The 58,537-nt window shown below is 40.5% G+C and overlaps 3 protein-coding genes across 6 annotated transcripts; 1 reads left to right on the top strand and 2 right to left on the bottom strand.

The window, feature by feature from the left end:
* Nucleotides 1-3,150: 3,150 nt before the first annotated feature.
* On the bottom strand, nt 3,151-22,957 carry LOC102229267 (sodium-dependent multivitamin transporter-like). 4 transcript variants are annotated; one of them, XM_023348298.1, is made up of 17 exons: nt 22,770-22,957; nt 13,410-13,617; nt 13,114-13,335; nt 12,367-12,432; nt 11,666-11,717; nt 11,463-11,530; nt 11,164-11,318; nt 10,597-10,737; nt 10,384-10,513; nt 10,225-10,313; nt 9,966-10,078; nt 9,763-9,869; nt 8,046-8,132; nt 7,765-7,949; nt 5,371-5,474; nt 4,403-4,524; nt 3,151-4,325 (listed from the first exon to the last, which is right to left on the bottom strand). In XM_023348298.1, exons 2-17 carry the CDS (start codon nt 13,533-13,535, stop codon nt 4,149-4,151), a joined length of 1,944 nt encoding a protein of 647 aa, XP_023204066.1. In that variant the 5' UTR covers nt 13,536-13,617; nt 22,770-22,957; the 3' UTR covers nt 3,151-4,148. The 4 variants fall into 4 exon arrangements, with proteins under 4 accessions (XP_023204066.1, XP_014328283.1, XP_023204067.1 ...); XM_014472797.2 differs by having other exon boundaries at nt 9,763-9,830; XM_023348299.1 differs by lacking the exon at nt 22,770-22,957 and adding an exon at nt 22,072-22,159.
* A 1,997-nt stretch (nt 22,958-24,954) lies between these two features.
* rpl7l1 (ribosomal protein L7 like 1) lies at nt 24,955-35,857 on the bottom strand. The gene is made up of 6 exons (XM_005809780.3): nt 35,804-35,857; nt 33,908-34,016; nt 32,466-32,629; nt 26,803-26,940; nt 26,604-26,713; nt 24,955-25,633 (listed from the first exon to the last, which is right to left on the bottom strand). The coding sequence occupies exons 1-6, from the start codon at nt 35,815-35,817 to the stop codon at nt 25,425-25,427; spliced, it is 744 nt and encodes a 247-aa protein (XP_005809837.1). The 5' UTR covers nt 35,818-35,857; the 3' UTR covers nt 24,955-25,424.
* A 15,486-nt stretch (nt 35,858-51,343) lies between these two features.
* On the top strand, nt 51,344-56,623 carry LOC111611417 (leucine-rich repeat-containing protein 15-like). Its single transcript, XM_023348149.1, has 7 exons — nt 51,344-51,393; nt 51,661-51,849; nt 51,983-52,167; nt 52,267-52,523; nt 54,175-54,295; nt 55,339-55,474; nt 55,548-56,623. The coding sequence occupies exons 2-7, from the start codon at nt 51,666-51,668 to the stop codon at nt 55,736-55,738; spliced, it is 1,074 nt and encodes a 357-aa protein (XP_023203917.1). The 5' UTR covers nt 51,344-51,393; nt 51,661-51,665; the 3' UTR covers nt 55,739-56,623.
* The last annotated feature ends 1,914 nt before the right edge of the window (nt 56,624-58,537 follow it).

Raw genomic sequence — 58,537 nt, 5'->3', positions numbered from 1 at the left:
TTGCTTTAAACCAGACACACTGAAAGCTTTTTCTGTCCATTTGAGGTAATTCAACAGGTCTTCAACTGGATTTAGGTGTAAACTTTAACTAGGCCACCTCAAAAGCTTCCGCAAGTGGCTTGGCTTCCCGCAGTGCAGTGAGCTTGAGGTTAAGGTTGTGAACCAATGACCAGAGATTATTTTACCATAATAAATGCAATCATTTGAAACAATGCATTTACTCACTTTAACTCTGTTTGACATTAATATTTTTAATAATCGGATCAAGTGTAACAAAAAGGAACTAATACTTTCCCATATCATCCATCCCTTTATATTTCTGCAGTAGATGCACATTTTGTTAAAGATTTAAGCTGATTTTATGTCCATGTAAAAATATTTAAAAAAAAACCTAACACCTTGCCCCTATAACCTGCAGTAACAACTGAGATGTTAATAATTATCCATTTATTCTGCCAGGTCATTCTGTCTTCAATAAACATTGATTACAGATTCACTCTGGACTCAGTTTCAAAGAAAGTTTATGTTCCAACAATAACAACATTTATTATTGTTGCTATACGACACCCAGAGTCTGAATATGGAGCTACTGTAACATTTATTTACAGTCTGTAGGTCAAGTTTTAAACCTGGGAAAGATTTAAAGAAGCCTCACAAAGCCTCGTTTCAACAGAACCTTTAATTACAATAAAAGTTTATGACCAGGATTCCCCACTAGATGGCACCAAAACACACACAGATGACAGTCACATTTGTTTTTATTTTCCACATTAAACAGCAAGTCATCATTTCAATGTCGTCTCACTTTAGTTAGAAATCTGCTGAACCGCACATCTAGACACAGTGAAACGGAACAGGAACGTTTTCATTCAGCCAGGAAGTTACATCACAACGCATCACTTCCAAAGTGTCTGATTGGTCCAGATGGAGTTCAAAGAAACGTTCTGATGATGGAGGAAGGACCTCGCCTTTGTTTTTGGAATGCATAACAAGAAGAATTCTTGTGGATGAGATGATAAAAACATAAATATTGTTCCAAACAATATTTATTGTGTAGAGAAATTACTAAGTGTTTCACTGTGAAAAGGCCACAAAGCTACAGAATCTGTATTTACTACAGTTCTAATAACAATAGTAAATAATAACCTGGAGAAGGTTCTGCTTCTACAAGTGTGTTAGTGTTCACAATTCATCTAACGTCAACATTAACAGGATAATGGCACGCTAGCTGTAAAAGAGGCTACAATAACCTGGAAAGAGATCAACAGACACACACACACACACACACACACACACACACACACTTCAAGTAATTTCAGGCATGAAGGATTCAAAAAGGTAAACGATCACAAAAATATACATGTCATTAAAAACTGGGAACCATGAAAAGCCTGAAACGCGTCAGCAGAATTTCAAAACGTAGCGCAGAAAGATGAGCTGGTGGACGGCTCCGTTCCAATTCTGCTCGACTTTCACAAAAACTTTCACGGGCTTTTTTTTTTTTTTGCATATAGAACGGCACATTTCAGCTCAGGAAATGCACACAGGCTTTAGGTGAAAATTACAAACGTAGAAAAATAAGAGCTAAAATATGTTCTATTGTTTAAAAAAAAGAATCAGAAAATAAGTCTGGTTCTATATGCATGGGTCAGGTCCTCTGGTGTTGGGACGGCGCCAACATGCTGCTTTGCATGAACCATAAGCTCACTGCAAACAGCTCTCTGATTGGCTGCTACCGCTTACATCACCAAGAAACTGGCAAAAAACAAAATCAAAAACATGCTATGACATCAGAGTTAAAGCTGCAGTAACTTTTATAAACTGTTTTTTACATATTTATACTATACTGTCAGCATGGTGACAGTTTTAATAAGTGTGTAAGAACTAATTTTATAAAAGTTAGCATGTGCAGCTTTAAGCTGTGCTTACAGACTGCAGAGGTAAACGGGCTTTGTGTAGGCCCTTTGGAAAACATTCAGATGATGCTGAGCAATGACAGAAACAAACATGGAGGCCGAGTCCCAAAGCAACAATGGACAGAACAGCAGCACATGCGGTCAAGAATTCTGATTCCAAAAAGTGACAAATATATTTACGGTGCTTTCTCATTGACATTTAGAAGAAATAGGTAGAAAAAGGGCACTTAACAGAATATTAAGATATTAGAGATGTTTCTTCACTTCCTTCTTGGTCAGCTTCAGTGTGAAGCTGCAATCAGGTTGAGAGCAGAGAAAACCACCTTCATGTGAGAGAGGTGTTGATCAGCTGTACATCTCATGCCAATACTGAGTGTTGGCACGATGAGGCCCAGTGTGGCCGACACGTCCAGGGAGCAGGACTCTTCACTAGCCACCTTCTCCAGGTCTGGCCTCTATTGACTCGAGTCGCTTGAGCAAAAACTCTGTGGTCCAACATGCATCACTGTAGGTTAGGATCCAGATCTCAGGTTATATTTAAGAGAAAACTGACTCACCAACACTCTGTTATCTATAGATGTTTCCAATTGAAGATGCAACTATCCTTTTATAAGCTGCTTAATATGGATAAAGTGCAATATTTAACACATTAGAAATATAAATATGCAGTTGTTTTTAAAATCTTAAAAATAAGATTAACACACTAATGGTGAATTTCTGCTGTAGAAGTAAAGTGATGTCCATGCTGCCTTACCAGAGAGGCTGCGTTTCATTGGCTGATGCCCATTCTACGTGGTCACGTTGGACTAATTACCTCGTTCGTTTGTGAGTTTACATCATTCACAACAAACATCAATTAGAACAAATATATTTCATAAAATTTTAACAAATGGCTTCTACCTCAATAATTATGTGAAATTAAATTAATTATATCCCAACTTCAGAAGATTTGCCTTTACCTTTACAGAGCTCTTTGGTTCCTCCTGTCAGTCTGTAGCTTCTCATATTGAGGTCAAAGTTCAGATCTACCATAACTGACTGACACCTGCTGGCCTCAGGTTTGCAACCAGCTTGTGACTGAGAAACCAGTAACCTCCTCCCAGATGATGACATGAACTTGTTAGTTCCTCTGTCCATTTAGTAGCTGATATATTGTGAAAATCCGGTAGAAATGATGAACTAATGGAGTCATGTTTACATCGGCGAGGCTTTGCTTGTGAGACTTGCGGTTACGTGGGTCGGTTGTGGGCGGAGCTTGGTAAGGTCCATACTGATGAAACATTTCCAGTCAATGTTTCACACAGGAAGATCATTAGTGGTACACCGCCTCCAACCTCAACTTCCTCCAGGACCATATGACAGGTTGACATGTAGATTTGAATGATAAGTTTCCATATGAAGGAAACTTTCATGAAACATTTTGAACTAATCTTTTATTAGCTCATTTAGTTATTCTTACTATGACTATTTTTGATGTCTGCTGTACCATTTGGTCATCTGGTATATTTTCATTAAACAAAACAAAGGCTACTGAAACAATGACAGGATGTGGAACCCAGGAAGTGTTTTAAGCAGAATTAGAGCTCAGTGTTATGATGTCGCTGAGCCGTCAGTGGTTATTTTAGACAAGCTTGTATTGCATTTCAGTTGCTCTAAAACTTATTACTAGCATCTTTATTGGACCTTTTTCTGTTTCGTTTCTCCTTGAGTCGACCGTTTTGCTCGAACATCGTCATTGTGCTTCATCTTTAGTATTCTTTGGTTCCATCAGGACCAGCTGTGATCCATCAGACGTCCCTCTGCTCTCATCGGCACAGCTTCCTTTACATGGACCCATATTCAGAGGCAGCTAAACGGGTCAGAGGAGTTGGAAACCAAGCTGCCATGTTGTTACACTTCAGTCTCTGATTTTCTTTAATTATAATCTTCATATACTCTAGAATTTGTGGCTCTATTATTGCTATAAAAATAAAGGATTTTAACTGTGCAACGATTCCCTGCCTGATTCTTTTATTTCTGCCAAAGCGTGGAGTGGATCGGGTCACACTGGAACACCAGTCGGTGTGTTAGAGCATTCATGCTGCATGTTAGCAGCCTGAGTGACGCGGCAGTAGCCCCGCCCTCTCAGACAGGCCACGCCCTCCGTAATCTCCGTTTCTCTAACATCAGTATTTTACCAGGGTGACAGGATCCACCAGCAGCTCAGGACAAAGTGTGTGTGTGCTTCTTGGATCATAAGGCCGTCTCCTGGACTGTGTGTGCAGTCGGTGCGTCCATGTCCTCGTCCTCCGTCTGAGCTCTGTCGCTCTCCAGCTCCTTGTCCTCCGTGGCCGTGTCCTCCTTGCAGCAGGCCGCCCCGTTGCCGTCCTTCTTGGCCATTTGGTAAGGCTGACTGCTGATTTCTGTGGGCTGCAGAACAGTGATGATAAAAGCGATGGAACCATGGTGTGATGGAGTGAGGAGAGAAAACGGAGAGTGTGAGCTACCTTCAGGGCCAGAGGAGTGATGCAGCACAGCTTCTCCTTGTAGCGTTCTGGCAGGAAGAACAGCAGCGTTCCGAGGACAGGGAACACCGTTCCCGGGGTCAGCTCCCTCTCCTTCATGGGTCCTGACGGGAACAAGACGGTTACACCAGACAGAGAAAACACAGGGGGACAGCAGGGGCTGGAGCTGCTGCCGGCTTCAATAACTAGCAACACTGAAAAGTGTTCTGTGAGGAAAAACTATTTACACCCCTTGAAACATTTTCCATATCATTTCATAAGAAACCTACACAAATTAGTGCATTATTGTAAAGTAGAAGAAAAATAAAAAGCAGTTTTCAACATTTTTCACTCCCTAAATCATTACTTTTGTAACCATGATTAGAACTGGAAGTTCTTTTGGATTTAGTGAGGCAAGAAAAGCTTCTTCATTTGAAAATGTTGCTTATGGAACAATCTTGGAGCCAAAACACAGATTTCCTTTAAAATCAAGGCTAAAAACAGCCTACTGTTGAAAGCTGCCTTTTATTAAACTGGAATCAATACATCTGATGATGATGATGATTACTCTTAATTCATTTGAAAAAAATGTTATGTTCTACTGCTCGTTTCATAATTGCTTACTGTATGTTTTTATGGAGTAAATCACTTTGAACTGCCCTGCTCCTGAAATGTGCTACTGATAAACTGGACTTGATTATTTTGTTATGCGTTTCAATTAAAATGCAATCAGTTACAGACCCTGCAATTAACTTGATTAAATATTTTAATTGGGACCCAACACTAATTAACATCTTGCTAAATGCAACTTATGAGGCATTTAGTTGTCTTGGTGTTTTCATTTGAGGGATAAGAAGGTTAAAAATCCTAAAGCAAGATGCTTCTGTATTCATCTGTAAAATGTGACAACATAAGGTGATATGAGTTGTTCTGCATGGTGCTGGAGCATCGAACACGTTTCATGTTTGTACCTGTTATGAGGCTGACGAGCAGACCCACCACCACCACCGTGGCTGAGTTGTGAGCACTGTACCACATGTAGGACAGTGTGTAGAGAGCTTCCACTCCTGTTGGTCTAAAAACAGTAAATGACTGGTTACATTTACTTCCAACAACTAAAATCATTTTCAATCTCTGTAAGAAATGCAAGCACAAGTCAGAGGTTTAAAGGGCCACTTTCCAGACACATAGTGCCATTTTATAGCGTAATCGTAGCTATGTTAACGTCAATTATTAGAAAAATGCTGCATATCATCACCTCCTTAACATAATGGCCAAAGTCACTTTTTTCTGAGGGGGTGGGAGGGATCACTTCTGGCAAAAAACAACTTTATAAATTTTTTTGGGAAGGTGATTTATCAAATATGACTTTAAAGAAGTGTAACTTTGTAATGCAATGCCTTAAAATTGGGCTTCTGTCTCTTTAAAAACACCAGATCTTTCTGAAACTCCACATTCAGGAAGTCATCACGAGATGGCTCCTCTATTAACCCTTTAACTTATTTACCAGTGCTGATTTGAGAAGTAGCTCGCTTTCACCAGATGTTTGCCAATTGCTCCTGACTAGTCTGAAGGAGCGGACTCCTGGAGGAGTTACAGGGGATGGCTGCTCTAATGTGAAAGCATAGAAACTCCTCCTTGACACTGGGGGTACCAGGGTTTTCGACCTCTCCACTGACGTACCGAAACAGGGTCAAAAGACCCTGAGTCCAAACTGACGACTCTGATGGCTCAAATTAGCATCCCTTCTTCAATTGTAAATGTGGCCATTGACCGTCAGGCCAGAAGGTAGGAATGTGAATAGTCCATGTTGGGGGTGGGTATCTATGATACCTACAACTAGTCAGTTTAGTTTTGAAGCATACATGAAGTGTTTTTGGAGAGATGTGACCTTTTGCAGCTGATCCATGATGTTGTGCTGCATTATCCAGGTCATTTTGCCAAATGTACATAGAGTTTGCAAAACATACAATCTGTTTCAAGAAATATGCAAAGGTTTTTCTAAAAGAAATTAGTAATGTTTTTCTTTTAAATAAAGCTAAGAGGGTATAAAATGACAGTTTAGAAATAAACTAACCAAATTAATTGTGTTGATCCACCTCAAAAAAATCATGCAAAAAGTGTAAGCAAAAGAAATCTGGGAGACTTAGCACATGCAAATTTGCATGCAGCCTTTTGTGCTGTGGAGGATAAATAGGTGACTGCTTCACCTATTTAGTTCACAAGAACTAATGGCATTTATTTCAGTCATAATCTTGCGGGGGGTGACCAAGGTTCCATCACTATGTGACAGCTGGTCAGCAAACCTGGCAAAATGATTGACATGGCAGCACTGAATGCACATGAGCTTTATCAGGCATGCATTGGGGTGCAGGAGAGACGGGTGGACTTCCTGGTTGAGCTTGCAAAAGAGTTCGGTAACTCTCATGTGAGTGAGAAGAAGGCACACAAGGAGAAACTGCTTCGGCAACAACCTTCCACACCCAGCTCAGGCAAAAGGGCGAAGTGTCAGGTCAACCATCGATGCAGGATGCGTGTCCTGAGGCCGAAACATCATCAGTGACCCCTCACACCCCCACCATGGACTGTTCTCCCTGCTGCCCTCTGGAAAGAGGTTCTGCAGCATCCGGTGCAGGTCCACCTGGTTCTGAAACAGCTTTTTCCCACTTGCCATCAGACTGCTGAACTCTTAACTGGACTGCACTCAAAATCTGGTCTCCACTTTATACCTTGCACATGTACAGAGTTAAATAACTTCTATTTTACTGTCAGTCCTGCACTTTATATTTAGATTTATATTCATATTTTATACTGTATTTTATTTTACAACGTTGGAACCTCAAACATTGTCCTGAGCCGTATGCAACGAAATTTTGTTCTGTATACACCCTGTGCATGCAAAATGACAAAGTCAGTCTAAGTCTAAGGAACAATTGTGCAACTGTGAGATGCGTTGAGGCCATTACCAGGGTACTTGTAAGGTAATGGCCTTATTTACAGAACAAAAGCACCTGCTAGATAAAATCCTTCAGGTCAATCGACCCATCTCTGGGGTCCAAAGGTAGAAATGTTAAATGACCTTTCTCTGGTACTTCGTGTGTTGAAGGAGGAGTTAGGTTCAACCAGATGTTTTGCACAGCTGAATGGTTGCCATGGAGATTAAAGGATTTCTCAAACATGCATGAAACAATAAAGGCAACACTCCAGCTATGATTTTGATGATGCAATATAATGTAAAGCTCAAAAATGTTGATTTTACATAATACTGTCCCTTAAACATTCATACCTTTAATTTTTTTAATCTAACTTCAGAGCAGTAAATAACAGAACCAGTGTGCCGTGCTGCAGCATGCAAGGTGTGTTACCGTGGTTTGGCTGTGGGGCTGGTAACCAGGGAGCTCAGGACAGTAGTGGTCATGTTGTGGAACAGTGGCAGAGCGGTGGCGTTGAGCTGGGGTCCTGGTGGGGGCCGAGACATTCGCATCACAAAGCTTCCGATCCCGACCCAGAAGGCCATGGCGAGGCCTGCTGCTAGCCCGACTACTGCTCCCTGGCAACAGGAGACATCACAGTGGTTCAGAGAGGACGTGTGCAACACTGTCTCTCTAGGACAGGTTTCTAGAGGACGTCCTGAATTAAGACTTACAACAGAGTTGGCCCAAGGGAAGAAGATCCCCAGGCAGAAGAGTCCCAGCAGGGGGCCACCCACCATCCCAAAGATACTGAAGGCTGCCTGGAATAACAGCAGTCAACAACAGTCTCACATGATGAGGTTTACACATTAAACCTCTACTACTCTTTTGAAATTCTACTCATCTTACACTACTTGCTATGCAAGAACTGTGCAATTGATGAATTTTGCAGAAAAGTGAAAATGCTTTTTTGTCATAGGTGGTAAATATATTATAAAAGTAAAAATCTGCTTTATACTTTGTGGCAGTTTGTTACCAGAAAAAAAACACTCAGCTCTCGACACCAAATTAACAACAAGTAATATTATTGTTTATACAACATAAGCTCTTTTGAAATACTGCTTAGACCAGGGGTGCCCAAAGTGGGTCCTGGAGGGCCGGCATCCTGCATGTTTTAGTTCTCTCCCTAGTCTAACAAACCTGCATCAAATTATGTTGCACCTAATGAGCATCTAAAAACATGCAACATGCAATAGGTTGCATCTAAAACATGTATCCTGCATGTTTGAGTTCTCTCCCTGGTTTAACAAACCTGCATCAAATGATGGCTCATTAGAAGGCCCAAGAAGAACATTGACATGCTGAAGAGGTTGTTACTACCACCAGCCAGAGAAGTAAAACATGCTGGATGCCGGCCCTTCAGGACCCACTTTGGGCACCACTGGCTTAGACACAAGAAATTTACAGTTGGTAAATTTTGCAAAATGAAAGTCATGGCACTTCATTAGCAGAAAACACAGTCATCTCTTAACAGATTAACAAACATTGTTATTATTCAAAAAACATTTTCAGATGTAAAGATTTTATTACTTTATATTTTTTACAGAATGTGAACCAGGTGAAGCTAAAAAATATGCCACTAAAGGAGCTTTGGGTTGAACATACAGTTTTTGTTTTAATTTTTCTTAAATGGAAAATCTTTTAATTTTTTGTACAGTTTTGGTTTAGCTACTGCTATAATTATTCTTTCAGCAATTGGCCTTTTTTGAGTTTGTATACTCAATTACTAAATTAGCTGACAATAAATGATTACGCTACCAAAACGTGGCAGTGATGCCTCCATAACATTACATAATCTCATGCTCTCCTATGCAGACACTTTGTCTTCACTAATGAATGTTCACTCACCTAAGAATGCCAAGTGGTTGATGTGATTTTAACATACTGATTAATTCAGCTAATAATGGTTTAAACCAACTGAGTAGACTCTGTGTAGAGCACTGGACTAACAGTCACAGTGATGTCAATTGTTGGGGACAGTAACTGTATTTCTACTACAAATGTGTGCAAAACTCTGTAGATATTTAGCAAATGTTAAAATACAATTTTGCAATTGTTTAGTTTCCATTAAATAACAAATTCAGTTAGAATCAGATGTAAATAAGTTTGTTCATGTCATAAGTCATTAAAAAACATGCTGCAACATCATCCTGTCATCAAGTTAGTCAGTGCTGATGCAGTACCAAAATGTTAATTCTACTCCCTTCATCCCAAGGTGATTGGAATATATAAAAGGACAGTACAGTTTTCATGACAGGACTTCAGGTTTTACAGAATCCTCCATCCAGTATGACAACAGCTTAAGACCAGCTAAAAGAACACCAACAGTCTGCAGCTACAGCTTCTACTTTACTCTGTCCTGCTGGTGATGCTAAAGGTTGGAATAGTTACCTGCAGCACTGATCCCATTATGGAGGCAACGTAGGCCATAGCCAGACACACCAGTCCATAGGCTAAAGCTGAGGGGAACAGGACAAGCACAGGCAGGAGGTTTGCTTCTGTTTTACAACCAGAAATCACAAATCAAACAAATAGCCTGCATAACTCGTCAGCCAATTAATTAACATTAATAACTCAAAAGCAACTCGTCTTACCCAGTCCTTTGGACAGAAGAGTGGCCCTTGCTTCAGTCATATTTGGAAAATGAGGCTTTATCAGGTCCTCCATAGTTACTGTTGCCAAGGAGTTGAAAGCTGAGGAGATGGTGCTGGAGGGAGTTAAAAAAAACAAACAAAAAACAACAGACTGAATGATGAAATGATTGAACACAGAAAAGTACAGTTATCAGGACTGAGAGGACAAACCATGAGCAGATGCATCTATTCATGTCCAGCCGGGTTTAGTGTGATTTACCTGAGCGCTCCGCTGAAGAGACAGGCCACAAACAGGCCGGGGAGGCCGGGTAGATCCCTGAACACATCCATAACAAAGTACAGCACCATCTGCATAGAGGAGCTCAGCATCAGCAGGAGCTTAGCACACATGATCCATCATGAAGACCCTGGGCCTCACCTGGTCGTTGCTCTTCACGTAGCCCTTGTCCAGAGGGCTGTCCTCTCCATAGCGAGCAAACATGACCAGACCCATCAGGCAGCCCAAACAGAGGACAATCTGCTGGCACGGGAAAACCACATAGCAGGACCTGACAGGGCACAGAGGTTTTCATTCTTCACTACTATTCACTTTGAACTAATGTAATCCCAATGAGAAGAAATTTATGCTCACATGACAGCCTCCTTCTCCGTACGGGAGCTGAGGTACCTCTGGACCTGGGCCTGGTTCACGCCATACAGCGCCAGCATGAGGAACACTCCCCCGACTCCCAACGTCCAGAAGGTGTGGCGCTCCAGAGGGTCGGGGTTCAGGCTGCAGAGACACAACTGGGCCTGTCACAAAACAGATTTTGCTGGACAATAAATTGCCCCAGAAATTATTTCAATAAATGAGCATATTGTTGTTTTGAAACTATTTAATGAAAATGGCATAATAATGCAAGTTTGCCCTCTGCAAGACTAAAACTTTAATTTTTTTTTACAGAACACTCCACACTGGAACACCTTTTTAATATTCAAAATAAAACAACCAAAACCATAACTAAAATGAATTATGAAGCCTTTAAACAAGATTGCCTTTAGAAACAAAAATACTAATGAATAGAATGGAAATCATTGAGCTCATTTTAATTTAATCATGCGATTAACTGATCAATTCCATTCTCCCATTAAATCTGGAGTTGTGGCGCTGACCCAGACTGCTGTATTGTTCCTCCAGGTCGATCCAGTCAATACTCACTCGAGTCCAGCAATGCGACTGCCGTTCACCGCTTTCCTCCACACCTCGACTATCCCTCCAGCCTGATTGGCTCCCACTACGATGACAGCCAGCTGCCCCGCAAACATCACCACGGTCTGGAACACGTCAGTCCAGATCACTGCCTTCAGCCCCCCCTACAGGGCAGGAGGACACCACCAGGTTAGAAAAAATGCTTTTTTTAGTTTTTGAAATCTTCAACCATTGTTTTCAGTTTTAACAAATTAATAAAGCTGGATTCAGTCGTTACAAATGACACAAGTGAGAAAAACTAAACTTACCAGAGCAGTATACAGAGTACACACTAACCCCATGGCCAACACTGCTCCCCACAGGTCAAAACCTGTCACTGCAAGTCAGAAGAAGAGTTAAAACCCACACATACACTCAGAGCATAACTCAGAAATATGAACTTACAGACTTACAGTCAGCTGGTAGTGCAATGTGCTAAAACCTGACTGAAGGTAATGTCTAATGTATTCACCTGCATTAAGTGCCAGAGCTGGAGCATAAAGTACAACCCCCATATAAATGACCTGCAGAGAGAAAGGACTGATCGATTCAAATTCACATACACAGAAGGAGTTCAAAGTTCATGGAGTAGTTCCTAAAGACCCAGCACCTGTTAATACCCCTGTGGGTTGTAAGGTGGATTGAATTCTGATAGTGTGTCAACATGTCTCAGGCTGCGTTACTGCACTGTGAAAGTATTCAATGCATTTCTACAGATCGTGTCACGTAAACATGTAAAACTTTAATATAAAGTGTTTTTAGATCATCTTAACAAGGAGATTTATTGTGAAGTGGAAAAAATGTGGTTTTTATTTATTTAAAAAAAAAAAAAAAAATCTAAAAAGTGCGGTGTATGTTTGTATTTAGAACCCCATAAGAAAGTCCTTAAAGTGTTTTAAAGTCTGAATCTGAAATCCTTTGCAGGATTTGCTCTTATTTTTTTAAAGTTCAAAGTGTGAATAAATCACTGTTCACACATTAACATTAGCAACAATGGAGTGGGTCTGTTTATTTGCTTCGGGATAAACAACAAACTCATGTGGGGAGATGGTAATGATGGTATAAAATCATGAAGAGAGTAACATTTGCTGGAACAAGGTTTCAATCAGACAAACAGGTGAATTTAATAATTTTGCTACAAAAAACATTGAAATATGAAGCAGATCAAGGTACCATCTGAAAGATGAAGGTCGCAGTCCCACATATGCGAACCATCTTGTTAAAACGCAGTTCCAGATACTGTTGGGGAGAACGTAAAAGAACAAACAACTAAATGAAAAAAATCCCTAACATCATCTCAGAGACAATCTGTGTCAGTCAATGGAGCGGATCAGAACTGCCGCAAGAAGTTCTGATCGAAGATACAAATGGTTTCTGTAGAAAGGACATTAATGCAGTCATTCCCCAGTAAATGACTGATCACAGAGGAGGATAAATGTCCTTCATAAACACTGAAGATGGGAACATGTGTTCGTTCCGCTAGGTTAGGAGAGATAAGATGTTCAACTCTGAGATCATACTTGAGAAAGATAAAAGGTGGAGCAGGTGTGAGCAAAGTGATCTGACAGAATGTGAAGATGTTTAAAATTCATAAAAACCAAGCCATGAAACTATTAATGATGCAGCAAATTAAAATTGCATGCTTGATAAGGGCTCAACACAAAGACAGATGAGATTCTAACATGGGGTTTTTTAATGACAAACAGGAGCAAAAACAGGGAGGAAGATATGCAGCCATTACAGCGCCCTTCAGAGTACCAACACCCTTAGAGAGGCTTTAAATAAGTTCATGTTTTATTGTTGGAGCATAATCTCAGGTTATGTTCCCGCAATAAATACAGTTAATTTATCCAAAAGTATTTCTGCACATTTTCTGAACAGGTTGTTAATAACTGTAGGGGGCGTTGTACACGCAGGTACCTCGTAGGCGCTGGACAGCCGAAGCCTGTAGAAGATTGGGATGAAGACATGGGCTGGGATGAGCAGGCCCAAGAAGTAGGAGCAGCCCAGGAACCAGTACTGTGTCCCAAACGCGTACACCTCAGACGGAGCACCCAGGATGGCCACGGCCGATTGGAAGGTGGCCAGCAGGGACAGGGACACGGGCAGGCAGCTCATGGAACGGTCAGCCAACAGAAACTCCTGAGACAAGCAGGAAGTTTGCGTCAGATTTTAAAACACAGGGAAGCCTGACAGAAACGGAGGTCGGAGTTCACCTGGGTGGTGCGCTGGCGGCCCCCAGAGAAGGCGTAGAAGAGGCCGATGCCGGCAGAGGCCACCAGCAGCAGGACAAAGATGACGTAGTCCACCGTGGTGAAGTGCATCTGGACCACCTCCCCCATGGTGGTGCTGCATTCAGGGGGCTAGGAGCCTCAGGTGCTGGTTATGATGCTGAGGAAAGCCGTCTACCCATGGTGACCTTCACTGTGGAACAAAGGAACACCAGACATTTCGCCAATGAATATGAGGACATCACATAAACCTTATTGAATGTCTTCAATAAGGTTTACCACAGATGAAAACAATCCAGCATGATGTATGAGCTGGTTTTCCATTCAGATTCCTGGTTTGGTTCTCTTTAATTGAATTCTGGTTCGTTTCTCTAGAAAGTCTCCGCTTCATTTTGGGAGTTGTGAATGAATAATCAAACTCTGAGGCACACACACACAAAACAAAAACTCTGATCTAACTACAAACCTAGGTGTTTGTTTGGTTGAAATGAACCAAACATGCATATGTGAAGACCAAGCAGACCAGATACCGCTCCAAAAGCATTAAGTGGGCTACTGAAAATGAAAACGTGACAATCGTTGCCTTTTTTGTCCCCAATTGAACCAAAACTACCAGATTAACAGGTGTGAAACACCATTATGGTCCTAAAAGGAGTTTAATGACGGACATATTTTGCAACAGTTGTTTCTGGGACACTGGGTCAATCTTTAGCAGCCAGGAGGAGCAGTTAAACTTTGAACTATGACTTGACATTTCTAGAACTTCTAAAATAGCAGGAGGAAGAAAAAAAAAAAAAAAAAAAACACCTTAAGAACACCTGATAGAAATCACTGAACGGTAGTTTCTATGTGTTGGCACTCCTGCTTTCTTTACACCTTTCTGTGACATCATCTGTCTAGAGCTAATTTTCACAGAACATAGCAATGCTGATGAGGTCAAATTCTGGACAGAAAGGGCTTCTGTCTCTCAGTGGAGCCCAATACTTATTAGGAAACCTATTGAATGAAAGCATCTACCCATAGACTGGAACATGTGGGTACCATGGACATGATGTCTGATAAGGGTTGTGTTCCCTTCTACTTTATAAAAAATGCGAGTCAATGTTTTACAGGCCATTCAATATGGATGATAGCCTTTAGACATCACTTTTTTGTTTCTTTTGGGGAGCAGTGGTTGCAACAAAACCAAACAAAATCCAGCTATATGTTTAATTAAGAGACATAACTCCGTGCTTTCACAGAACTCACTTCAGGTGATTTTCTTTGGTCAACAACCGAGACGGATCCTTTTTCACTCCATGCTGAGCTCTGGATCAAAGAGCTCTTCCTTTCACAGCTTGCTCTCAACAGGTCTTACTGGATACTCCAGATCAGGAACCGTAGCGGGAGAGGAGTCACAGCTGATAGTGGTGAGAAAACTCACCCATTACTTACTTCATCCTTTCAGGTAAAGTGAAGCAGGTCTTCACCTTAACATTTGTTGTTTCGTTTGTTTATTTAAAGTGTCTTCCAGTTCCAGTGTTACTTGTTCATTAGAATTTAAAGTTTATTAATCATTAAGAAAGTTTCTGCACTCTCATGCCATTACCATTATATTACTGGAAAATGGTTTCAAAACAATATCATTTATCACAATAACTTCTGGGACAATTTATTGTGCAGGAAAAAGTTTTTATTGTGCCAGGTAACACACAATATAAAGGTATTGTGTGTTACACTGGCCTTTTGGCCTGTATCAGGGTCTTGTGTGAGCATCTCTTGCTGACAGACTTTGTCCAACTTGCTAAATATTACAGTAACATGTAAAATGCAAGTTCATAGCAATTTGAATATATTAGATATACTGATATTGTTTGCAACAGACTGGTGATCCGTCCCCGCCTCTCGCCCGAAACGTTCGCTGGAGATAGGCACCAGCACCCCTTCCAGCCCCTCTAGGGATAAAGGTGTACAGAAAATAGATAGATGGATGGATACTGATATTGCAGTGATCATACATTTGTGATTGTGCAGCCTTATAAGGAATATTAATCCGGTCCAGATCAAAGTGTGATTATGAAAAAATGGTGAGACTTCATTCTGAGTTAAACGACTCTGAAGTCCGTTGACTGAAACAATAATGCGTGGAAATCCGTGCAAGAATGTGCTCTGCTCCCACATAAGGTCTCCGTTCCCACGGACAGACCAACAGCCTTTAAAGTGGTCCTTGAAGGTTTTTCACATGCTGGTCACCTCATTGAGAAGAGTCTATAACAGTTAATTCTTGCAGATTTGAGATTCTGACATCATTTCTGTTTTTTCACTTCTGTTAGAAAACAAAAAAAATCTCAAGATTTCCAATTATGAAGGCAAGTCTGAGATTAAATCCTCGTGTAAACCCATCAAACACCGTTACTGCAGTCTGCCGACAGGCCTGACTCGATGATATTCTGTCCTAGCTTGATCAAGCACCGGACATGACTGCAGTAAATCCCACACTTATTTTGGCTAATTATCTCTGATTTACTTGACTGTAAGTATATTCCTCATCCCTACCGGTTATAACATGGGATTTTTCTTCTACCCTGAAGTTATCTTCAAAGGATCAATCTGAACCAGTAGTAGAGGCAATAACAAATCTGAAATGTAAGTCTTTGATTCACTACTGATTTGTCAGGTTTCTCACAAAGATGTCAAATTTAGTCATTGGCCAAAAAGACAAGGGGAAAAAAAACAAAACATTCTTTCATGCCAAATAAATCACTTGTCAAATAATGAATTAGGCCATTATTTGAAGATGAAGATATTGTTTTTATTGCATGAAATTAGGGCTGAAATAAGTGATATAAGTGTGATGAATGAATTGTTGAAATGTTTGTCAAGTAATTTAGTAAACCAATTGTTAGAATATGCAGACGGAAAAAAAAGTCATTTGCCAAAATAACATACTTCGCAGTAATTAAGCCAAATCTGTACTTGTGTGTATATATATATATATATATACACACACACAGTATATATCACATTTTACGTTTGAGACAAAAACCTATGTCTGCAATTATTCTTAATATTTGCTTAAAAAGCCATTTCAGTTCACACAAACATTCTGATGTATTCAACTTTTAGCTGGCGTGAATTGAACCAAATAAAATCCAGCATAAAAAAAAATGTCTTGAGAAAATAATTCACAGCAGACTCAACTGTGGCTAGATTTTCCACCAAACACATCCTGGTCTGACTAAGTTTTCTGTTCCTGCAAACGTTTCCCTTACGTTTCTTTGAATGCATCAAACTGAGGTGTCATAGTAATGACCTGGACAGCTGGACCTCAGAGCGCCGCTGTGCTGACCTTTCCAAGGGTTCAGATTTATTACACTGCCTCTACTGTCTGATAGAGCAGGTTCTGACTGAATGAAATACAGTACAAGGCAGTGCATCTCTGTGTGTGTCACTAAAGTAACCCCGCTACTTCTTCGTATGAATAGAGCGTTGTTAATGCATTGTACAGCACACAGAAATGTTGCTCACAGCAAACCATTAGCTTCTGCACTAGTTAGCTGAAACCCACTTAGCCAGAGAGCTGCTTCATTACTACACATGTACTAAAGGAACAGTGTTCAACAAGGAAGAGCTCCATCAGCTCACTATGAAGGTAGTTGATGCACAGTAGAAACCCAGATTCAATACTGTATACATAAATGTTCATTTATTTCAATTTAATTAAAAACATGAGGAAATTCTGAGTTCTCTCACAGCGATTTAATTTTCATTTTTTGAACCGATTATAAATTCTTGTGATATTAGATTTTTTTTTTACTGAGAAAAAAGAAAATAAAATCAAAATAAATCTGGAGTGTAAATGCCACTATAGTAAAACAACAACGTTCTTAAAGCTGTGGCCATCAGTATCGTTTCCCGGCAACAGGGAAATGATAAGTGTGTGTGAACCGACTTGCTCTGTGCTGGTGGAAGCTTCCCTCTAATGTGGGACTTGGTGTCAGCCTGGAGGAGTGGAAAGGTGTGCAGCTGGACGCAGGGTGCTGAATGAGGTTGGGGCTTTGTTCAAGGCTTTTAAATGAGTTCAAGGCAAACCACACGTATCCACTCCATCCCATCAGACTCACCACAGATCAAACAATTCATGTAATGCATCGTGTGTGGGGGCACTGAAAAACTGTAGTGGGTAAAAGGTGAGTGAGTATCGACCCATATAGCTTTTTTAGTGTGCAAAAATAGTAACTCTGTGGATTGTCAGATTTTTTTTTTGTTTAATAAAACTACAGGTGAATCCAGGAAACACCAGAAACAAAACTAAAACCTAGCAGAATTAGAAAAAACTAAACAAGGATGACAATCAACTGTTTACAGCACAGTATATTATTTATAGTGGATTTATCTGGAGTGTTCATTTGTCTTCATGCTGTAATAGAATCCAGGAATGCTGGTTAACCAGTGAATGGACCTCTGCTGAATTAGGTCAGTCACTTCGAAAGATGGTGAATATTTATGCAGTCACTTATTGTTTGTAGTCTTATGTACAGTAGAAATTAGTTTTCACTTTGAGATTAAAGTTAAAAAACGTTGATCATGACTGATTAGTGGAAGTAATAAGGGTAAAACATCTCAGGGTGGATATTTTTTAAAGCCACTACATGTGCTTTTCTAAATATAAGCTTCCACTGATTAATCAGCATGCTATAAGGTAGAGCTGCCACCAGGCTGTACATGTAGCTTTCTATGCTGACAATCTGAAAGTTATACATTTCAATTAATTTCTTGATAACTCCAGCATCAGGTGATTTTCTTCCCAGTTCTTATATATTCCACCAGAACTCAGTCTTACAGAGTTTCTAGAATCAGGAAACTTGACCTTTTAAGAACCAATCTTTCAGATACTGTATCTACTGTAAATAGTTTATGCCATGTACTTCTTATTTAATCGTCCACTTCTTTAAGGTCACACAGATATAGTCTAAAGATGGTCGTTTGAGGATCACGTGTAGGAGGAAACTTTATTTTTATTGTTTTAATTCTTCTCCCCATTGGTGAAAACAAAGACACAATCAACACTTCTCAGCCACAATACAATAAGCCCTAAATCAATCCAGAAGAGAAAATTGGTAGAGCAACAGATCAACAAATGTTTCATCTCCATCTTATGATCTTCTCCTTTCCAACCTTTACATCATTTACTAGCAAAAAATCAAAGTCAACATTAACATGTAGCAATGTTTAATCTAAAAAGTTAAAGGGGATTGCAAATAAAGAGTATTGCAATAAATAACTAAAATAAGGTAGCATTTTCACACTTTAGGTAGTTCCTCATTCACTTCAGATAAAATTGGATCCCATTTTTAGAGTATGTCTCGGTAAGAGGCAATTTTATTCAAGTCAGTTATCTTTAATACACATTTTTAAAAAGACTAGCTGAAGAAATAAAAACCTAACCTAAATGTTTGATAAAAAAAAAAATAGAAATCTGTTCTCTCATTTTGTCATGTTGAGGATGAACAGGTCCTTATATTCAGGCTGATTCACTCATAATTCAGTGTCTGCTTACTGTCAAACACAAAACTGATCGGGTAAAGTCAAGACTGGAGGGAAAATCTGTGCAAACCAAACCAGTGTTCAACTGTTCTCAGTCACAAGAGTTGCAATTAAAACCTAATTTAACTGATTTTACAGTGAAATATTACATGAAGCTGATAGACTTAACAGAACTCTGGATCAAACTTCAAGTTGTACCATTGCAATAGAAAATGGTGCAATCAAGTAACTGTTACATTCAGTTGTTATAAAAATGCTGTATATATATAATATATGACAAGAAGAAATAATTTGACTTGAAATGTAATGCTTTGAAATTGGGCCTCTGCCTCTTGAAAAACTCCTGCTCCTTCTGAAACTCCACCTTCAGGACATCACAACATGGCTACTCTATTAACCCTTTCACAATATTTTTACCAGCGTTGCACTGAGGAGTAGCTGGTATAATGAGCTCAACTGATTCACAGTTCTACCAGGTGTTTGCTAATTGCTGTTGGCTAGTCTGGAGGAGCTGAGTGGGGGAGGAGCTTCGACTCAAAGGCAGTGCTAGATCCACATGCATTATGTACAATTATTTCATACATGCATGAAATAATCAAGGCAACACTCCATGTGTGTTTTTAATGAGGGAATGAGGTAGGCATTTAATAGGTCATAGTTATTATGTTAGTAAGAGGTAGGTCATAATTTTATAATTATGACCCAATTATTAAATTAGGACAGGTCAAAGGCGTTTCCACAGAATACCACCGGCCCTTTAAGAGTGGACAATGATTGTTTACACACGTGCAGCTGGTTGGCAGCCAGCCACCTCTGGAATCTGTGCCACCAACTGGTTCGGCTGGTTGTATTTGATCAACCCTAAAGGTCCAGTAACGTGATTAATCAATAAACAGCCAACTGTTGCCAGGCTTGTGTGGTAAAGTTCTAACAGCAGACTGTGAGCCATGATGCTGCATATTTAGAACCAATCAGAAAGTCTATCAAGAACAACAAAGATAAAGAGCCCTGTGGCAAATGAAACATTGAGCTGGTGCTTCTGATTTATATGCCATTATTGCTTTAAGAGTTTTGTGAGCTATAAAGCCAATGCTCTCCGTCACGATCTGATAAAGCGAAGCAAAACATGACCCTGAACATTGCCATAGTCTTTGGTGATAATTGGTAACATAACAGCAGATAGGATAGTGGAATGAAACTTTGTGTCTAATGATTAGTAGAACATGGCTCATCCGAGGTCAGCCTGGCCTTGCTAGAAGATTACCTGAGGAGCAATCCCTTCCACACGTTTCTGGAAACCCAAACACAACCATAAGCTATTTCTTAATACACAGGACACATTTCAGATGACTCATCACCAGTTTTCCCTCACATTAGAAATTTCTCTGCAGTTAAACTGAAAAGGTTTAAAGGATCCGTTTTTAGCATGAATTGGTTGAAGTTATGTCTCATTTAAGGACTGTAGTGTCTTATTAATTTAGAAATTTAACATCATACGAGCATCACGGCGAATGTTGCAATGCTCCGCTTGTGAAAGTAAATCTGGTGGTTGGGCCTCACCTTGACATGGACAATAATTTCAAGTGTCACACTGCTGGACAGGACATGTAAAAAAAAAAAAAAAAAAAAAGAAAGAAAAAATAGCCTTCATACATACAGCAGGCGAATGAGAATCCAACCTCCCCCCCTGTATTTTCTTGCTTCAGCCCAGCTGATTTCAATGGACAGGTGCTTACAATCAGCTGAATCAGGTGTAGTAAAGAAGGGAAACATCTAAAACCTGTCGGGCAGTGTGCCTCGACAACCAGCGTTGGGAAACAATGCTCTAAAGTGCTTTGGTTTAGAGAAAAGCTCAAGGTGTCCAGGCAAGACAAGCCCCGATCATCAAGTCCCACCACTGTACTCAACAGCTGGTCTGAGCTAAGCTGCTGTGTTTGTCCATTACAACCAAATATCTTTACTTTGGTATCATTTGTCCAATGGATATTATTCCAAAATGTATACAATTCATTTATATGCAACTGTGCAAACAAGCTGTACTTGTTCAGTGTTGCTTTGAATGTCTGTTACTGTAACATTTATGTGAGGCCTTTAAGTGAGAATGAGATGGATCTCTGGGATTTTTTGCAGGTTTTACAGCTGAGGCATAGTCTGGTCTGGTCTGGGGGTGAACTAGCAGGAACATAAAGTCCTGGAAAAACTAGCAACTGTGTTAAATATTTACCATGTGTGATGAGTTTCTCTTTACCAGCAACACCTGGCTGTTGCTTTTCTACTTAAATACTATGGAAGCAAGAAAACAATGAGTTAAAGTTATTAATATTGTCCATGCTCGTCTAAAGCCAAAACAATGCTCAATGCTGCAACAGTTGGTTGCAGCACTTAATCTGACTTGTCAGTCTGGCCAAGGACAATCCCCAGTTAAATGCGGAATATAAGGCAAGATTTAATTTGCAAGACAATATACAACGCTGAAAAAGAAAAGTAGAAAGTGTGCACTAAACAACTCAGCCAATCAGAAGCCGATCAAGCAATCAACCCAAAAAGCAAACATTTGTGTGGAGCACTACCGGTCAAAATCCAATGAAAAACAACAACAACAAAAAAAACGACACAACAATATAGACCCCACCTCTAGAAATACAAGAGTACAAAACTTAAACTTAAACCAGGTTTCTGAATACAGCTATACTCTGCCAGCCAATAACAACATGATTCTGTTTCGTATAGTACCGTCTTCTTTAAGTATTAAACTCTGACATAGCAGATCCAGACTGCATAATTAGACCCCACGCGCTCGGTAATTCATTTCAGCCACGCCGGCTTCCGTTCGTAATAAAAGCGACCCTTGCGGCCGGTGTTCGGCTTTTCGCTCAGCAGTAACTGTTAAACAGAATCAGGCCCAAGGCAAATGACACCTAGAAAAGCAAAAGTCCGCTTATCTGTTCGATATGAGCCACATTGTGTTGCTCAATAACTATGCTGCCTCGTGCGCCAGTGTGATTTTAATCAACCAAACCGGCTACATTCAAGTCAGCGGTTAAGACACAATACATACAATTTTAGTTCGTTTTAATATTAAAGTACGTTCAGTAAGCAATGCTTATTGGTAAAGTCTTACCTCTGCCTCTCTTCAACGCCTACAGAAATAAGCACCACTGCGGTGTATTTGCTACATGTGTACCTCCATGGACCGCCCTTTATCCTTGACACTTGCTGCTTTCAGGTACGCCTCGTAAACTACAGCTTACAACTCTAGTCAGAGAAATAACTTTATGTTGCGCTTGGTTATGCGAGTTATGCTCAGTTTTGATTATTGAAATCGTGTTGGTTTAGAAACACCTTAGAAAAATTAAGCAACACGCTTGGTAAGAAAGCCCTACATCCATTATGCAATTATAAATGCAAAAAGGTTATTTTACATCGGATATGTATGTCTTACATGTTTGGTGGCAGTGGTTTTCGGAAAGCAGTTAACATGGTTTCAAACGCCTTTACGATTCTAGCCATCATTGTTCGGCTTTGCTAATCCGAATCTTTAATTCCAATCTTTACGACGCACGTGAAGGCAACACAACACGTGCTCTCGCGGCCTCAAATTCTCTCAAATTAATACATTGATTTTTGTCAACTTGGAGTAGCGCAAGCCGCGTGACAGTCGGGATTACGCCAGCAAGGTTAGGTAAAACAGAGCAGGTTGTAGTATCTCAATGACGTAGGTTTGCAGAGGTTAGGAGGGATGTCGTCACCATGGTGACTAATTACCCCAGTTGTGGCGGTACATTTAGCGCCAGCTGCGCCATAATATAAGCATCCTACCTGCTCATTTGTTACGTCCCAAGCAGGAGGGAATGCATTTTGTCGGGGATATCCGCCGCCTAGTCCAGCTGGCGGAGAAAGCGAGAAACCACACCAGGGACCTCTGTCCTCCCCGACGACTCCCAGTGCGCGTTATGGAAGCGCAGCCACATCCCTCTTCCTCTGCCTCCTCCGGCTGGTGACTCACGTCTCAACAAATGTATCCTGACACCAGCGTAGCGCCAGGCTGATGACGAGGGTGTCAAAACGTACAATATATGCACAGGTTGTGACTCATATAAAACAGTTTTAAGATCCTATTATTATTCGATTCAAATTCAAAACGACTTTTTTTTTTATCCCGAAGGAAAATTAAGTGTGTTGTAGCTCATATTAATTCAAAATTCTTCAAAGAGTTATTGTAGATGGTGATGGATGTAGGAAGGAAAGATCTCCTGTTGCGGTCTGTATTACACCAAAATTAAAAAAAGCATCTTTGTAAATGTCCAAATTCCATACATATCCTGGTATTATGGCATTTAGAGTTCTTATTTAATTTACTGTCAATTTTAAGCCATTAACGCAGAAGTTCACAATTATGAATGAAATTCAAAGTTAGTATTTGTACAGAAGGCAGGCTTTAGACCATAGAAGTGGAAACAGCTACATATTATTGGAGTATGAATAAAGAAATGGATTGATAATCAATGGAAGTATGATGGACAACCAAATAGATGGATAGATGATGGACAAAAGTAATCCATGTTATAGCTGAAATATGTCACTTTTTATATATATATATTTTTTTTACATATTTGATGAAACAGACACAAAGTTATTACAGTACAATATGAGACAGATAATTTGTTTTAAAAAAATCTAGCTCTTCTCTGTGGTCCTTCTGTCAGAAATACTCCAGTCCAGACCAGAAATGACCACTCAGCCAGGAGGGTCTTGTTGCTGTTAATAATCCTCAGGTATACAGGTATAGTTTTTGTTTATCCTCACTCTTAATCAGTGGCTTTACTAACTAGTCTGAACATGTGATTGACAGCACTAAGACCCGCCTCCTGGTTCTGATTGGTTGTGTGTGACGGGGAGCAGAGCATTTCTGCGGATGGAAGTCGGTTCACAGGGAGCAGGCAGAAGAATGAAGAGTTTTTTCAGATGATCTGTCTCCGTTTACATTATCAGGACAGCAAAAAACAAAAAGTTGATTTGGTGGTTAGTTGCACTGTAAAGATTTAATAGTTGTGATGACTTCCTGAAGGCGGAGTGTTGTAAAGAGCAGGAGCTTCTTAGAGAGACAGAATCCCAATTTTAAGGTGTTTCATGGACAATGTGGACTTGTTTCTGATGTCAATCTTACAACCATTTTGGGTAAATACTTTATTCATACAAATGTAGCTCATTCATATGGAGCCCCTTAGGGAACATGAGGAAATTCTTTCTTTTGCAATAAGCTTTGCGTTCCCTCACAATATGCTTACTGCAATATCTAATTTGTATACAGTCACAAATGTCAATTTAAAATTTCCTCCATTTCTGCTATAGAGCCCCATACATTCATGCATGCTTGAGAAATTCTTTAATCTGCCATGGCAGCCATTCAATTGTGCAAAACGTCTGGGTGGACAAAGTGTCGCCTTCAAGGACAAAGTTCCTCCTCGGAGGTGGAGTTTCCGAGCCTCCGCCTCACAGAGTAGCCTTCCACCGCGGCTCTCCCACTCAGCTCCTTCAGACTAGCCAGAAACAATTAGCAAACACCTGGTGGAACTGCACATCTGCTGAGCTCTTTATAACAGCTGCTTCTTAGTGCAACACTGATAAAAACATTGTTAAAGGGTTAATAGAGGAGCCATGTTGTGATGACTTCCTGAAGGGGGAGCTTCAGAAAGAGCAGGAGTTTTTAAAGAGACAGGCCCAATTTCAAGGCATTAAGTTAGGGAGTAATACTTCTTTTAAGTCACGTTTAATATTTTAATATATCATCTTCATATCAACTGGAGGCTTAGTTACTTGATTATGTTATAAAATGTCACCATGTGCCTAGAAAACCCAGAATACTGCCCCTTTAATATTCAGGTTTGTGTCATTTCACATAAAATTACTTGGAAAATCTTTACAGTGATCAAAAAAGAAAAAAAAAAATCACCTTCCAACATTTTCCACAATGGAACTAGCCCACACAATTAATGACGCTGTATTGTGTGTATAGTCATTTTTTTTAATGAAAATTTATCTATTAGCACTAAATTACATTGACTGTGTAACCAAAATACAAACAGCTCAACACAGTAAACATGTTTGTAAAGTGTCATGAACCTGACTGATTTATTGGATCTATTACAGACAAAACTCCTCTGACAAACTGAGGAATGTTTCTGTGTTCATAATAAAGTCTCCATTTTCCACTGAACTCTTCTGCTTCAGTTCTTGTTCTCTGGACACATCATAACCTGTGCAAACCAACGCGAATAAAGCTAAAGTCCTTATTTTACATGACTGGGTTATCTCCCAGCCTGCTGCAGAGCGACACCAAAACACCGGGAAACAGACACAGGATCAGAATCCGACCCGAGAAATACTCTCTCTCCATCTCTTGACACTTGCTCTGCGACAAACACGGCCTTCCTTTAAGGTGGAGCTCAGTGTCCGATGTCTTGTGCGCGTTTGTTAGTTGAGGAGTCTGATGATGGAGTTGATGTCTGTGGCTCTGAAGCCGGGGTTCCCCAGGTCCTTCAGCAGTCCGGCTTTATCCCTGGCGGCGTGGCGCGGCACCGACAGCTTGAAAGGCAACAGGAAGTTGTTGGCAGCTCGGAAGCTCTTGCCGACTGAGTAGATTTCGTGGATCAGGTCCTCCAGGCAGATGATGCCAGTTTTACCTGAAGGAGGAAGAAGGAAGTGGGTGAGGACTGAAACGTTGGAATGGTGGATCTATGCTGGGGAATTTGCAGAAAGAGCATCAATACTTGAAAGTGAGAACTTTAAGGGAAGCCAGAGCTTGTTTTATTTTACAGAACACAACAGAAAAATATATGAAGAGCAGGATTAGGGATGGACAGATCGCAAAATTTGGACCGATACAGAGAGCCCATATTATTACTGCTGTTACGGCCAACATTATGCTTCCCCCTACGCTTCTGACACCATGAGAAAAACAACCACAGTGCTGATGATGCTTCTATATTTCAGTTAAACTCCTTGCAATCCTGCACAGAACCACCATCACTTGCTGCGTTTCCATTACAAATGTATGCAGAACTTTGTCAATATTAGGCTAATGTAGAGAAACCACAATTTTGCAATTGAGGTGTTTCCATTAAATAAGAAACGCAATTAAAATCGCAAGTTTGTTCATGCAATAAATCGCTAAAAAGAAACATGCCATGGCATCACCCTTCAACTACTTCCTGTTGCCGTCGTCTTCTTCTTTGGTGGTTGCACCAATGTCAACAGCCGGTTGTTGACCACGTGACTTGTGTGATGAAAAAAGTGTTTCCAATGCAGTTTTGTGAAAACTAATTTTGATGCAGACGAAAAGTCACCTCATTGTAGCGACCAAACTTTACATCAAAAAACGTGAGATTTTTTTTGTAAGCAAATGCCATGTTTCCATTGAGCAAATTTATTTTCAAAATGTCAAATTGGGTGATTGTATGGTCAATGAAAATGCAGCTACTGTCACATGACCAAACAAATATAACATGACAAAAACTCTCCTCCTCCACAAACCGCAATCGGTTGTTAATAGTGGTCCAGTGGACCGACATAGACTGACAACGATGTTAATGCTGATGTATCGCGCTTCCCTAGACAGGACCGGTCAATAGGGAAGTCACAGTTGAGCCGTACCCATGTGTTCCTCGATGAGGGCGTTGTCAGTGAGGGGAACCCTCCTCCTGCCGATCCTGGTCTGGCCTCTCTTCAGAATCAGCTCGCGGACCGACTTCAAGTTGGGGAACCTGTTGGAAGAGTTCACCAGTGTTCACTCTGACCCAGATGGAAACCCCGATGAAACCCAGGTCACAGCGCAGCGGCCAGGATGACTCACCCCCACGCCACGTACGGCTCCACCATCTTCATCATCTCCATGGAGGTCTTGTTTATCTTAATGAAGGTCCCGCTGAAGATCTTCCTCAGCCTCATCATCTGGATCACCTTCATCACTTTGGGGCTGATACCTTTGATCCTAACAGGACACAACAGCAGGGATTTAATAGAAGGCATAAAAGAATGAAGTATAGGTTTGTCAAGAAAATCCGAGCTCATCCCACTTCCCCATGCTGGAGATTTAAGTTTAACAGTAATAATAAATAAAGTTATCTTTAAAATGAATCACTCAAGTGACATCAAGGCCCAGCAGTAGACTTAAGTGTCAATAAAATAAATCTAGTTGTGTGTGTTGTTTTTGTCTCATGCAAACTTTGCTTTAATTCTACTTTTTTCTATCTAATCATAAGAAATCATAGTCAGTCAGAGAGTCATGAAACAGGAAAAGCAGGTTTCCTGGAAAAAGAGTAAGTAAGTTTCCAGCCTACAGATTTATAAAAATAGCTGAGACTATTCTTTGTTTTAAAGCATGAAAGTTTTAAAGAATGAAATCTAAACATTTTGCCTATAAAATACTTATATTAATATTGGTTTACTTGTAATAATATTTACACTTACATTTGTGGGAACACTTACAAGAAAAACAAGTAACTGTAACTTTAGTATTAAATAATTAGAATCATGGATTATTCTTGGTTTCATTTTAGAAAATATCTGTAATAACTCACATTAGGATTATAATAAGAGTAATTAATAAGTTATAAAATTATAAATGAATGCTAAATCAGAGAAGCTAAAGAAAATAAATGTAATATAAATGTGATTTTGACATTGAACTTGAAATGGTGTAAAAGGTGTAACTGCAATTAAACATCACTGATATGTTGGAGGTAGATGGTAGGTGGAAGGTTAGGGGAAGAAGGGGAACTAACAGGAGAGCAGAAATGACCAACGCCTTATTTAGAGAAAAGGTCGTGCAGACAAGGGACATAGGAGGTTGAGCAACCCTGAGACATTAGCACAGACATTAGGACATAATGTCTGTAAGACAGTGATGGATATGAGATCATCTGTCTAAGCAGACAGCCAATGAAACAAGCCCAGCAACAGTGCTGGCCGGTGCAGGCGCACCAGGGGGGTGGATAAACCCTATATAAGGTGGGTGCAAAAGAGGAACCGTTCGTTGGATCCTCCGGGCAGCTTCGAGCCAAGATCGAGATGGACAAAGAACTCTGCAGCTGAAGAAGAGCCGGGGCCACAGAGCCGAAGACTGTCCTGCGTATGGGGACCAACCGGTCAGGCCCACAACCTGTGGCTTCAAATCGCACTTCTCTCATCGGCTGGGTTCAGACCCCAAAGACAAAGAAGAAGAACTGGTGCCTTTTTTCCTGCCAGCACCAAGTCCTGTGTGACCTCACCATCCATGCGGAGAAGAAGCTCATCAGACCTACAGAGATCCCTGCCTTCGCCGATCAACTTCCTCCTCCTGCTGCTGCAGCACCTTCTTCATCATCAAGCCAGGTCTGGGGTTCGAAACGCCAAACTCCGTCCGTCTCTCTCAAAGGTTCCCCTTTTTTAGTTCTCAGTGTCAGCATTAGGGAAAGATAGACTAGATGATTGATTTTACTTATTTGATTATTTCTGCTGCTGAATGAAGCTGTACTGACCCTTGCAAAAATGCTTTACTAATAAAATATTTAGCATAAAGAAAATCTAAAAGATGTTGTGGACATTCAGTTAATGAGTCACCTTAAGGTTCTTTGATGGTTGTAAAATAGTTCTAATGTTTGATTCTGGAGAGGAAGAAGTGGAAAATGTTTTTAGGTTGCTGGTAGCCCAAATGTAAAACATCATCCTTGGGACTCGCTGAGTCACTAAAACCTACCTGGTTCAATAACAAATGCAAGTTGTAAAATAGAGAAGGAGCGACCGTTAACAGGTGAGCTCTGTGAAACTAGTTGGCTGTAGGCTGCTCAGTCTGGCTAATTCACAGGGGGAAGCAGGGTGGGACACCTGGATGTTGGCCGTCAGAAACCAGGCGAATTGTTTCTCGAAACCAGCTTAAACAGAGTTTACTTCAGTTCTGGACAGGGTAAATCCCAGCAGATTTAGGAAACTCAATTAACCCGTTAGAAGGAGAGCTGGTAGCACATCTCCCCTCTCAGAAGAGGAAGTACGAGAGTGAGAGAGTAGAGAAAGGAGGGGGTGGGGGGTGGTTGCGCAACAACAAGTGGGGGCTCGTCCGGGATGTGAAGATGCAGATTCTTCATCCTCAGTTGTCACAGAGGGCTCAGTGTAGTCATCAAAACTCCACTTCTCTTGAAGTGGAGTTTTGACTGGAGTTTTCACGACACTTATTATTTTAATAATAATAAAATAATAATAAAGACGTCTCTGTCCACAGCCACTGTTCAGATCAATAGAGGTTCTTTACTTTTGATGGAGTTAAATGCAAGACTTCTTACATCTCTTAGTTTGGATCTGAGTATAATTCATATGGAATATAACTTAAGCCATGTCTGACCTGCAGATTTTCGTTTTAGTAACCCAAAGGAGAAAAACGTACAGCCAGATCATCGGGCAAGCAGTATAGCATTCCAGAGAAAATGAGAATTACAGATTATCCCTATTTATATATGAATTTACAGGATTAGAAAATGAAGCTGATTTTAATAACAAAGAGAGTAAACTTTAATAAAGTGTAGATTTGAGTTCATGTTTTATTGAGAAAAAATGACAGCATTACTGATGCATTTAGCTAAAAAAAAGAAAGAAAAAAAAAGCCAATATATATAAAATTGACAGTTTTCATTTTGCAAGCTGACATGCCCTACATCCACCAGAGGGCAGCAGAGGACTAAAGATGCGTTCTTCTGCTGATAAAGGTGAAAGTTCATCAGGAATTATTAAAGGCCTGAACTTTAACTAGTGATGGATGACAGTAAGACAGTATAAAAAGGAAGAAGATGTCTTTATATACTAAAAATGAGTCAAAGCTTTGCCATGGTGACATCTAGTGGCAGACTGGAATTACAGCAGCCTTGTCATAATTTAACAAAAACACCAGAACCAAAACCATGGTTTTAATCCCTACTGTGTCTCATTTAATTTGCATATTCAAAAACATCTTTGAATTTACACTTAGAATTTATAAACATGTCTATTTCTGTAGAGCCACAAAAACTAATGTTGAATATAAAACCTCCTGTTCATGGCTGGGATTCATCCATCACCCAAAGCAGATTTAGCACAGGGATTCCCAAACCTTTCTGCTCCATGACGCCCGTGGACGCCCTTAGCAAACCCCCAGACAATGATACAAAATATGTAAAGTTATTAGAATGTTTTCCGTCACTTCTAAACACTATTCAATAATTATTATTACTGGCAGCCAATCAAAAAGATGAGCATGGCAAATAGTTCAATAAATTACTTTAAATAAATATTTTTTTGATGACTGAAAATCATTGAATTTTAATGGGGAAAAAAAAGGATTAAATAGTCATGACTAAAAAAGCGGGTTGAGTTTGTTACTTTTGTATCTTCTGCCCATCTTTCTGAGGCTCCACTATCGCCCCCTGGTGGCCCCACTTTAAACAGCCGGTTTTAGCAGACTGACAAAGTTTAGTCTCCTTTCACTTCATGGACGACATTCTGAATATCTTTTCATATCACAAACCAGATCAAGTCTGCAGTGCAGAGTAGATTTTAGTGGGCGATCAAACAAACAGTAGAAAGACTGTAGAAAGACTACTAGACAGTAGTAGTCTACTAAAGTAGAAAGACTACTAGACAGACATAGTGATAGGTCCTCATGTTTGTTTTTGTTGTTGTTGAGAAAGCAGCGCAAACATGTATAAGGGCATAAGGGGTGGGGCTACGAACACAAGAGAGAGAGGAAAAAAAAGAAAGAGAGAGACTTTAGTGTATAGCAAGCCGTGTTTCCCCTGTGTTAGTGGAGCAGAGCCACCTGTAGCTGTGGGAGCGGCTGTGTGGCTGTGACCGGACTCCAGACTGAGACATGAACAAAGCTGCAGCTGATGTTTTAGGTTTTGGTTTCTGTCCTTCCTGCTGGTTGGCACTTGTCTCGTTCGGTTGACTGGCATTTGATTCCGGAACGTTCCAGTAAAGCTCGGACAACCAGGTCAGACAGTTGAATTTAAATACAAAGCGAATCAGGAATAGATATCCAGTTCAGTAGATGGCTCTGATTGAAACATTGTACAGTTCTTATCCGGAGCCATGATATGATCCACGACGTAACCATTCACACTGTGATAATTATTTCGATAGGAAAACCAACAGAAGTCATGTTCTGCTTAAAGATACAACTTTATGAATATTTCAGCATATTAACTCTGTGTTCTGTTCTATGTTCAGACTGACTGATAACAGAAAGAAGAACTGAAACTTTCACTTTGAAATAACTACAATCCTTATTTCTAACAGCTGAGAATGTTGGGATTAAACCAAATATGTTTCAGTATTTATGGTATTATAAGCTTAAGTCATGAGCACTTTGTTTTACATTGCTCTGTAGTGAGTAGAAGGATATGCAAATATGTGCTTATTTCCTTAGATGTGATAGTGGAGGATTTGTATTGGTAGCCAGAATGATTTTCCTTCCACAGCAGCCCAGCTCCAAGCCAGGACTTAAAACTATCCCACAGAGCGACGGTTCCTGTCAATATCATCAAAAAGCAGAAGCAGCAGCAGTTTGTTTGACATTGATCTGATTGTGTTTGCCGACGCGTCTGAACAAAGCCAACGCCTTCGGTTAGTCAGAGGTGTGATGACCATTACCTGATGGCGGGGTGAACGGAAGCTAGTGTTGTCAGACAAAACAAGACATGTTGTGGTCCTCCAGCATATGTTCAACCTCATGAGTACGATCAAGATAACATGCAGATGGTGGCGCAGCCTGCATGAAGACTGCAACGGCTCCCATTGGCTGCCATCTGAATCACATGACTGTTCAGCGACAAAAGGTAAAGCAGGAAGTACGATCCGGCTATTAAACAGGTACTAACCCCATACCTATCCTGATAGGTATGGGGTTTTTCCTCCATTTTTAGACCTAAACTAGAAGTCAAACTAAATATAGTCTCAACTTATAAGTCCACACCAGGATGGAACAGTTTAGGGTTTTTCATAGTAGTTGAGTTTCATTTTATTGTGAATTTTTGTCTGTCTAATTCAGTTAACTTTAACTAGTTTTGAGAATGTGCTCTATAGTTTTCATCAGTTAAATATTTCGTTTTTATTAGTTGTAGTAGAAGTTTTAGTTTTTTTATACTTGTAGGTACAAAATTCAAAACAGCCAAAGTATTGTGATTATGTATAAATTGACTGAGTAATGAATACTAAGGAGAAAATGATTTCAGTTATTGTTGAACAACCAACTGAAGCTTTCTCCAAACTTTTGCCGTCGCCATTTTGAGGACTAGTGCAAACATAAACAAAGGATGTTGTAGCTATAATTTCAGTATGTTTTAGTTTTATAAAATGTTATGTTATAGTTTTTCCCCCATTAATTACCGTTTTTATTTATTTCAGTTCACAAAAATGTCTTTTCAATTTCAGTTTTTGTTATTTTGTTTGTTGTAGTTAACTATAATAACCCGAGTTTGTTTAGTTATCCCATGTCTAAGAGGAAGTACTTACTCTCTGATGCGCACAGCAAAAGCCAGCTTGTTTTTTTCGGGCGGCAGAGGGGCCGGGGGCCTGCGCTCGTTCCTTCGGATGCGTGTCTCATCTCGGTGCTTTTTGTGGCTTTCTTTCAAGAAATCCTCCAAACGCTTGAACTTGAGTGGTTTGCCTTTCGTTACCTGGGAAACAGAACCATGCAGGTGAGTGGTACAGCGGTGGAAAGGAGAAGAAAGTAGTCCAATATTTACACCAACGTTAACTCATTTTTCAATTAGCCTCTAATTAAATAGCAATAGAAGATCCGTTTATATAATTTGCTATTTATTAGCCAATGGGCTCGTCTCTGTTGAGATATTTTTCTGTATAACTTCATATACACAGTAGAACAAAGAGCTACACAGTGACGACTTCACAACTAGGAAGCATCATAACGCTGTGCAACTACAACTTCACTATTGCAGATACAGCAGCTATACTGACTTTTAAAACTGACCTCAGGCGTCCATGTTTTAGTTGTTAGTGTTAGAAAAACTAAAATCTGACATCCTTCAACAAAACACCTCTTCATAATTCCTTACCTTTGGTGTTGCCAGCTAAAGAAAGTCCCATTCTGAACATATTCAGCATGCTAGAGTGTCAAACATCTAGCAGCGCCTCGCTCTTTTATTCTCAGCCCTCAATATTTAGGCTCCAACAAATGAGTATCATTGAATAGTTATTTTGTAAACATCAAACATGTCTGAATTAGCTTGGTTAATGCCAGCCCCTTGTATTACGCCTTGCTTCAGCTACTGAGAAACGATTCCCTGCCTGGAGTCAAAGTTCTAAATAATTGGATCTGATTTTACCCAATCGCTAACGTTTGGCTGTGAGGTATATAAGGGGTGAGTCATGATATGAAGCTTACTGGAAATGGAATGCTTCTCTAGCATTTAACCTAGCTACTTCATGACTATTAACGGACGTAACTAGAGAATTTTGCCAAACATCGTGGCGATTAAGGTCAAGACATCTTTGCCAGCAAAGATGGTGTGGAGGCGCCATCGAGGCAGCGATGGAGCAGAAAACAGTGAAGAAGAGCAGCCAACTTTCCGCTTGCTCTCACTTTAATTGTTCCATATTTGGAAGCGTGGCCAACACGGACTGAACGGCTTCGTTCACTTCCTCCACACAGGCAGATTAGAACTCTAAAAATCAAAGTCATTGTTCACAACTTCTCCTCCTGTTCTCTGATTGGCCCGGTAGAAACATCTACTCAAGAAATTGAGCTCAATGGGAGAAATCCCAGACGGTCCACTGAAGGGAGATGAGAATCCAGAAGAATTGTGTACGAAGACAATGGTCAGGTCAGTAATATCAATTGTTTGACAAGCATAATTTACACGACTTTGCTGAATTCAAACACTGATATACTGTAGCTCCTTTAAACCAGGAATCGGAGTCATCTTTCCACTCACCTTTCTTTTCTCTAGGAGCGCAAGTTTGGCTTGAGTGGCCTTGATGGCCTGGTATGTTTTCCTCTTCTTAAGAAGATACTCTGGAACTAGCTTGATCACCTTCTTTGACCTAGAATGATCAAAATACAAAAAGGTTAAATACAAAACAAGACGTTATTCCCTGTCACTGTTATCAGTTTATGTTTGCCATGCTTCTATTGGCTGACGTTTCTGCTCCAGTCATTTGATTGGTGAATGCGCTGTTACAGGAGAGCCTCTTCCTCCTGCCTCCACGCAAACATGGCGCAGAAAACAGAGAACAGCAGCAGCCAAGCACACACAGACTTTCGTGAAAGTCTTCAAACCAGAGGAATGTCTGATGGAGGAACGTCTGATGAAGGTAAAGTTAGACCTGTCTAAGTTCTATTTGGAATTTCTAGATTAGTGATTATATCCAGATTTAGCCTTGTACAAAAATAGTCGATTTAAACTGACATTTGTACTGGGCGTGGATGGACAGTGTACCAAGTTACTCTGTTTTTCACAATGTGAATGTATTTATAATTCTCATGAAGGTATATGCGCATCGTGTGCTCTGGAAAGTTTTATAACTTTGCTCGTTCATAGTATAATGTAGAGCTAATCCAACGTAAACTTGTCGTAACGTATTTCTTTAGCTAGAGGACTGCTTTTCCGATTCGAGCCCTCTCGTTCTCCTTTCTTTCCGAGAACCTTTACGTATAGTTAGGCACGTAGCGTTACTGGAACTATGTGACAATTTGTGCCATCTCAAAGTTATTACGCTGAGGAGTCGCGCTTCATAGTCAACGTGTTACTCTGGAAATTTCACTCGGGTTGTTGGAGGAAGTTTTTAGCCTCCTCTCCTCTCTGCACACAGAGGAGGTGCAGAGACCAGTGGACAAGAGCTGGAGAAGTAAAACTCCTCAAAAAAAGTGTGAAGAACATAAAGTAAAACATTGCTCTACTTTCTTGAGTTTTCAAGCCGAAGAAGCAGCTAACGGGATTGACAACATCTAGTTTTTGATATGGATAGATTACTGTAGATGTCATCTGAGATTTTTATTGTGTAGCAGCTTCTTTAGCACAGTGTACCGATTCAGCAAGTTTGTGCAAGTCTATTTGTACTTTGCATGTGTAAATGTGTACCTTCCACTTTAAAAATTCTCTGTGCTGACAGATAATGTTTGTAGTTTTAGTATAATGTTTAGCTGCACTGTCCCTGACAGAAAGTGGTTAAGATTTCACGATAATAACTCAGAAATAGTCCAAATTAGGATGTATTTTTATTTCTTTCCTACTTACGGAAGGTTTCTGTTCATATCATAGGTTTGTAGTGATATAAGATATAAAACTTCAGATATTTCACAACGAGATGTTAACATTCATGGAAAAAACTCACATAACCTTATATTAAAGCACAAAGTACGGCGGCCACCGTAAGAAAGGCTTACAGTATTCAATTATGCCGCATGAACTGATCAGTACAGTATTGCGAGGGAACACAAAAGAAAAAATGTCTCATGTCCCATAGAGGGCTCCGTAGAAATGTCCCCAAATTTAGTCTTAGAAATCTGGTCACCTTGTTTCACAAAATAAGATTTTTTGGTAACTACCCGAGCGACACAAGTTATGCAACATTAGTCGCGATCACATGATAGCCAGTATATAGCGACATCAATTTATTTTCCTCACTACATTTACAAAATGTAGAACCCGAGCGGCATATGGTGCGGTTCAAAATTAGACGCCAAATTTACTGATTTTAAGCATCATCTAACCATAAATAATTATTTTTTAACCACTTAGTCAAGGGAAATCTGTTCGTAAGGGCACAGAACAACGAAAACTTAAAACAGAACCCAGGATGGATTTAGATATAAAACAACTAATACTTACTCGTTGTCGGCCATGCTTACATACCATTTGCTCCGGAAGCAAAATCCGGGGAACTTCTTCTTCTTCTTGTTTTATGGCAGTTGGCAAACAACTTGTAGGTGCATTACCGCCACCTTCCAGACTGGAGTATGAACCAGATGCAAACCCACTATAATCTTCCCATAATTCCTGTCCTCCTAAGAAAACTAAAAATGTTGCTGAACACTACATCCTCAGACGATTTTTGCAGCAAATTTCTAATATCTAATTTATTTTTGTTTCTATTTAACTCTCTGATTAACACCTCTCTTTCCTGATTATATTTATTACATTCTAGAAAAATATGCTGTATTGTTTCTGATTCTCCACAATATCTACACAAACCTGTACTATGTTTGTTAATTATTTTCAGAGTACTATTTAACCCCGTATGCCCAAATCTGGATATAACATCCTCTTCTTTTTTTATTCCTGTTACCTTTCCTACATTCCCCAACTTTTTTTTGAATGCCATAAAAAATCTTGCATTGTCTTCTCTATCCCATCGTTCCTGCCATTTCTTTTTAATATAAGATTTACTTATACTTTTGACCTCATTTTTGCGTATTTTTCCGGGGTACGTCACTAAAGGAAGTGACGTATCGATTAAAAAGAACAAAAAACGCTTGAATGAAATTCCTTAATTTATCATTTAAATATTGATTTTAATTGAAATCAACTAAAGTATAGACATTATACTTTAATTCATGGGTTTTCTACAGAGTTTCATGTCAAAACAATAAAAATCTTTGATCACTGGACATTATCCAAACTACTTCAAGTAAACATTGAACTAAGACAAATTTCTAACAACTATTCCAAGGTTTCAAGTTCAGCATTCACTGCAACATGTTTTAAAAAAAAACTAAGTATAACTTCTTTATTCATCTGTTGATTTGATGGTTGACAATTAGCAGTGAACCACACTTCACTGTTGGCCATAGAAACAATGATTAAATACAATCAGCACTTTTATGGTGCTTTTCTGTGTTTTTACTTCATGAGCTGTGCCATAATATGATCTGCAAGCAAAACTTGATATCAGAGAAAACAACGTGATGTATTATTCTTTTAAGGACTATGTGACAAGATAGAGTTGAGCTCAAAATAATGTTTCCCCATGGCAGATTTAGGGTTGACATAATCTTTTAATTTGACCTAAATGTTTTTTTTTCCCATCTAGAACTAATATTGATGTTTTGGAGCGGCACAGCAGGAGTTCCAAATTGAACAGAGAGAAAACCTGAGAATGCAGCTATGGATTAAGGTGGTGACAGGGAGGCCTTCCAACCTCCAAGACTAGGAGCTCATCATCATAAATCATCATCTACTGGAAAAATGCTAGCCTCAGTCTTACTCTATCAGGGTTATAACTGATGTAGGGTTTAAGTGGAGGTCAAGAGCAGAAAAATGCCTCTGCTGATCCTCAGAGCCAAGCTAGGCAGATTGTTTCTCATCTGCAACGCTAATGGACAGGACTTAGTCTGCAGTAATTGTTGGCTGAATAAATGTAGAAACCTGGATAAACATGGTCAATGAATGTTGTTTTAAAGGTGTAGAGGTGCTCTAATTTGTCACATGACACCTTGTAGAAAGACAGTGGGCCACCTTTCAAATCCAGATACACTCCAATGATTCTGCAGCCACCAGCAAGAGCTCCGCCGCTCCATAATTTGCCATTGCGCCAAGCCTCAAACCCACTATTTTGGCCAAAATACCAAGACTTGTCTTCCTCCCCAAGGCACAAACCTTTCCTTTAAATTGATTTGTATGCAACACCTACACTGACGTAAGAAGCCTCACGCCACTCCACCTCCCAGTAACAGCTTCCTTACACAGAACCTGAGGCTTATTAAACTTATCTGGGTGATCAGGACAGTATTGCCATGTTGATGTACATTCTGCCCTTTTGTTTTCTTCTGAAAAAATGAGATAATAATTTGCTGTGTTTGGGTCGAGTGTCAGATCACAGGCGTCTGGTGGAAAAACAAAAGGACAATCTGTTAATTAAACACCGAAAAACAGTTTGTCACATCTTGTTGAATATTGCAGATAGCTTATCTTAGGTAAGATTGAACACTCCTTGGGAATGACACCAAATAAAAGTTTACTTTGACAGATTTAATTTTCAAAGTAGCTGTAATTCTAACCGAGAGTATTTTTCTTACTTGTTTGCTGAATCTGAAAGCAGACATAACTTACACAAGATGAGGTCTTCTTTGTTTCTTATTGTCTTCACTTCCGGGACTTCTGGCTTTGAAAAATTCTCGGACACCAGTCTGCCTTGCTTGCAATGGTAGATGCTTGCTCCTTGAATTTTGGGATTTTGCATGGCGGCTACAAGGAAATGGAATTTGACATTGGCCTTCAGGCCTTTGGCCATGTTTTGCAAATCTTGGGCTTTGCTCCTGAGTTCGTGAATCAAACTGTTTGAATGGTACCACTGGTTTTGTTTAGGTGCAGAGACTTGCTTGAAGCCAGGCATATCGTGTGAATGAAGGGAATTCTCCAACTGATCAAGGTAAGGGTCCAGGGCCTGCTCCAGAGAAGTGAACGTAAAACACAGAGTGTGGACCACATCTTGAGAAAAAACTTCTTTCAGCTGGAGCTCATTGGAGATGATTTTAATGCCCTCCATTGCACCCAGACAGATCTTGAGGGCAGTAACCTCTGCCTCTTTGTCTGACATCCACTTGTCTAAATTGTCATGACTGAATGGTGACTTGTTTCAGTCGTCAAACAGTTTTTCAACCAAACTATCATTTTCTTTTCCTGCGCAGATCAAAGGAAATATTTCCTTAATGATACCTCAGAGGTGCTTTTCATACTTTTTGCAAAGGTATGAAAATTTCAGCACATTATTTGTCAGGATTTGAGTTTTCTGTGTGTTTATTTTAAATTTCGGTGTCTTATGAGTCTCTGTGTTGTCCTGTCTTCCCCTTGATTGTTCCCAGGTGTTACTCGTTCCCTCAGGTGTATTTAACCCAACCTGTGTTCTTTGTTCCTTGTCGGGTCCTTGTCTCATTTGGCTTGTCGTATGTGTCGTCTCTGTCAGCTGTCCATTGGTATATCCTGTTTGCTACCAGTGTTGAGCCTTAGCTTCCGCTCAGCTGTGCTGCCAGGCTTATTGGACTTTCTGGATTATTTTCACCATTAAATCACCTTATTCATCTCGTCCTGGGTCTGCTGCGTCTGCCTCACCACTCACACCACCACTTCATGACAGAAGGACCCAACCAGACCAATCGGTGAGGCTCTCTCAAAAATGGATCCAGCAGGATTAGAACTATGTCAAGGAGGTGGCAAAACCTTACTCCGCCCTTCAGCGCCTGGGAATTGCCACTTGACTTGTTCTACTGCTGGACTACTGGATCCCGTGACTTCCGCACCTGGGGCTGGAGGAGTTGGAGCAGGAGGCAGAGGGGGAGCGCCTGACAGCTATTGCCGTGCTGAAAGGCAACCCTCTGCCTCCCAAGCCGGACTATCTCTCTGTCAGCCCAGCTCCAGCGTCTCCGGGACTGTAAGGACACTGGGTGGGGACCCGGAAATTCAACCACACACAGGAGTTGCAAAGGAAAAAAAGTTTAATTAAATTTTCAGATACTGGTGTGGCTCAGGATGTGGTCATCTAACACAGCACTGAGAAGAGAGGAGAGAAGGCTGGTGATGCACTGATGGAGGGGTAACTTAGAAATGTTCAGCTTAACTGACCTGTAGTGCAGAGAACCCAGGAAGAGACTAAGACGATAATCCGGCAGAGGTCATACACAGGAGAGCGGAGAGAGCAAACTTAGCTTGAGGGGCAGGCAATAGTCAATGGTCACGAGGCAAAGCTTGGGTCAGGGTCCAGAAATCCAGAACAGTTGGGATCCGTGAAGGGCTTGGCAGGGGGGTCAATCCGTGGACAGAAAAGGGTCGAAGAAACACTGAAGGCTTTTAAGGAAACGCTGGATCTCTACTGGCTCCTGGCTGTTGATAATCTGGCAAGGAGGCAGAGGCTGAGAGGAGTTTAAGTAGGGCGGGGACCAGGTGGAACAGGTAAGCAATCAGGCGTGACAGGTGAACTGAATGAGTGTTAATGCACAGCATAGACAGGACAGAACATGGATCATGACAGGGACCAGCACTTCCAGCCGGCGCTCCCGAGCCCGCTCTAGACGGCGCACCAGCCGGCGCACCAGCCGGCGCACCAGCCTTAGTCCCTGTGTCTATATGGGCTTCCAGATGACCGGCTGGCACCTGGCCATCAGGCGACTAGGCTGGTGGCGTGGCCAGCCCCTGTTAGTGCTCCTAGTGTTCCCTCGTTGTCCCTAGTGTTCCCTCCGAGTTTCCTAGTGTCCTTTCCAAATTCCCTAGTGCTTCCTCCGAGTTTCCCAGTGCCTCCTCTGAGTTCCCTATTGTTTCCTCGTTGTTTCCTAGTCCCTCCTCCGAGTTTCCTTGTGCTCCCTACTCATTTCCTAGTGTTTCTTCGTTGTCCCCTAGTGTTACTTTGTCACCCCCTAGTGCCCTTCCCGAGTCTCCTCTCCTTAGGTGCTCCTCCCGAATCCCCCAGAGACTCTTCGTTGCCGCCTCTAGGAGGCCTCAGAGCTCCACCTTTGCCTCCAGGAGTCCAACCGCTGTTGCCCGCCGGACCCGCCTCCTGTGGCCCGGCCCCTGCGGCGATGTCGCCCGCCGGACCTTCTCTGTGGGTCCCTCCTCCTGCGCCACGGACGCCCACCGGACGCCCACCGGACCTTCCCCATGTGTTTTGCCTCCTGCGTCTCCGCCCACCCTGGTTGGGCTGGGTTATTTTTAGTTTCTATACTCTTGGCCCGTTCCTGCGCCTCTGCCCAGCCTGTTGGGTTATTTTCTGTTGTATTTTGGACTCTGGATCCCCATCCAGCGTCCCTCCGCCCACCCTTGTTTGTTTCGGACTTTTTTTTTTTTTTGGGCGTCTGGGAGCCGCCTTTGTGGGGGGGGGGGGGATACTGTCAGGATTTGAGTTTTCTGTGCGTTTATTTTAAGTTTTGGTGTCTTCTGAGTCTCTGTGTTGTCCTGTCTTCCCCTTGATTGTTCCCAGGTGTTTCTCGTTCCCTCAGGTGTATTTAACCCCACCTGTGTTCTTTGTTCCTCGTCGGGTCCTTGTCTCATTTGGCTTGTTGTATGTGTCGTCTCTGTCAGCTACCAGTGTTGAGCCTTATTTTCCGCTCAGCTGTGCTGCCAGGTTTATTGGACTTTCTGGATTATTTTCACCATTAAATCACCTTATTCATCTCATCCTGGGTCTGCTGCGTCTGCCTCACCACTCACACCACCACTTCATGACATTATTTTAAATATGGGTTAAGTTCTTCAGCGCTGTGTCCTCCAGAACTTCATTGCATCTTATGTCAAATTGGCTCAGATCTTCAAACACATCTTGTGCTTTAGTGATTAGCCCTTCACAGATTTCCTCCATTACTGCGGGAGCGTTGGAGTCGTATTTCTTCAGTGGTGTCAGAAACACTTCCACTGGTACAGAATTATTCTTATTTTCTCGAAGAATCTTTGAAAGATTCTGGTAGGTCTTGAGTGCATCTTCAAAACTTGTTGGGTTATCAAGGAGGAAGTCTCCATAAAATTGGCAATTGATGCTTTTCTGAAGGGACTTTTAATGTAAACCTAATATTATTTCTAATTCCATTAAGAATCTTGCTAAAAAAATAACAATAAAAATATTGCTAAAATCTAACAGCATTATTTCGCAGACCATCCATTACAGCCTCGTAACTGGTCAGAGACAATTCTTTCAGTTTTCTCTTCATTCAGCTTAAAAAAAAACTTTCAGGTATAAACTAAGTTAGCTAATAGAATAATTCTCAGCTAAATCTGTGTGGAATGCAGCATCTGACGTTCAATATGAATACTGTAAGGCACACACACCTCTCCCATACTTTCCTTTCCCTCAGCCAGCAGCTGGATTTAAAAGGGAATAAAAAAAAAAAACACACACACTGCATCTTTTAATATGGACCAGTAGCATTTGAGTCTTTTGTCTCTAGTTTTAAGAAAGGTTCCCACATGCTCTCATTCACCTCTATCTGACAGTGTAGCTTGTGGATGAGCCGGTCACAACAGGGTGGTCTCTGAGAGTGTCATGAACCATTCCATATAGGTGGTTAGCTTAATCCTTCCAGTGTCTTAATATGACCCGCCTGGCTGTGGCGAGGGCTGTATTTATCCATTGTTCTTTTTTTGTCCCTATTTGGCTTTATAATCCAAGAAGTTAAGGAATCCCAGTGTAGGTGTCAAGACCAAGGGTGCTGCTAATTGTTCCCATGACATTCTGCCAATAAGAAATCAGGTTCCAATAAGTATTGGAGTGACTTAATTTACCTGTAAATAATTTAACTGGTGTCTGTTCAGAATTTTGAGCTGTGATGAACCTCATTACTGAACAATTCTTAGCTGTCCAGTGGGTGATGCTGTTGAGCCACGTTTGACAGAAAGCCTTTCCAGCTTTTTATTGCCATGGTGATGATGAGTGGCTCATTATGGTCCCCTGTAGACTTGGTTTTCCTATAGTTAACCTGAGAGGAAACACGGCGCGGGGGTCCGACTCGGGATGAGCCCGTTTAGTCTCTGGGGAACAATCAAAGTCCTCCTTTAAATAGACTGTGGTTGATGGGACTTAGCAGCGGGAACCGGTGCATGGGGACTCAGAGCGTCGCTACAGTCAACATCTGTCTGATGGGAACGGGCCCAGGAGCGTCTCATTACTGGATCTGTGAGGCAGACGCCTGAGCAGCAGATGGATGGAGGCGCCATGCTGCTCTAGCTGGAGGACGAGAGCGAACGCTTCAAAACAGAGTCGATGCATTAACACACACCGATACACTCCTAAACGTCTCTGAGAAAAAAACACGGCTACCCTGGAGTAACAAAGCTACACGAAATATAAAACACTCCTGAAGTTTTGTCTCTGTGCAGCTGGAACAAACAGAATGTGTTAGGTGATTCAGGCTTTTGGAAAACTGGAAAAAAAAAGAAGATCAAAGCACCTGCTGAAATGAATGATTGCTATTTGTGAAAAAAACCAAATATATAAAACTAATAACCCAGGAAAAGTCTACCCTGTGTCACATCCAGGCGTGTTTGGGTTCATGTATGGTCTTGCCATAATCTGCTAATTTCTCTACTTAATATTGTTTATTAGGTCTGCAACTAATAATTATATTATTAATTGATTAATCTATTGATTATTCTGATGAATAATCTGCTTCTCAGATTCTGATGGATTCCTCACTTCCATGCAGCATTTCCATTACAGTTATTCGCAAACCTTTTTTTAATGTTCCACTAATGTCGAGAAAGCACAATTTTGATATTGCACTGTTTCCATCAAATAAGAAACGCAATGAAAATCACATGGGAATAAATTTGTTAATGTGATAAGTCATTAAAAAAAACATGCTGCACCATCCTCCTCCAGTCTGTTGTCTTCTTCCTCATGGTTTTAACCAGTAGCAACATTCAGTTGTTGATCATGTGACTCTTGATGTGAAAACAGTGTTTCCATTGCAGCTTTGTGAAATAAACCAATTTTGATACGGCCAAAAAACCCTACCTCATCTTAGCGCCAAAACTTTTTAATCGAAAAACAATTTTTTTCAAAATCTGAAGGGAATTTACTTTTGTAATGTCAAATTGTGCAATTTTATGGTCTATGGAAACAGCTTTTGGCTGTTTTTATGAAGTTTTTCCTTTAAATTTCCTGACAGTTTTCAGACAAGTGTACACGAGCTTGATTGACAGCGCTAAGACCCTCCTCCTGGCTCTGGTCGTTTCTGACCTGGAGCGGTGTATTCCTGCGGATGGCAGTAGGACCACAGGGAGGATGTGGAAGAGCTAAATTTGTTTCATAAGTCATCTGTTATACTGTCACAACATAGTGGCAGTTTTAACAATTGTGCAAACAAACAAAAAAATCTTTTCATAAAAGCTGCATGCTGCAGCTTTAATTCTTTGGGTCAATATTTTTGGTCTCAGACATTGATAAAATTGTTAAAATGGACCATTTTACTGCTGGTGTTACTGCTATTTGTCTTTAATGTTAAAGGTAAAATGTAAATGAGTTAATTTCCCCAACGTTTCAGCAGTTGCTGGATGTATTGATGGCCTAATCAAAACATTCCCGACCCTCTGAAAGGTAAGCTCTCCCCAGCCGTGCTTGCCGAAGTGGCTCTGGCGCTCCCATGCAGACGGTCACTTCCGGTCACAGTCTGGGGTGAATGGGTTCCCTCCACAGTCACAGCGGGAGAGTCTCTCCATCCCCGGCAGCCGTTTAGCGGAGGAGTTTTTGGGAGACCCCCGCCGATGACGAGGCCCCTCAATAAAGACGCCATCTGATCCCGATCAGCTCTGATCTGACGGCACCAGGCCCGTGTTAACAAACACTTTGTTCTGGAAGCTGGCCGCGCTGAATGAACAGCCATCTGCTGGGGGCTGAGTGGCTGTAAACAGCATCAGATTCTCAGCCAGTCATCCTCAGCTCTGTTAGTTCTGCTCTGCTCCTCCGTTTATGGACACCTTGCTCTTTTTGTTTCTGTCACTCATTTTCCTTTGATTTTTTTTAATCAAAGGAAAATTTTTTTTATTTATTAAACCTCTCTCATGCGATTAAGACCTGCCACATAATCTCTCTCTCTCTCTCTCTCTCTCTCTCTCTCTCTCTCTCTCTCTCTCTCTCTCTCTCTCTATATATATATATATATATATATATATATACAGTACAGACACAAAGTTTGGACACACCTTTTAATTCAATGAGTTTCCTTTATTTTCATGACTATTGACATTGTAGATTCACACTGAAGGCATCAAAACTACGAATAACACATGTGGAAATATGCACTAAACAAAAAAGTGTAAAACAACTGAAAATAGCCCTTATATTCTAGTTTCTTCAAAGTAGCAACCTTTTGCTGTGATTACTGCTTTGCACACACTCTGCATTTTCTTGATGAGCTTCAAGAGGTCGTCACCTGAAATGGTTTTCACTTCATAGGTCAACCTGCCCTGTCAGGTTAATAAGTGGGATTTATTGCCTTATAAATAGTCATGAAAATAAAGAAAACCCATTGAATTAGAAAGGTGTGTCCAAACGTTTGGTCTGTACTGTATATATATACTGTACAGTATATATAAATAAATAAACTGGTTTTATAGTGACACTCATGGTCAAGTGTCTTCATTTGGTCAACATCAACGCCATGGATGGCTGTGTTTATGTTTCAGTTTATGAGGAGCTGGAATGAGAAATGGATAGTAGGAACATTCTCTTGCAGCACCGATATTTGACAGGGCGACAGTCTGAACTGCAGGAGTTAGTAGCGCTCACCTTATCAGGAGCTAGTATAGCTGCCACTGGAGCTCCACCACACAGGCTTTGCATTCACAAGCGATTCTAGTTAGCCTCACTCCTCTGTTTTCAACTTTTCATTCTGATTTTATGTGTAACAATTAGGCCTGAAATGATTCATCGGACTAATCATGATTAGACAGATTAATGTGACTGAGAACACAGACTCTAAGAAAGGTCATTTGCTGAAAGGACATCACACTCAGAGCATTGATTAGGTCAAAACTGTACAAATAATCAACACATTTTGCATTTAAGTAAAAAACAACAAAAAAACAGCAACTTTTGTGTGTAAATATATTCAACCCAGAACTCTTTAAGTGTCAGTTTTAGCTTCACTTGGTACATATTATGTAAAAAAAAAAACAATTTCTTAGCCCCTTTTGCTATCAATTTATTAACTGGTTAATCTAAAAAAGGTAATCGGCAGATCAGAAGTATTGACGTTAAATCAATCAGAAAGTACTGAGCCTTTCACACACTGATCTCAGAAGTATTTGTCTTTTAGCTGCAGACTCATCCTTCCATACAAATGATCAAACTAAAGGAACCCTGACGTTGCATTTAAATGTTCATCTTCTTATTTTTAAAAAAGGAACTGAGCATTTTGATTATTTGCATCTTGCAATGTAATATGAATTTGCATAAAAAATGCAAAAAGTTAAATCAAAAATCTGCAAAATGTAGCTACTCGTTTTTTTATCTGATCAATCGATAAATCATCAGAATGACTGATAGATTAATATTTAGTATAAGAATCAGTTGCACCACTGATAAAGAATGAGGGCTAAACAGAGAAATGAGCAGAATACGGCCCGGTTCTCTCTTTTCTCTCAAAGAACATGTTCAACAAAGAACATGTTGCATTTTAGGGAATTTGTTTTTCATGTCTATTAATGTATTTGTAATGTTGTTTTTCTTAAAAACAGGCTTAAGTGATGAAAATGTGCAAATATTTTTTAAATCCAATTAATCGTCAGACTAATCGTTTACTAAAATGAAACCTGGTTGCAGGGCTGTAATAATCCCTGAATGCGTCCTGTACTGTGTGTGTGTGTGTGTGTGTGTGTGTGTGTGTGTGTGTGTGTGTGTGTGTGTGTGTGTGTGAGGATAATAGTTAATATTAGCAGCTAAGCTGTTTTCTCCTGATTGTTCTTGTCAGTGATCTGGTGGCCCTGCAGCCTCTGCAGCCTGCAGCTCCTCTCACCCTTCCTGCCTCTGCGTCTCTGTGAAGCCTGGCTAATGACACCCTTCCAGATGGCTCGCCTGCTGTGTGTGTGTGTGTGTGTGTGTGTGTGTGTGTGTGTGTGTGTGTGTGTGTGTGTGCGTGTGCGTGCGCGCTCGCTGGCCAGGTTTGAAAGGGATCTTTCATCTTTCCTCTTCCTTTGACAAAAGAACGGGTCCAGTCAGCACAGCTGCCTATCTGCCGCCTCTCCTCCTCAGCATGTCTCCATTAATCCCAACATTCTGCCGCGTGTTTCAGTCGAGGACTGCGCTCTCTTCCGTCACTCCATCTGTACTTGCTTCCTCAGCCTATCAGTGTGCCTCTCTTCTCTTTCCCAGAGTCAAACTCTCCATCCTTTCCTTCTGATCCTCGCTTTCTTCTCTAACTCTTCCTCTGGCTCGCTGCCTTGCCCCCCTCCCCAGTCTCTCCCCGCCTCTCCCTTTATTCTGTTTCAGTCTTTGCTTCTCCTTCTCTGCGCCTCGGCTTGTTTCTTCTCTGCTGCGTAACAGAGAATGACATGTTTAGCAGCCCCCCTGCTCTCTCCTCTCATAAGGAATTACTGTCCTGACCCACTTCTACAGGAAACCTCTGCGACGTCCTCAAAGACGCGGAGCTATTTGTGTTTATGAATGCTGCATAGCTCTCGCACTTTCTCCATGATCACAAATCTGCAAACATGTCAACTCGTCCTCGGAGAAAATGAAAGGCTAGTTCGCAGTAAAGCATTGAAAAGTAGCAGCAGCTTATTAAAATGTAAAGTTGAGCGTTTTAGGATTTTAACGAACAAATACGACACACTAAAAATATTCACATTCTTTAGAGGTTTTTTCTTTTATTATTATTATTATTATTATTATTATTATTATTATTATTATTATTATTATTATTATTATTATTATTTTTCTTCTAGCTATTGTCGAAAGAAAATCAAACAGGAAGATGCTAACAGTACCATTTTTGCCATTAGCCTTTGACTAACAGATTTTTTCCACCCGTTTTTCTTACTTTCACGGTCATTTTCTGTTTCTGCAAACAGGAAGCCAGTCTAGAATACTGTATTATGTTGTATCTGTGCAGCAACCAAAGCTATGTGCTTGTGTTATTAAAGCAGAGTTGATAGATTTATTAATAATGCACTTGAAGTGAGGTTGAATCCATTTCTCTGATGTTTTTAATATCCTGTACAGCATGTCAATGCAGCGGACCTCCTGTCTATTTCTGGCTTCATCACAAAATCAGCAAAGCTGATTGACTGTATGAGGAAGGAGATGCTGAGATTCTGAGACAGCGCCAAGAAACTTTCCACCGAGCACATTGCTACATCTTCATGTATATTTAGTTTTTGAACGACTAAAATAGGCAGTAATAAAGGTTCCTAAAGGGAAACTCAAGAATTTATTGATTTTGTTTGGTTTGGTTTTACAATTCTGAGGGCCACTATTCTGTGTGGCCCTCAGAATTGTTATCTGTGTGGATCATTACAGCTTTCTCTATAAAGCTGCACTTAACATACATAAAAAAACAACTTAATCGGAAATTGCTTTTTTTTAATTTCACATGTAGTGGACAGGAAGAAGGAAAAGAAGAGGAAAAACAAAAACGAAAGTGAGAAAGGCAGGGTCAAAAGTTTAAAGTGAAAGAAGGAGATAAGAGTAGAGGAGAGACAGAAGGATAAAGAGAACACAAGACGTCTGCTTCTACGCCTGCAGAAAGAGAGAAAAACAACAAAGGACTGAGAAACCACAAAGACAAACAACATATACCTAAATCACAACAAGGCACAGCACTAACTAATACAAGATGTAACCAGAGGCAACCGCAGCCCAACACAGAGCGCACCTGTAAACATCTAAACCCAAAAACCTGACCGCATTTTAACTAATCGCAGGAGGATGTGGTTCGGTTAGTCTTCATACGAAGGCTGGACCACGAATTCAGTACCGGACTGAGTGGAACAAAAAACATTAGAACATTTTGTGACTTTTAGGATGGAGTAGTTTTTGTGTCTGTGAGTGATAAAGAAATATTCACAAGTTAATTTACCTCCCTCCCCTGACACCATTTCTTCTGGATCGTTTTTGGGGCAAAACTTTAAGCTTAGGACTTTTTCACAATACAAGTTGTGTGCCTGCACTTCAACTTTTGAGGAGGTGTAAGTGTTTGGTTTTGGTAAAAGACAAAAGAAAAAAACATCTACAATTACAAAATTCCTATTGGATTTTACGTTCTCACTGCAACTTCAGTTACAAGACACCAACACGTTTGTACCAAACATACCTCCATACACTACAGCCACCCACCAGGTTCCGCTGGTCTGCGAAAATAAAACATTTATACAGAAATGTTGCCACAGTTAATCATTCTAATCTCAGTATCAAGGTATCATTAAGCAGAACCTAATCTGCAAACTTTAACTCTGACTATGATGCTTTTCCCTGGGCTCTTTATGACAGATTTTATTAAAACATTCTCTAATCTTTCTCATTACTCACACTGCACTCCATTATTGTGTGATCGTGTAACTCATTTACATTGTGATGAATGGAACTTTTAATTAGTTTTTTGCCATCGGCTTGCAGTCAAAGCTGTGCTGGAAGTTTGCTTAGGAACTTTAATGACGGGCTGAGCCTGTCCTGAACTTGACGTCATGGTGACGGGGCTGTGATTGTGAAGCTGGTGAAAATGATGCAAATAGTTTTCAGTTTCAGTAACTGCTTAGGTTTAAAAAAAACAAAACAAAAAAAAACTACAGATGGACACCATGGCTCTGCACATTTATATAATCCTTGCAGATCAAATATCGTAAAATCACTAAGCAAATATAAAAACTACCAAAATTGGGATTTAATTTCCTGGCCCACATGCAGAATTAGGCATTTAAAGGATTTATGTGTACAGGGAGAAACGTGATGAAGATCTGCGTCTCCTCAGGAACGATTTCATCTGGAGCAGGAGAGGGAAGTTATTCCTCGTCTGGCTGAGTTGACTGATGTGAATATTTTCAGTGAGGAGGAGCTGACTGAGACTTGAGGCTGAGAAAAGCGTGGGAGGAGCAGATCAGGTTCTGGTGTGAAGTGAAGGTGGTTGTTTGAAGTTCAGGAGAGAGAGAGAGTGGAGATCAACACTCTCCAGATGATGATCCAGAGGAGGATGAGAGCCTGATGAAGAGCGGCCAGGCAGGAGAGATATCTGAACTGCAGAAAGACTAAGGCACTGTTTAAGTTGATTTAGGGTTTGACATCATCAGGACATGTAAGAGATTTCTGATCTCAAGAGGTTTATTCTGCCTAAAAGTTGAAGATCAAGTAGCTCCTGACATTTTAGTAAGTTTGAAGAGCAGAAATTCACTCCTACAGAGTACGGTTAAGTTAGATGCGATGAAATGAGAGGAACAAATTCATGAAGAAGTCAAGGTTAGATATTATTGCAGGTTTGAAAAGAAAGTGGGTGAATTTAGACCAAAAGAAACATTGTGAGTGGTTAACTTGTATGTATATACCCATAATGCATATCTGTGTGTGTTTAAAACTAGAAACATTCAAAAATTATGTTAAACAACAATTACTTTTTTTATTTTTATTTTTTATTTTGATTGGAATCAGAAAATTACATGCATTTCCTCAACATTGACCCAGGTCAAATGTTTTACAAGTTTACAAATTTCTGACATTTAACTGCTTCAATTTTGTTCCAGTCCAGTTGCTAGATGTGACTGAGTCAGGTTTACAGGCCGCTATGATGCATTTTTAATTACAATTTAAAGTTTGAGCAAGTCGGGTCGGGTTTCTTGGTGCAGCACATGTCAAGAAGAAGAGACTTCAATGATTTTTACATGATAGAAACATAATAATTATGTCGGTATCAGCAAACAAGCAACACAAATGGCATGTTGTGAAATGCCATCATTAAAATAATCAGGACTAATCATCAAATACTGGAATGAAGAGGAGAATTAAACAGTGTCAGTTATTATGACATCTCTAGAGGTTTATGTTTTATCTACATCAAGCTCTAACAATTGTTCACTTTCAGCTGGATTTCTTCTGTTTTGTCTGTTTTGATAATCACACAGATGTGTGTGAGCTCTGTAGTGACCTGTCCTTCCATGACCACTGGCTGCGCTGAGCCTGGATGCACCAAGAATCAGTTCAAGCTCAGCATCAGCAAGTGTGGTTTGAACTCGCCCCCAAAGTGAAATGGAGATTATTCCTTCGATCTCTGGTTCAAACAGATAAGAAGAGACGGCAAACTTAATCATTTCAATTAGCAGCAAGCCATCAAACCCTACATTTACTTGGTAAGAAGCGCATGGAGGAAAATCCTTACTTGATACAATGGTTCAACCACAAGAAAAGTAACGTTGACTCATTTCTTACTAATGCATCCACATTAAATTTCTCTAAAACTTTAGTTTTAATTGAGGAAAAACTAAGTTTAAGCTTTTCCACCCCTACTCCTTCAAACACACACACCCGCACACGCCCACATGCCCACACACCCACACAAACACCCACCCACCCCCACACGCGCACCCCACACAGTGGAACTGTGTGTTTAACGTGGATCTGTGCCATAATCTGTGAATGCCACATTTCTCTGTATTCTGTTACTTTACAGAACCTGGACCTCTGGTAGTTTCACACCTTGCTCTCACTGTCTGCTCCGTGTTCTCAGACAGCTCACATTCTGCAGATCTTCATCCTCTTCATTCAGATTGCTGGCAGAGCAAAGCATCCAGTGAATCCTGAGTCTGAAAGGAGCATTGTTTGTGAACTTTGCAGTTCAAGGACCAGACAGTTGAGCTTCTTGCTTTAAACCGTCAACTGCTGCTTGCAGAACGGATTGGGACTCAGTTCAAAAATACTTTATTGGACCCAAAGGGAAATTAAATTTCAGGACGTTGTGCTTGTGACAACAAAAAGCAAAGACATCTGTGCTGGCTAGAAAGTGGGACGGCAACCAGTCCAGGTAAGCAGCTCCAAGAGGAGGAAAACACTTGGAGTTTGTTTATTTTTTTCATTTATCATAAGCTATTAAATGTGCAGACTGAACTGAAATGATAATCATACTAACATTATCTTTAAATGAGTGTTTTATTTTAAAATGCCACTGGAAGGGGTTGCCATATAGTTTCACATAAAGTTAGTCTTTTTTCCCCTTTACAAGCTGATTATTCCTCACTGTTTCAAAACGTTTTTCTTTGCTGATTTTTTTCTTCCATTATTCATTTTGCAGTGAAGATGCTGCCCTGGACTCAGTTGGTGTTGGTGTTTCTTAGCGTGGTGCAGGCTGTGGTAAGCTGCCCCGATGTCTGCAAATGCTCCAGGAAGTCCAGCCCAGAAAAGTCCGAAGTCAACTGTCATAAAAAGGGTCTTCGTAGCCTTCCCTCCAATCTGCCGCCGGATGCTTGGATCCTCAAACTGGGTGAGTGGCATTCGGAAAATCAGGTCGTTCTTTGACATATGTCTAAGTTGCATTTGAGTGTATCTCACTCTGAAGTCATTTATTACAGGTGTAGTTGCAAGACTAATATTTTTTTCCCCACTGCTGCAAAAAGGTGAGAATGGCATAACAACCCTAAAGGCCAATTCATTTAGATCAGCGCCCAGGATTGAGAGCATCAACCTGGAACGAAATGCAATCAAATCCATCCACCCCAAAGCCTTTTCTGGTGCCAAGCAACTGATGCTGCTCAACCTTTATGGCAACCACATCACAGTGCTCCCCCCACGGGGGTTTCAGGTAAGGTGGTAAAAAAGAAAAGGACAGTGTGTTCCTCCATTCTACGCCGTAATCTTACCAAAACTCTGTTTTCATTTTTATTTTTTACCTCCCCGGCAGGATCTCCTGAACCTTCGTTTCCTCATGCTGGGCCAGAACCAGATTGGGATTCTCAAGTCTGAGATGTTTGCTGGCATGAGGAACCTCTCAGACCTCGATCTACCTCTTAATGCGCTAACAGCGCTTCCATCTAACGCCTTCAAACCTTTGATTGCCCTCAAAGTGTTGGACCTTTCCCTGAATCGAATCCAAAGGATCTCTCCCAAAGCCTTCACTGGACTCAGACAGCTCCTGTTCCTTAATCTGGACAACAACAGGTCACTATAATATATGGTATTCAAGTATTAAAAAGAATTCAATATATGAACAGGATGAACCCACAAAATACAGCACCTCACGGTACTATTTATACTCTTGTTCTTTTCACATTTTGTCACATTACAGCCACAATATAAGCAACAAAAAGAATGTGTGACCTAAATGAAACAATTTGTCTTCTGTACAAAATCATATACATAATAGAAATCATTCATTGCTCTATATTTATCTGTTGGAAGCTGAACAAGAGACTGGTTGGAGCATCACCTTCCAGTAGGACAATGATCCTGAACTTACAGCATGATCTACAGTGGAGTGGGATGTCAAACCCATTTTCATTTTGGGCCCTATTGATGTCCTCAAAGGGCAAAATGCTTTGATAAAATTCTTTAGTAATCTGTTAATGATGATATCTCCTTATTAGATGAGTATATCTTAAAATTAAATAATACTGAACGTCTTTTCACATTGACGTAATTTGTCACTATGCAGATAAAAACGGTTTTGATTTCACTGATTCAATTGAGACTTGAGATGTTCAGAGATGTTCTCCGGTTTTCTGACGAAGCCTGAGCTATTTTACAAAGAAGAAATGCCAAAGAAAAACCCAATTCAGTCGATAAGGGCTGATTCACACCAACCTTGTTTAGTCCACTAAATGATCTAATGGGAGTTTATTTGCCTAGAAAGTCCGGTTTGATGGGGAGGCGTGAATGCATCATTGAACTCTGATGCAGAACACATGAAGCGAACTCTGGTCCTCCTAAAAACCTAGGTCTCGGTTTGGTTAAAGTAAACTCTAGTGCAGTTCGAATGCATATGTAAACACCAAGCAGACCAAAGACTGCTCTAAAAGCAGAAAGTGGACTGTAGCGCGGGGCATTCTGGGAAAATACAACCAAAAACAACCATACTAGTCTAACGCTAACGGAAGAAAAGGCTTGTGGTCTATTACCAAAGTAAAGAGAAACCCTACTATGGCTAAAATCTGACATCACTCCATTTATGTTTACATTTTGTGAAGAAGAAAGTTGCTCTCAGTGTCTTCTTCAGAGATACTCTTTCTGTCGTTTCCTTCAGTGGTTCTTGGTGTAGCGCCACCACAGGCGAGGAGGGGAACACGTCTTCAATTAGTCCGGATTGTTTGGCACAGTCTGTGATGGACTGGCGACCTGTCCAGGGTGACCCCTCCTCTTGCCCAAAATGTCTCGCTGGAGATAGGCACCAGCACCCCTCTGATACCCTCCAAAAATGTTTCAGAGAAAGGTGGTTCTACAAAATATTAACTGAGAGTTCCTCAGGATAATAAATCATAAAAAATTATTTCATTTTATGAGCGATAAACTAATTGCTGTTTATCTTTTATTATCCCATAACACACCAAAATGTAAGAGTGCATTCATTACTTTTCAAGGTGTTGCATGTATGGTGCTAAAAGGCCTCATTTTATGTTCTTAATTTTCTGCGAAAACCTTAAAATACATTGTTGTAATTTATCTTTTTGAGTCTTAATTTCGTTAAATGTATGTCACAGTGTGAAGTGAACGCTAATAATCTGTTTGCCAATGACGTGAATTCTGTTGTTGTATTGTCCTATAATCAGCTGCCTATTAATGCACTAATCTGGAGAATTTGTCTCACATAACTCAGTCTGAAAACTGTCCCATCTGGAGCATTCCGGCCGCTGGGATCACTGGAGATGCTGGTTCTGGACAACAACCTCCTGTCAACACTGAGTCAGTCAGCTCTGGATGGCCTTAGCAACCTGCAGGTAACAACATCGTTGCCTTCACAGGAAGTGTGAAAAAATAACTAAGGTTGCATTCCCTCCAAGCCTGTTCGGTCCGCTTTAATTCAACTCCAGTTCTTTTGTGGAGGTGTGAAAGTGTAATCAAACTCTGAGGTGGACCAAAAAAGCAAACTCTGATCCACCGATGGCTGGTTTGGTTGCAGTGAACTCTGGTGAGGTTTGAATGTGTATGTGAACTCTAAGTGGACCTGGGAGCAAATCCACTTGTCATTATAAAAATGACCACCTTTTTTTTCTTTTTTTGCTGAAAGATGATTTAGGCAAAAAAAAAAAAAAAATCACTTTTGACTTGAAGGAGACAATAAGCAACTTTGGCCATGTTCTCTTCTAAAGTCTCTTCCAAATTTAAGGAGTTTTTTGGGGTGTCATGTTTTTGAACATGAAGCTGCTAATTTGGGCTTGAATTTCTTTCCTGAAAAAAAAAGAGATTATTTCCCAGCTCCCCACAATAAAGCAAAAACATGAATGGTAGGTAGTTTGCGCGGTGTGATATGTAGGGGTACACTGTAAAATCACTTTAAAATCTCATGGATTTGTGTAGGTGCCATGTTAAGCTGTTTTGGGCTGGTTTTCATGTAGCTGGTTGCTTGTTTCTCTCGCAAGATCTGGCAACCTGCCTGGAACCGCTCTAAAAGCACAAAGCAGCCAGAGAGAAATCCTTCCATCGCTAAAATCTGATGATACTCCATTTTTATTTATATTTTGTGAAGAAGGAAGTTGGGCTCAGTGCTTTCTTCAGAGGTTTTTATGTTGTTTCCTTCGCACAGCGCCACCACAGGCAAGGAGGGAAACAGGTATTTCATTCAGTTCAGATTATTGGACAACTAGCAGTGTGAAAGCAAACCACACCAGCTGAAAATGTAGCAAATCTTGCAGTTTTGGACTTTAATTTTTAGGACGTGGAAACACCATAAAGAGATGACCTCACACTGTCAAGGTTCTTCAAGTTTTCTATATAAAGTTCAATCCATAAGGCAAACTAAATTAGCTTCTTATTGAACCAGGAGCTCTACCTGAGGAACAACGCGCTGGAGCAGCTGCCATCTGGTGCGTTCAGCAACATGCCCAAGCTCTCCCAGCTTGGACTCAGTGGAAACCGCCTGAAGACAGTGGATGGAAACATGTTCAGCCATATGCCAGGTTAGATGGACCCAATTCCTTTTCCTTCCATTCCCCGTGCCCTGGTTACAGTCTCCTTTGTCCTTCACCTCAGCGCTGAGGAAGCTGTACCTGCATGAGAACCCGTGGCAGTGCGACTGTAACATCATCTCCCTGGTGAGGTGGATGGGACAGACCAAGGCCGCAATGTCGCCCCGGGACGCCCTGAAATGTGCGAGCCCACCACAGCTGAAGAACAAGAACCTGAGCAGCCTGCGGCCGGCGACGCTGCAGTGCAGCGCCTAACGTCCAGGAGCAGTCCCCTCCACGAGGACACATTAATATGTCAAAACCAACTTACTTTTTAGTATTTTTTCTGTTCTAAGCTACAGTGTGGGGAATGTACACACCAAAGTCCTATCTAATGTAACATTTATAATTTCATCTAGAACCTCTGAGCTGATTTGTTATTTCAAATTCCATGTATGTTTTTTTTTTTGCTTCTCTTTGTGAATGTTTCTGACATCAAACAGCATTAAAATCTCTTCGTTGCCAAAGATTTTAATTGGACAGAGTGAGGACTGTCTCCACCAACGCAGAGCACGTCTGCTTCCTAAGCTCTTAAATTCAGCTGTGAGATGAACATTAATCTCATAATCTCATATTTTCCAAAGAATCTATCCAAGTATGGAAAGTGAGGGATTACATGCAAAAGGATTACATTAATCTTGTTCGAGAAGAGTCCCTTAAATTTTTGTATTTGGAGCAGGAAGTTGAGAAAGGAAGACTTCTCGTTCGGTTTAATGAAATTAAGCTAAAATAAAAATGGAGACAGGTCCTGTCAGGCTGTTAAATCGGTATTCTTTAAAATGAACAACAAATGGTAAATATGGTGCATATGTTCAGTCTTGATCCTGCAGTATTTTGTTTTTTCTTTAGCTTTGATCTGCAACAAGACGTCCAAAGCCGTCAACGGCATACCATTGACACTCTAGAAGATGTTAGTGGCAGCATCATGCTGTGGGATGGTTTTCTTCAGCAGGAACAAGAAAGCTAATCAGAGATGATTTAGAGATGAATTCTGCTAAACGCTGGACAATAATGGAAGAAAACCGGTTGGAGTTTTCAAAAAACTTGAACCTGGGTGTAGGTTCACCTTCCAATATGGCAGCTGGAGACGTTTCACTAAAGCTGCAGCAGGTGACTTTTATATATATAAATATATATATATATATATATATATATATATATATATATATATATATATATATTACATATTTGTTGAAACTCACAGTTCAATATGAGACAGACTATGTGTGGGGGAAAAAAGAGCTCCTCTGCCTTCTGCTAACCAGAAACAACCAATCAGAGCCTTAGCTTGTGCATTCCCATATCCACTTTTTAACTTTATCAATAAAAAAGTTTGAAAGTTAACTTATCATTTTGCTTCAGTTTTACCAGAGATGACTTTGTGTTCGTCTGTCAGTTGAAATTCCAATAAAACACACAGAACAGTGGAAACATCAGCAAACGTGAAGGTGCTTAAATGAAACATTGGAAGGGCAACACATCAGTGCAGAAGTTATTTTAATTAAAAACAAAAAAAAAAAACATGAATATTTGAAAGAATTGACTTGGTGTTTTATTTCAGCAGTATTGGCCAGGCAGAGCGGCGCTGCTGCAGTGAATCTGTCCACTGGTCATTTCTCCTCCATCTCTGACAGTCAGACACAACAATCAGGCTCAATGGGAGGAAAAGAGGCGGAGCATGCAGACCCTGTGAAACCAGCCTAAGGAACGAAAAGCAAAGGCAGAGAAAGAGGGGTGGGGAGAAGGAGGGCGGTTTTCTGGTTGCTGTGGTTCTCTGTGTAATCGACATCTGAACTCCACACAAAGCCTCTGACATGAGAATCCCAGCGTCTCTCTTGATTAATGCAGATCATTTCCACCTGCATTAAACCTGCAATTATCAGACAACGTCTGAGAACAATGTGTCTGTTCTGAGCTGGAGCTCATTGTGCTCCTGGATATTTTACAGCAGTCGGCTGATGTTCTTCCTCCTCTTTCTTTCATGTCTTTCTTTTGTTTTGATGTGTTTTTTTTTATTGGTTATTGTTGAAACGGCTTAATTTTGCAAATAGCCAAACATCCAATTTAATCCATAGGAAACTTGGGGAACTAATCTGAAACAGGAGATTGAAGCTGAACTTCATGTTTGGTTTTAATATTGCATATTATCTGATTTCCTGTTCAAACTGCTGTGTCTTTGTACCTCATAATGCTGTTTGTGACAGAGATATTTATTGTATACAAAAAGATATACATTTGGATGCAGGCGAAAATATGATAAAAAAAAATTATCTGATGAACTCTTTAATTTGGAAAAAGAGAAAATAAATATAATCCTCCTTGATATCTAATCTACTGAAGACCTGGAGTTCTTTTTGAGAGATGATTTCTTTCTATTATTTCTAAATACATAAGATATATTTATTGAGGTTCTCAGAACAGATATATGAGCGTTTGCTCACTACGTAGAAAAACCCTGAATTATTTTTATTTTATTACTCTCATATCATGAATAATTTCAACCGAACAGGTAAACACAGAGCAGGTCACACAATGACCAACAAACACAAAGAAAAAAAACTGAAAAAAATGTGCTTGTAATAATTCTGCAGTGAAATAATATTTTTTGATAGAAAAATAAATCAAATCAAATTAAAACCATGGCACTTAAAATGTTTAGCGCTGGAACTGTGAGATGTTTTATTAAAATGTGTCTTTCTGTGTCGTACTGATTCTTCCTGTGTGTGTGTGTGTGTGTGTGTCCGCCCACAGAGCCGTCTCCTCTGCTCTGCAGGTAACTGGGACACACTGTGGGATGTTTGTAGGACAATGCTGTCCTGTTCTTGGCCCAGAAAAGATGCTAGGAGTTTTTTTTGTTTTTCTTTTTGGATCTTGTTAAACATTTGATGCTTTTCAGTTAGCGTTTTGTTCAAAAGTTGTATTCATCCCTTAATAGCTGACTAAGCGTGACCCAGTTGGCAACAAACTTCCATCACTTTCAGATCTCATTAAGACGTTGGTTGAACCGGAGCTGCT

The sequence above is a fragment of the Xiphophorus maculatus genome, chromosome 15 (assembly GCF_002775205.1).
Source record: "Xiphophorus maculatus strain JP 163 A chromosome 15, X_maculatus-5.0-male, whole genome shotgun sequence".
Classification (NCBI taxonomy): Eukaryota; Metazoa; Chordata; class Actinopteri; order Cyprinodontiformes; family Poeciliidae; genus Xiphophorus; species Xiphophorus maculatus.
This window is presented reverse-complemented; position numbering and strand designations above follow the sequence as displayed.

What these genes read in the sequence shown, in the direction of transcription:
- LOC102229267 (XM_023348298.1), bottom strand. Translation starts at nt 13,535, where the DNA reads ATGGGGGAGGTGGTCCAGATGCACTTCACCACGGTGGACTACGTCATC. An exon ending in AGCTCTGGCACTTAATGCAG is followed by an intron (nt 11,531 to 11,665) that starts GTGAATACATTA and finishes TCTGACTTGCAG; the next exon opens with TGACAGGTTTTGACCTGTGG. An exon ending in ACGGAGAAGGAGGCTGTCAT is followed by an intron (nt 10,514 to 10,596) that starts GTGAGCATAAAT and finishes GTGCCCTGTCAG; the next exon opens with GTCCTGCTATGTGGTTTTCC.
- rpl7l1 (XM_005809780.3), bottom strand. An exon ending in TTTGCTGTGCGCATCAGAGA is followed by an intron (nt 26,941 to 32,465) that starts GTAAGTACTTCC and finishes GTGTCCTGTTAG; the next exon opens with GATCAAAGGTATCAGCCCCA. An exon ending in CCTCATCGAGGAACACATGG is followed by an intron (nt 25,634 to 26,603) that starts GTACGGCTCAAC and finishes TTCCTCCTTCAG; the next exon opens with GTAAAACTGGCATCATCTGC.
- LOC111611417 (XM_023348149.1), top strand. Translation starts at nt 51,666, where the DNA reads ATGCTGCCCTGGACTCAGTTGGTGTTGGTGTTTCTTAGCGTGGTGCAG. An exon ending in TGCTTGGATCCTCAAACTGG is followed by an intron (nt 51,850 to 51,982) that starts GTGAGTGGCATT and finishes TGCTGCAAAAAG; the next exon opens with GTGAGAATGGCATAACAACC. An exon ending in CTTAATCTGGACAACAACAG is followed by an intron (nt 52,524 to 54,174) that starts GTCACTATAATA and finishes CACATAACTCAG; the next exon opens with TCTGAAAACTGTCCCATCTG.